General features: G+C 51.5%; 1 protein-coding gene across 3 annotated transcripts; it reads left to right on the top strand.

Moving 5' to 3' along the window:
• Positions 1-26,245: 26,245 nt before the first annotated feature.
• Positions 26,246-57,927, top strand: DCLK3 (doublecortin like kinase 3). 3 transcript variants are annotated; one of them, XR_007155433.1, is made up of 5 exons: positions 26,512-28,064; positions 46,152-46,284; positions 49,575-49,742; positions 52,149-54,703; positions 57,915-57,927. XR_007155433.1 is itself a non-coding variant. In XM_047873914.1 (5 exons), exons 1-4 carry the CDS (start codon positions 26,655-26,657, stop codon positions 52,340-52,342), a joined length of 1,905 nt encoding a protein of 634 aa, XP_047729870.1. In that variant the 5' UTR covers positions 26,512-26,654; the 3' UTR covers positions 52,343-52,354; positions 52,623-55,299. The 3 variants fall into 3 exon arrangements, 2 of the variants coding, with proteins under 2 accessions (XP_047729871.1, XP_047729870.1); XM_047873914.1 differs by lacking the exon at positions 57,915-57,927 and having other exon boundaries at positions 52,149-52,354; positions 52,623-55,299; XM_047873915.1 differs by lacking the exon at positions 57,915-57,927 and having other exon boundaries at positions 26,246-28,064; positions 52,149-55,299.
• The last annotated feature ends 12,295 nt before the right edge of the window (positions 57,928-70,222 follow it).

The raw sequence follows: 70,222 nt of genomic DNA, 5'->3' as shown, positions 1-70,222 counted from the left end.
GTCTGATGGGGTGGCTCTGCTTTGGTCTGCAGGTTGGCTGAATATAGCAGCAGGTCCAACTTTAGGTCTGCTGCATGTTTCCGGACATTTTGCTTGGACCAGCTGCCACCTGGGCCCTTGGCAGGAGCATGCGAGGGCAAAGCAAACCACAGGAGTACATTCCATGCTTCTATTCACGTTACGTCTGATAGCACGTCATTGGCCAAAGTCAGGAAAATGCTCAAGTCTAAAATCTGGGTTTGGGAAGTACATTCCATGTACTTGTCTAATTCTGTTAGGGTTGTTTAATTCTATCAAGGGGCGGGGTGAAGAGTTGAAATAATAATCCAACCAACCACAGACATGTGTGAAACACTGGACAAAAGACACAGGTTGAGAGGGACGAAGGACTGTACCTGTTAACCACATCGGAGTCTTTAAAGGAGCCCATTTGAAACTCCCACACAACACATCCTATTCTATTTCATTGGCCAGAAACTTTCCATATGGCCATTCCTGCGTGCAAGGGAGCCCAGGATATATATTCTTTATTCCAGGCTGCAATGTGCTCAGCTAAACTTTGAGGTGTGTTTCTAGGTCAGAGAGAGGGAAGAAGTATTGAGGAGGAAACTGATAATGTCTTGCAAAGTGTTTGACAAAGACGCATCATATTTGTCTCTTACTGTTGCAGGGTAATCTGATAACTTCGGTGAAGGTGCTCATTGTATTTGTTTAATGTGTCTATCTAATGCACATGTAGATGATTATCTAGCCAGTACTTAAACACTGCTGGACTGTTGCTTTTGCAAGGAAGAAAATACAAGTCATGTGATCTCTCTTCCACCGGTGAAAGCTTTTTTTTTCTCAAACTCAGTTTAAATTTTACTTATTCTTAAAATATAAATGATAGGGCCAGGAGGAGTGACTGCTCAAGGCTGCTAAAAAGAAAGTATTTAACTGGCTGAAGGGCACTTACCACCTAGAGAAATTTCCAAATAGGCTCTTGCAAATAGGCTGAAATACCACCTTGTCAGTGAGGCCTTTCCCGACTGCCCAGCTTAAAATAACAACATCCCCTTTCCTTACTTCCTTACTCCCTCTTTCTCCATATCACTCATAATGATACTTGATGATTTCATTATCTGGCTCCCCCCACTAGAACGTAAGTGACTTGAAGGCAGGTCCTTTGTCTTTTTGGTCGTTGTTGGTGACCTGGATTACTGAACACGGTCCTCGATGATTGCTTTGCGTTGTCCGGTCATCAAACCAGCCAGAAGCAGAACCTGCTTTTTCGCTCAGTGGCTTCCTAAGGCTGCGGCAGCCATTCTGTGACCCCCAGGCAACAGCCTGAGTCTGAGGAGAAGGGGCAGCATGTTGAAGGCGGGCCTGTGGGAGCCTGGAAAGAGATTTGGTGCCGAGGTCATCCCTGAGCAGCAGAACAGTCTTCTTTTAGACTAGGTATGTGTGAGAGAGAAAGACAGATGCTGACATCTGGGACCTGGCCTGGGACGATCCGCTCAGCCTCGGGGTTCTGTGGAACCTGAACCATTTCACAGAACACCAGCATTGGACAAGGCCACTCCGTGACCCGATGGATCAGGGCAAAATCAAGACCACTTCTGTCATCTTGTCAGGGGCCATGTGGACAGGTGCGTGCACGGTGGTCCCCTGTATTCATCATGTCTCGCAGGAGGGGCCGAGCCAGTGCTTGAGGATACGCGTCACCTGGGACAGTGAGGCAGACCTGGGATACGTGCAAAGATGGGGACTGGGCGTTCGGTGCTTGGAAGGGGCATGACAAGGCAAGGGGCATGGAGCAGCCTTCGGATGGTGCCGGGGAGACGTGAGGCTGAGGGCTGTTCGGCAGGCCGTGCCTTAGAAGCCAGGGGTGTGGTCAGAGTGTGAGCAGGTGTCCGAATCTGGGGGGGCGGGGGGCCCAGGCTGCAGGCGGCTGCAGGACGTGGGGTCAGGGTGCTAGGGGAGGGGGAGTGGGGGTGGGGTGGGACGGCGGGAGCGCTGCGGGAAGTCTGGACGCCGATCTGCCAGGAGGCGCGAGGGCTTTTGGGGGTCCTGGGGACGTCTTCGGTTTGCCGCCTACAGAGGACGGGGGCGAGCCTCCGGCTCGAAGCAGGATCCCGCCCTGCGGGGAAGGGGCGAGCGCGGAGGGCGCGCGGAGGGGGCTGGACCGGGCGCCGGGGCCGGGGCCGCCCAGGGGCCCCCCGAGGGCCGCCGCCCGGCCCTCGCGGGCGGAGCAGGGGTGTGGGCGCCGGTCGCCCGCCCGCCCCGCCCCGCCTCCAGGGCCCGGCGCGGCGCGCACGCCGGGCCGGCGCGGGGAGCGAGGCTGCGGCGCCGCGCGGTTGCTAAGCCCGGCGCCCCCGGAGACGTTGCCGGTGGCCGTCGCCGGGCGCGGCGCGGCTCGGGGCGGGGGGCAGGAGGGGAGAGGAGAGAGAGAGAGAGAGAGAGAGAGAGAGAGCGCGCGCGCCCCGCCTCCCCGCGCCCGCTCGGCCGTCGAGCCGCGGCCCCGCGCTCCCACCGCCGCCCCCCGGGCGCCCGAGCCCGCCGCCCCGCCATGCCCGCCGCCGCGCCCACCCCGCGCCCGCCGCCGCCCCCGGCCCGGCCCGCGCCGCCCGCCCCGGGTAAGTAAGTGCCGCGCGCCCCGGGCCCCAGCGGGTCGGGGGGCGCCGCGACCCCGGGCCGGTCCAGCGGGGGTGCCCCGAGCGCTGCGTGTGCGTGCACGCGCGCGCGCGCGTGTGTGTCCGTGTGTCTGGGTGTGTGCGCGCGCGCGTCTACACCCACTGGAACTCGCTTGCCGGGGATAGGGGGATAACGCTGTCGGCTGATGCTTTCCACTCCGTCGCCAGCCAGAGGGGCCTTCCCGGGAAACGCGTGGGCGACCTTCGAGGCGCGGTGGGGCTGCGGAAGAGTGCGGGCGTCCGGCAGGGCAGGGGACACGTCGTGAGCGCCTCAGGGCGCCAGGGCTTTGCCTGGAGCTGGCCTCCCGCCCCCCTTCTCACAACCTGTAGGGAAAGTGGAATTATCCCCATTTCTCCCAGGAGAAGCAGCGGTGCCCGAACTCTCGACTTGCCCGAGGTCACTGGGCTGGGTAGCCGTGGAGCTGGGCTTCGAACCCGGGTCTCCAGAGCTCTCCGACCCAGCTAAAAGGAAGGGAACTCCTTAGAACTAGATACAGAGACGCACGGAAGAACTAAAGACCTTCGGGATAAAGGCTACAGGCGAAGCGTCGGGGAATTCCCAGACGCAAATGAGTTCCCGAAATCCCCCATCACTTAATTTTGAATCTAGGACCTCATTTACACTGCCTTCCACGTCTGGTTCTGGGGGGCGAGGTGTTGGGAGGGGGAGGGGAGACTGCCCCAGGGCCGAGCAGAGGCGGCTGGGGACACCTTTTCAGAGGATCCCTCTGCTGGGAGTGGGGGGTCAGGAGAAGTGGAGGGAACTCAGTATTCACCCCCAAGGTTAGTCGTCCCTCTGCCTCGACCTTCCCCCTGCACTCCATTTCCTTCCTTTTCTCCGTGTGTTGTCCAAGAGGTCAGCGGTCAAATGGAAGCCGGTCCTGCTACCATCACTGTGTTTCTGGAAGCATCTTGGCATGGGGTGGTCCCGTGCCTCCGCGACCGCGTTAGAAGCTGTGAAGTCAGTCTGGGTTGACGTGGTCTGCTGGGCTGGTGTCGAGCTGACAGTCGCCATCGCAACTAAGGAGGCAGCTCCAGCCGTAGTCAAGCATTGTGCTTTTTCTTAAGGGACAAGGCGGCAAATGGCAGGGGCCCCAGGAAGTAAAAAGGTAAAGGGATGCTGGGCGTGCGGGGCAGCCCAACTTCAAAACAGCATTTCAACTTAATATTTGGCTTGCTTTGGGTGGTGCCGTAAAATGCCCCACTGGAGAAAGAGCAGAGAAGCATAAAAGGGTTGTTCAAAGATACTCAGTAACTCTCTTCATTTAGGTTTGAAAGGTCTTTGAGCCATGTTCTTTGATGGTAAGCTGAAAGAATAGGAGAAGGGGGAGAATCCCTGCATGAGAACCCCATAAGGACTCAGACCAACAGAGGAAGTCTTAGTTTAACATGGCCACTCTTTGGCAAAGCTTGGAGAGAGGGATGCTTGGGCTGTCCGGCTTCGGTGCTCGGCTCATTGTATCTGGTACCCATGGTTTCCCGCCCCCCCTTTTCCTTTGGTGGCCCCCTTTAACCTCTACATTTGGCCCTTCTGGTGGTGAACCAGAGCCCCTTTTGAAGACGTGTCTGTGGGGGACTTCTTTGGAATGGATGTTTCTTCATTGCCTGGTAATGTAGGTCGGAAGGGGGCAATGCAGGGAGAGTAGAAAAGTGGGGAAGGAAGACATTCCTGTTGGGGAGTCAGGCCGTCGGGTTCCCTCCTCAGAGGTTTGTGGCTTCCTGGTGACCAGTGACTAAACTTCTCTGGGAACCTCAGTGTCTTCCACTTTCTTTGTTTTTTTTAAATATTTATTTAGGAGAGAGAGAGAGAGAGAGAGAGAGAGAGAGCGAGCACCCACATGCAGGAGCAGGGGAGGGGCAGAGGGAATCCCAAGCAGGCTCCATGCTGACAGCACAGAGCATGACTCCAGCTGGAATCAAGAGTCAGAAGCTTAACCCACTGAGCCACCCAGGAACCCCTTCAACTTCCTTTACTTAGTAATAACGGTCTAACCTCAGAGGGTTGTTTGATGATCAAAAGGGAAATATTTTCATTGGCTTACCAAACAATTACCGAGCGAGTCCGTAAGATCCTTACCGAGGGAGAACGGACAGCCTCTCTGGGACGGTGGTGTGTGGTGAGGGCATTGTGCTGTAGGTCGTAGGTGATGGTCTGGAGAGAGGCACCGGTTCAGTGGCTGTAGGAAGGGTACGGAGGTCCGCCGGGGTGCTTGGGCTGGTCTTGAAGGCTAAGCGTTTATAAAACTTTACAAATGGCAGTGCGTCCTTATGGGGGTTGGAGCTCTTGATCCATCTAGAGCTGTCTCCAAATCCTGGTCCTGATCTTCGAAGCTGTATAGTCCTCAGCAGGGTACCCAGCTACTCTGAGCCTCAGTTTCCTCTTTGGTAAAAAGGGCATGATCAAATTGTTCTGAGGGTCTAGTGACCTAAAGCGCTTAATGGTGATTACTACAAATGGAAAGTATTTTTAAAAAATGTTTTTTAACGTTTATTTATTTTTTGAGAGACAGAGCACGAGAGGGGGAGGAACAGAGGGAGGGAGAGCAAGACACAGAATCGGAAGCAGGCTCCAGGCTCTGAGCTGTCAGCAAAGAGCCCGACGCGAGGCTCAAACTCGTGAACCACGAGATCATGACCTGAGCCGAGAGGACTGACTGAGCCACCCAGGTGTCCCGAAATGGAAAGTATTATTAAAGTTACCTTTTACTCTGAACAGATGCTATTTGGGTGCCTTCGGCCAGTGCTTCTTAAATATTTTTGGGGCATAGGACTCATCCGGGGATTTTGCTAAAACGTAGATTCTGATCCGGGAGGTCTGGCGTCAGCCTGAGATTCTCCTTTTCTCACCGGCTCCTAAATTCTGTAAGTGTCACTTGTTTGGAGACCACACTGAGTACTAGGCCACAGGCCACTCTTAGGGCTGGGGAGATGATGGGGAGGGTTGGGGCTTCCTAGGCAGGTCTGGTCTGGTGCGGGGTGGGGGGCAGGCAGAGACAGCTGGGACGTGTTTCCTACAGGGGTGATGGGTCTAACTTCCTTCAGGTGCCTTAGGACCAGCCCCCTGGAGGAAGCTCTTTCTGGCCGAACGGTGCCTGCTCCCCCTGCATGCTGGTCTTGAGGGTGTCGAGATGAGTAAGCCACGGATGCTGTTACAGTGTGATTGGGGGTAGGGCGGGACAGGCATGGAAATGTGTGATTTTTACGTGGTGAGATAAACATTCTATACGGTTCATGGGTGATGGCCATGGGGGTCAGAGGGTTGGAAAAGGGAGGAAGACTTCTTGCTGGTGATGACGCCTGACCTGCGTTTTGAAGGACGAATCACAGCGGGGGTGGGGGGTGCGGGGAGAGCAGAAGCGTATGAGGGATGGCATTCTAGGATTAAGGAACAGCATGTACACGGTGTCATGAAACAGCTTGGTGTGTCCGGCTCACCGAACCAAGAGCTGTTGGGGGCATATGATGAGAAGGGCTGGGGCAGGGAGGCCGAGCTCCGTCGCTGGGATGTAGTGGTCAGGACGGGCTGGGCTCTCCTGCAGTGACAAATCCTCAAAGCTTAACCCGGTCAAGGTCACTTCTCACTCACACTCGGTGCCCCTCACAGGCCAGAGAGGGCCAAGGAGGCAGAGCTTGTCCCTTTGTGCGGACACGCCGTTTGGAAAATGTGGCCTACGTGGCCGCCAGCGCGGGAGAAGGAGATGGTGGGAGAGTCGCCCTGTGGCTCCTCTGGCTCTGACTCGTTGCTCCGTGTGCCACAGCTCATTGGTCACAACTCACTGCGAGGGGGCTGGGACACGATGGGGGTGGTGTGGACGGAAGTTCAGAGGACATCACCGTCTCCCCCCGTATGGCTCGGAGTGGGCCTTGAGCCTCGCTCTGCAGGCCCGAGTTTCTCAAATGGGAGCAATGTGTGAATTCCTTTAAAGGAAACAAAATGTTGGAGAGTCCTCGTGGTGGCTCGAACTATTTTGATTATAACGACTTCATACACATAGTCACCTTAAAAGGGTCTGTACTCTATGCTTAGGGCTCTCGTATGACTATAAAACCAAAACAAATGTCTACGTAAAATATCAACACGGCTGCACGTGGCGAAATTCAGATCAGCTTGATGAATTTAGTGTGATGGATGGTTATTTTAGCTACAACGAAACCACAGTTTCTGATTCTAAAAACAGCTGTTCAGGTCCTGCGAACTTGGTAAGCTATGGGCCGTGCCACATGGGTCACCTGATGGCTCAGTTCTCCTCGGTGTTCTCCGGGTTAAGTCTGATTTGTTACCTTCTTACTAGCCTGTGACACAACCTTTCTTGTCACCTGCTGTATCGTAAATGCGGGAATACGGGTCGTGAGACAACGTGGGAGCTCTGGGTCATAGCACGGCCGTGCACACGATCCAGAATGTGTTTCTGTTGCTTTTCTGTGGCTCGGCTTCAGAAAGATTTTCGTGGGAATGAAACACAAAGTTACACCCGCTTCGAGAGAACTTGCAGCCGGCCCGGAATGTGTCTGAGGATTCTCCAGAGTCTGAGAAGCAAGTGGAAATGCCCGTGGGGTGTCTAATGGAGGAGGCCGGTGACCAGCTTTGGGGTCCAGAGACCTTGCTTGTTCGGGTGTGGGTGGGTGAGGGGCGGGTGGGGAGGCCAGAGGCAGGTGGTTCAAGCCAGACGTGTGAGGGTGGGCACCGAGGCAGTAGGTAGCAGACGCGATGGAGAGGAGGTGCTACAGTTGAGAGAGATTGGGGGGGTGGGATCCACGGGGCTGGGAGATTGGCCGCGGGAGGGGAAGGAGGGGAAGAGGACCCAGAGATGGCTCAGTGTCATGGGTTCAGGGGGCCGATGGTGCCGCTGACCAGGGTGAGGACCACGCGTGTCCGTGGAAAGAACAGGATCGCTCTAGGCTAAGGCTCTGCGCCCGTATTTATCAGCCTGCCTTTCCCGCCTGACTTGATCTTTCCTGAACCAGTCTCTCAGGAACTGCAGCATCTTGCAGGATCTATTTTTTCCTCTCCAGGACATTTAATTAGTGCTCATTTGGACGACACGGTTGGCTTTGTGAGCCTTTCCATTGTGCCTGCTGCTTCTGACCCGTTGGAGTGGGTTCTGGCAACATTCTTGCCTAATCAGGCGCATACTTTTTGCCTTCTACGTATTTGAAGGAGGCGAAAACAATTTGAGCAAACTGTGGATGGTTCTGAGAGAGAAGCTGTCATACCATATAAGGGGAGATGAGTTATGCGCCTTCAGTGTTTAAGAGCACCAACTCTGTTTTTTTGGACACAGACACTCAAAATTCTCCGAGGAGAGAACAGACGTGGTGCGGGTTACATGATCTCTAGGTAATTACGTAACAAGGAATATGGAAACTGTGCCCTTTGGGGAGTCAGAGAGGGGAGAACACGAGGGCACCCGAACAGACAGACAGGTAAAAAGGTCCCAGACTGAAAGCAGATCTCTGTGGTGGCCAGAGTGGAGTCTTGTATTAATGCAGGTTATTGGCACAGAATAGTTTAAAAGGTAGCTTGGCCTCTCCTCTTTGTATGAATTATTAACCTAATATATCCTGGTGGAAACGCCTAGAGCAAGCTGCCAGAAGCGGCTTCCATCCTGCTCGTTCCTGCTCATGACAGACTCCCACGTGTCTCTTGGCCTCGGTACAACCATCACCTTCATGGCACAGCTTCTGAGGTCCTCCAGGGGGCGGATGTGTAGTCCTCCCCCTCTGCTCCCCACTACATCTCTTTGGCACTTGGGACAAATGGTCTGTAAGCAAGTGCTGACCTGTCACCTGTAGAGACCACATGCTACTGGAGGACAGGCGTTGTTGTGTCTCTTCATCTTGGACCCCCCCGCCCCCGTCCCGCCCCACCCCGCTAGACTAGTGAAGCATTTTTCCTGAGAGCTGCCTCCACACCCATGAGCTAGTCCAGGGCACCTTTAAGAACCATCTTGAGACCTCAGGGCTGGGTTAGAGGGGCAGATGTCCCAGCAACAACAGCTTGGTTTGCGGAACGTCTCTTCTAGGCATGGGTTGGATGAAGCTAGTTGTTCAGTGTGGTTCACATGCTGTGTTGATTTCACATGCACTGGAACCGGAATCCTCGGGTCTCTACATCTGTGGCAGACTGCTCATGCTCCCCAGATATCCACGTGTCCCCTGCTAATGCAGATGCCATCAGCACCCCCCCCCCTCAGTCCCCATTCTTATGGTTCCCCTGCAACCCACTGCAGCCCTGTTTGAGGGCTTTCTCTGGCTGTAGGGGAATGGTTCCCCCATTCTTGGAGAGAGCCAGAAGTGCTGGGGAGTTAATGCCCCTGGGAGCCGCCCTCAAGCCCTATTGGAGGGGAATGGGTGCATAAATATCACAGTTACCTTGCCCTTTTGGTGAGACAACCCTCAGCCAGGGTTCTTCCATTCTTCCAGAAGGTTCCTCTCAGAGCTGAGCCCAGGTTGCCCACAGCAGTGACCAGCTCACCCGTGCCACTGTGCTGCCTCCGTTCTTTACTCTTCTCCAGTGCTTTCCCAAGAGCTCTTCCCAATTCAACCCAAATCCTTATCCCAGGCTTTACTTTGGGGAGAGTCAAACCCAAGACCCTTTTGGGTTGACCGGGGCCCTCAGACTATGGTTGGGAATGCTGTGTGTCACTTCTCACCCAAAGCGGGTAAGAGCCAGGGCACTCAGGTGTGACCATTCCGCTGCTGCGGCCACCTCGGAGGGTCTGAGAGGGAGCAGGACTGCTTAGTCCACATGGAATTCATGTGGGCAAGAACTCTTACGGTAGCTGCTGAGCTTGGCATTTATCGGTTTAGGCCCCTACCTGCCTGCCACGTGGCACCAGCCCTGTCCCTTTGGGGGCCAACGCTGAGGCCGGTCCACCCTCCGTTTCCCCATCCTGTACTGAAGCAGGGGAACTTGGGATCCGTTACCTGTGCTTCCAGGCTCCAAACTCGTTCCCTCTTCAGTGGTTTGATAGATACTAGAGTACAACTTATTTATGTCTGTCCATGGCTTTTAAGTCATCTGGAATTTATTTTGGTATATACTAGAGAAATAAAAATCCAGAGGTAGGGGTGCCTGGGTGACTCAGCTTGGTTAAGCGTCCATCTCTTGATTTCTGTTCAGGTCATGATCTCAGGGTTTGTGAGATCGAGCCCCACATCGGGCTCCATGCTGATGGCGGGCTCCATGCTGACTGCACGGGTTCTCTCTTGCCCTCTCCCTGTCCTTCCGCCACGCTCTTTCTCTCTTTCTGTCTCTCAAAATAAAATAAACTTAAAAAAATACAAACTTGGGGCGCCTGGGTGGCGCAGTCGGTTAAGCGTCCGACTTCAGCCAGGTCACGATCTCGCGGTCCGTGAGTTCGAGCCCCGCGTCGGGCTCTGGGCTGATGGCTCGGAGCCTGGAGCCTGTTTCCGATTCTGTGTCTCCCTCTCTCTCTGCCCCTCGCCCGTTCATGCTCTGTCTCTCTCTGTCCCAAAAATAAATAAACGTTGAAAAAAAAATTAAAAAAAAAATACAAACTTATTATTTATTTATTTATTTTTTTATTTATATTTAATTTTTTTTCAACGTTTATTTATTTTTGGGACAGAGAGAGACAGAGCATGAACGGGCGAGGGGCAGAGAGAGAGGGAGACACAGAATCGGAAACAGGCTCCAGGCTCCGAGCCATCAGCCCAGAGCCCGACGCGGGGCTCGAACTCACGGACCGTGAGATCGTGACCTGGCTGAAGTCGGACGCTTAACCGACTGCGCCACCCAGGCGCCCCTATTTATTAATATTTAGAGAGAGAGAAAGAGAGAGCACACAAGTGGAGGAGGGTAGAGAGAGAGAGAGAGAGAGAGGAAGATACAGAATGTGAAGCAGCCTCCAGGCTCTGAGCTGTCAGTGCAGAACCAGGTGCAGGGCTCGAGCTGATGAACCGTGAGATCATGACTTGAACTGAAGTTGGATGCTCAACTGACCGAGCCACCCGGGTGGCCCCAAGTTTATTTTACTTCCAGTTATTAACCAATTGTTCCAATATTGAATAAAAATGATTCCCACCTTCCTGATGAGTTGGTAATGATCTTGTATTATACATTAAATGCTCCTTTCAAGTAGTATCTATTTTGAGGCTGTAATTTTCTTTTTCCTAAAACCCAGCTATTCCTGGGTAAGTACCAAGATCTTATAATTGTAGCCTTGTAATATATTTTGCTGTCTTCATTACTCATTGTCATCTCTCTTCTGTCCTCCCTCAAAAATTGCACCAGTACTTAAGTGGCATCAAACCTACAAATTATGATTAGAACTGATATGTTTCATTGACTGGGACTTCACATTCTGGAATGGATAGCCAGTTAAATGGATCTTTTATTTCCTCTCTGAGTTTTGTAGTTTCCTTACATTGCTTGCTAAGGTTATTCCTAGAAATTCTCTATATGTTGACATTATATATGTTATTACTTATTTTTTTTTAATTTTAGATAGTGCAAGAGGGGGGAGGGGGGCAGAGGGAGAGAGAGAGAGAGGGAATCTTAAGCAGGCTCCACACTGAGCATAGAAGCCAGTGAGGGGCAGGATCCTACCAGGGATCATGATCTGGGATCATGACCTGAGCCAAAATCAAAAGTCGGATGCTCAACCTGCTGAGCCACTCAGGCACTCCTATTGTGTTATGTTTTTTTTTTTTTTTTTAATTTTTTTTTCAATGTTTATTTATTTTTGGGACAGAGAGAGACAGAGCATGAACGGGGGAGGGGAAGAGAGAGAGGGAGACACAGAATCGGAAACTGGCTCCAGGCTCCGAGCCATCAGCCCAGAGCCCGACGCGGGCCTCGAACTCACGGACCGCGAGATCGTGACCTGGCTGAAGTCGGACGCTTAACCGACTGCGCCACCCAGGCACCCCATGTGTTATGTTTTAAACTGGTACATTTTCCAACTGGTTATGGCTGTTCTATAGGAAAGCTTAATATAAATATAAATATGTATACTTAGAAAAAATTTCTGGCCTTATAGCTGGCCAGTTTCGAATTATATTTTGAAGTAAAAACGCAAAATCTATTTCATGAGGTTCCATGGGCTCAAATTACCTTTCCAGGTGACTCAGAATAAATAGATGGATTCTTGAGTTGAAAGAAGTTCCGGAAAGAAGTTCAGGAAAGAAGACGGAAAAAGGGGTAGAGAGAAAAGGTATACAAAGGAATTGGGCATGTGGTAGGAATCAGGATCCCTCTGCCCCCCCTGCCCTGTCCACTTGCAGAGTTATATTATAGATGCTGTGAAAACAGTTTGCATTCAGTATGTTTTCTCTTTGAGACATAATCTCTCGTGAATTTAAAAGTTGCTTGTCAGTGTCTCTGACTGTTACTATGATCGACACTTGTTAGTAACAGCATGTTTATACTGTGAGTCTTGATAAAAAGACAGGCCTAGTTATGAGTCGTTAATGTAAAACAAGATAAAAGGACGCCGCAGCCCTGGTCAGGGTCTCACCTTGTGTTGAGTTCAGAAAACCAAAATCATTGGACTTAGGAATTTATTTTTTATTTTTTTATTTTTATTTTTGAGAGACAGAGAGAGAGAGAGAGAGAGAGAGAGAGAGAGAGAATGAGCAGGGGAGGGGGAGAGAGAGAGGGAGACACAGAATCCAAAGCAGGCTCTAGGCTCTGAGCTGTCAGCACAGAGCCCGACGCGGGGCTCAGACTCATGAACTTCGAGATCAGGAGCTGAGCTGAAGTCAGAGGCTTAACCTGCTGAGCCACCCAGGTGCCCCTGGACTTAGTAATTTAAAAAGAAAAAAAAGAAAGCAGTTGAGTTCATTAGATTGAAGCTCCGTTTTCTTTTGGGAACTTGGAGTCAACCAATGCCCAGTGGTTCCAGACCTCCCCAGGAGGGGAGCTGCTAAGGTGCTGGCTATTTGAACCTTGGAGTGCTTTCTCTTTAATGCCATTAGGAGTAATTTAGAATTCAAAGGAGTTGATCTTTCCTACAAGGACAGCATAACTGAAGATGTTTTACTGGTTTTGAAGATGGTATTTTCCAAAGATGTCCTGCAGTGTGAAAGGGAACCAGGAGTCCACACTCACATTAAGGAGAAATAGAGAATGAATGAAAAACTCTGAGAACCAATTGAAAAACCCCCGGGGTTCCCACCTTCCCAGGAACATTCCGTTATTTATTTGCTTTCCCCCCACTCGCTTTGTCTACATTACAAAGCAGAGACAGCAGTGGTTGCCGGGGGTTCTCTTTCTTAGTTTGCTTTCTTCATCATGAGCACAAAGCAGGTGTCTTCTTAAGATGTTTTCTTAGAGAGGAAAGTGCAGTGTCGGTGTAGAGGTGGAGGGGGGATGGGTAAGGAGAAAGACTTATCTGCCCCTCCCCCCTTCCTCCCTCCCCCTCCACCGCATGTTTGCGTGGCCAAAAACACGTTGTGTGGGCTTTTAAGTAGTCTTAATTGAGGATGTTAACAAAGGAAAAACCTACATGAGGGGGGTTTTATTCTACTGGGAGGGGGGAGTGGAGTTTTAAATACCTGCCCATCTCAGGAAAAAAAAAAAGGAAAGTTTTATAAAAACGTATAAAAAAAAAAAAAAGAGGAAAGTCCTTGCTGCCTTGAATAACCGTTAGAAATTCTCAGCAGTTTCTGGCTGGCCGGCTGCCTCCATCCGGAGGCTGGCATTGTGTTTTCTTAACCTACAACTGACTATCACCGTCTCAAAATTGAACCAGTAACAGTCATATCCTTTCGTGGTTTTTTAAGGAACTTTTCCTCAAAGGTTCTTACAGTTGTTTTCCTAACCTTGACAATAATCCGTTTTTAGTGTAAAGGTTACCCACTTAGACGTTGAGAAATCACTGATGGTCACCACAAACTAGTTTTTCATTCACTCACATTTAGTTGCTGAGTATCTCCTATGCCACCTGCCACAGGCACAGTAATCTTTGTTTAAATTGAAAGTGCAAATAGCCCTTTGTTGCTGGAGGCTGTTGTATTCGTCCATAAAGAGCTGGAGCGATGGAGGTCAGAGCATTAGGTGGGTATTGTAACATCCTTCGTGGTAAGCTGGGAAGGGAGGAGGGAGCAGGAGGGTTGGTGAGTGAGGGGGATGGAACGGGTTGAGGGTCTTCACGGAGGGCCTCTTGGAGAAAGGATATTAAATGATCGATTGCAGACCTGAACAAAGGTAGGAAGCGCGAGAAACGTGTGTGCGAGAAATAGTTTGGTGAACACTCTCGGCATCTCTGGGTAATTAACTGCCTTTGGTTTTTAAGGAAACACGAACGATGGAATGCCTTCTACGTGTGAATTCGAAAAAACATGCCACGAAACCCTCAGTGCTCATTCTTGTTTTGAGATTTAAAGGACTTTCATAATTCTTTAGGCGACAGTGTGGGTCCGTGTTCCCTAGAAGCAGAACCTGAGATCGGGATCCCTGTGCGTGTGATTTCGAGGGGAGAGCTGCCACGGGACGGGAGGTAGGGTAGCAAGGGCAGCGGGGGACGTGGCCAAGCAAGGATGTGGTCTCAGCTGGAGACCACCTCAGCCTGAGCCCACGGGAGTTCTGGAGCCTGCACCGCTCACAGACCTGGTCCCCCCTGGGTCACCGCTTGGTCTTTGGTACCCTTCCGTGTCCCCATCAGTCATTGATCATGGGCTGCACTTGAGGAGGTGGAGTTGAGTGTAGAACCTCCTGGGTGAGGGACTCCAGTCAACAGAGGGTAATTCCAGAAACTAGAGCAGCGGTGGCCCTTGAACAGCCAACGCTCATAAGAGTTGGTGGGTGGGGACCACCGCCTGGTAGGGGGATAGCGTTGGGCACCTGCCGCATCCATGACTGTGCTGGTCCTAGAGAATGCGGATGACTGGGTATCTTTAGTTAGATTTGGGGGCAGAAACAGATGGAAAGCGCAGGATTGCTTTGGTCACCCAGGACAACCTGATGATTGTGGACCCAGCCAAGCAAGGTCCATTTTATTTACTAGACACTGTCCTTGCCAATGCTATATTTTTGGCAAATGCCAGGAGAGAGCTTCGCAAGGGATCCCGAAGAAGCTTAACCGCAGAAGCTGCCAAAGTTGACTCATACCAAGGCTCTGAAGGCAACAGCCTTCCCCGAAACATTTATAAATGATGCTCTCAAAAGACCTGGATGCGGCATTTGGGCTCTACGAGGGAACCGTACGCATTTCTGCCCTCTGAGGTTGGCTTCTTAGCAGAGGAGCTGGCTTGCCTTGCTGCTGCTCTCACCAGTGTGGTTTAAGCACGATGTACCGAGTGCTTTCCATAGGCAGGTGACCTTACACCTGTCATCTCGTTGCAGTCTTTACCGCCATCGTGGGAGGCTGGCCGGTGGTGGCCATGCAGGTTCCCATGGTGATGAGGACCACCAGGCACTCTGCCAGCAGGGCTGAAGATGAGGTCCCTCTTGGTTCTAGCACTCGGGGTGGGTGCCGGGGCCCCCGTTATGGTGCCTGTTGGATGCCCATTGCAGTCAGGGTCTTGGCACGGTGACTTTGCTGCTTTTAGATTAGAGGATAACCAAACCCAGGTTGAATTCCCTAACGGCAGAAAAGCGTGTACCTTGATCTGCTTCCCTCTTCTTTGTTTGGAATCCTAACACACTTTAGGGAGTTGTGTTTTCAGATCAGCCTGTCTACGGGGATGTCAGGGAACAGCTCTCTTGTTTATTGCCTGCTGCGGGAACACCGTGTGACTTTATTTTGCCCAGTTGGGATGCCGGCTGCGTCAACAGGGCACAGCTAAACCGAGGCTGCTTTGCTTAGGGACCGACGCGTGTTGATGAGTTGGTGTCCTGCTCTGTTTCCTCTGGTTGATCCCGTGAGCTTTGTTTTATTCCATGGTTACGAATGGCAACCTGATTTTGTCTGAAGCCATCGATTGTTCTAGTTCTTACTCTCAGGCTGTGTGGCCTTGGACCCACTGCTTACCCCTTCTTGTCTACACTTACATCTAAAAATTGAGGCTCCTGGCCTTTCAGTTCTAACATACAAAGATTCTCACTCACATAGCCTTTGCTGCCACACATCCTTAGGATCCCCTTTGCATCCTTCTTAGAAGGAATCCAAGGCCAAAGGCATCCAAAGGATGCATTTTTCAACAGAAGCAATTTCTGAGGAGTTTTACCAGTAAGCCCAATCAATCACGTAATGGCCATGTCCTGAATATTTATGGAAAGTTATTCCTCTGGGTGGTGTACCTGGACCTCAGATAATAGCACCATGGAGCTACTCAGGTTATTTATTTCTTCCTGAGGAAACTTGGGCAAGATGTATCTTTCGTGGAATCCATCCGTTTTATTAAGTTGTCTTATTTGTTGGCATAGGATAATTCACAGTATTCCCTTATTGTTATTTCATAGAAGCGGCCCCGGTATTTTTCAAACACTGTATATCGTCGCTCCTGAATAAGAATGAAAACTATAAATTTTTCGGAAATGTCTCCTCTTAAGTTGCTTTACGTGCTTGCTATTTAATTACATGTTGTACGTGGTGGTTGTCTCATCAAGAGGCCAAACCCCTTTAAAAAGGGCTTTCTAAAGAATCCACAGGCTCCCTGCCTCCCTTGTGCTGTCTAGTAATGCTTAGTGGACGTGTCCCCTGGCCCCTCCGATAAGCAGCTGATACATGAGGGGTGAGAGTCTGTGGGGCCAGGCGCTTTCAGGCGGTGGGTCAAATATTCCAGCGGTCTTTAGATCAATCTGAGATCCATCCAAACCTAAGCATGAAGGCGTAGACATGAGATAGCTGTGCTCAGTCTCTCTAGAAAAAAAGAACACAGCTTTTGCTTTTAGAATGATTTCGACAGCGTCCCCTATAGGGACGGACCGAGGCGCAGCTCTAGCTAGCTGGTGTGTTTCCGTGTTATTAGGACACGGGCCAGTGGAGACCAGTGGTCCGGGGAAGGCCTTCGGGAGTGACAACCAGCCAGAAAAAGGCTGACCAGAAAAAGGAGGTCTTGCTGGCCTTGAGTCGGCTGGAGACTATACTTCCCTTCCAAATGAACACACCCGAAGAGGCTCCCTGAAAGGCACCGAGAAGAGCGAACTTCAGCCCCAGTCAGGTTTATGGAACTGCAGCAGACAATTGGGATTAAAAATCCAGGTCATGGAACACAACAGCCCGGCCTGGGGGCCGTGTCCTGTTGGAATTTTACTGAGGGAGAGGCGACACCCCAGGGACGGGCTCGTGGGTGAGTTGGGGCGTGTCGGGAGGAAACATTAAACCCAGGGGTGAGACAGAAAGACAAGCTGTCCCCGGGGGAAGCTCGTGTCAAAGTAAGCCAGCATCGGATGTCGCCGAGAAGGGCGACGTGAGCGACAGGGTGGCATCGGGCAAGGCCCAGCAAACATTGGTACACAGAGCTGAAGGGGAAGAGAGGAGCATAAAAGCTTCACGTGAGGCAACAATGGGAAAGCAGGAGGAGAAGGGCTCGCCTGGGGGAAGAGGTGTTGGAGTGAGACGGCCATTCTTGCGGCCCCTGGAATGTCTGAGGCCTCACGAGCCCTGGGAGCAAACGAGGCCTCGTTTAATATTAATGCCCGGCTTGGAGGCCCGGTGGCCCCACCTGCTTACACAGGACCTCAGCCAGCGTCCTCGGAGTCCCCAGGACAGGATGTCACTGTCCTCAGGTACCCGGTGGCTCCTGTTCTTTCCCCAGGGGTTGAGTCACTCCTCACTCCCCCGCCCCTGCCATCAGTGTGTCCCCGAGGCCCCACATTGTCCTCTGTGCTGTGCTGGGGAAGGCTGGGCGGCTGCCTTTGAACCTTGTCACCTGGGTCCCAGAGCCCCACACGGGCTTAACTGACGAATGGATAAAGAAGATGTGGTTTGTGTATACAACGGAGTACTACTTGGCAACGAGAAAGAATGAAATCCCGCCATTTGTAGCAACGTGGATGGAACTGGAGGGTGTTACGCCAAGTGACATAAGTCAGGCAGAGAAAGGCAGATACCCTATGTTTTCACTCATCCGTGGATCCTGAGAAACTTAACAGAAGACCAGGGCGGGAGGGGAAGGGGGAAAAAAGTTACAGAGAGGGAGGGAGGCAAACCATAAGAGACTCTTAACTACTGAGAACAAACTGAGGGTTGATGGGACGTGGGGGAGGGGGGAAAGTGGGTGGGTGGTGGGCGTTGAGGAGGGCACCTGTTGGGATGGGATGAGCACTGGGTGTTGCATGGAAACCAATCTGACAATGAATTATATATATATATATATATATACACACACACACACATATATATATATATGAAGACACACAGCTTTTTTTTTAAATTTTTTTTTTTAACGTTTTATCTATTTTTGAGACAGGGAGAGACGGAGCATGAACAGGGGAGGGTCAGAGAGAGGGAGACACAGAATCTGAAGCAGGCTCCAGGCTCTGAGCCGTCAGCACAGAGCCCGACGCGGGGCTCGAACTCCCGGACCGCGAGATCGTGACCTGAGCTGAAGTCGGCCGCTTCACCGACTGAGCCACCCAGGCGCCCCAAAGACACACAGCTTCTTTAGTGTCCTTTGTTAACCCTGTGCTCCAAGGATTGGGAGGGCAGGGGCAGATGCCATTCCACTGCCTCGTTTGTCATTGTCTCTTATCCTGCTGCTTCCTCCGGGCGTCTGTGCATGAAATGCCTCCTTCTTCCCCCTACATTCCCCTCCTTGTCTGCCCGTTTGTCAGCCGGCGCATGTGGATTCCAGGGGAATAAACCCACCACTGGGCGAGGGCCAACCCTGGATCCCACTTTGGCTTGGGTTGGGTCACGCTGCCGTGCCTTCGGGGTTGGTCGAATGGGGATGCACTAGTCCGAGGACCTCGTAATCTCTCCCGTCGTGGTCTGCATATTTTGGTTCCACTAGCCACCTCGGAGAGGCAAGAGATGGTCTATAGCGGTGCTTCTTAAGATTCAGCACGCGTCAGACCCCCCTGGGGGTGTCGTTAAGATGCGGAATCGGATCCGGTGGGTCTGGGGTGAGGCCTGCGATCCTGCACTTCCAACAAGCTGTGCCGGGGGGTGCTGTGCCGCGGGCCCCCCTCGGGTCGTCAAAGTGGTCACCGCCTCCTTCATTTCTGTTTGCTGTGCTTAACAGAAAACCCTGCCTAGGAAATCCTGACCGGACTTTTTGTTTCACCGCACGGGTGATGTCGTGTTTTAATCACCTATCATCTTCCTACTCACATTACGAAAATAAGGGTACTGTTAGTTGTAATACTACTTTAAGGAGTTGGTGTGTGGACCCACTTAGAAATTGCTGATAGGTTACCGGCATTCCCAGAAGGATACTCTGGAACTCGTCTCTGTATCCTTGTGTCTCACGGTGGGGTCCATGTGACAGCCAGATGGGCATCGCCTGGGCCCTCGTCGGAGAGGCAGAACCTCAGGAGCTATCCTTGACCTTACTGGCTGACTTAGGACCTGCACGTGAATGTGGTCCCCAGGTGGTGTGTGCACCCTCATACGAGAGATGTGAGAACACAGCGCATCGGCAGCGGGAGCTGCTGACTTTGCCACTTTAGCGGGATGCCCAAAGGAGGCACGTCAGTGACAGTGGGGAGAAGTCCATCCCTTGGTCATTGGTCCTGTTCATCACGGGGTGTCCCGGGGGACGTCTGGGGAGACAGGAACAGGCTTTCTGGCTTGCATGGAGCGTGAAGGTTCTTCAGACAAAATACAGGCAGCAGAGGAGGAAGGGAGAAGTGCGATGTGACGGTGAGATGGGTAGGTGTGCAGGGTGCTGGGAAAAGCAAGGGCGGGAGGAGGAGTGTTATTGAGGGGGTTTGGGATGAGCTTCGAAAGCGAGCAGATACGGAAGCATCACTTTCAAATCCCTTTCTAACTCACTGCGACTCCAAAGTAGCTGCGATGGTAAAGTTCTAGAAATGTACTGTCTCACGGTTCTGGGGGCCAGATGTCTGAAATCAGATGCTGGCGGTGCCGGTTCCTTCTGAGGGCCGGTGTCGGCCTCTCTCCTTGGCTTGTAGGTGACCATCTCCACGTTCACGTGGCATTCTCCCTGTGTGATTGTCTGTGTCCAAATTTCACCTCCTTATAAGGACACCAGTCATGTTGGATTACAGCCTACCCCAGGGACTTCCCTTGAACTTGAGTGCCTCTGTGAAAATCCTGTCTCAGAATAATGTCACATTCTGAGAGCCTGGGGGTGGGGAGTTTGTATGAATTTAAGGGTGGGGGAGGGGGACACAGTTCCACCCGTAACGAGGTTATATAGGCAACTGTTAGTTTGCCTGGTCGGTATCCATTGCACTTTCTTGTTTTTTATTGATTTTTTTGTTGTTGTTAATTAAGTATAATTGGCACACGATGTCACATTAGTTTCAGGTGTACATCATAGTGATTTGACAAATCTGTACGTTATGCTGCGCTCATCACGAGTATAGCTACCATCTGTCACCGTACATCGCTATGGCAATATCATCGACTCTATCCCCCGTGCTGTACCTTTCATGTCTGTGACTTATTCATTGCGTAACCGGAAGCCTGAACCTCCCCCTCCCCCTCCCCCGTTTTGCCCCTCCCCCCAGCCCCTCCCCTCTGGCAGCCATCAGTTTGGCCTCTGCGTGTGTGAGTCTGATTCTGCTCTTTGTTTAGCAAACTCCCTCTTTAAATCAGTGAGCAGCTTAGGAAGCAAATATCAGGCATCTGTCGGGCGGGCTATTACAAGGACTGGCAAATATCCTTCAGTCAGAGACCAAACAGGGTTCCTGTGCCAAGAAGCTGGGAGGCACGTAGGGAAATTGGCATGAGTAGGTCAGCAGATTAAAAGACAACCCAGAGCAGGGGCACCTCTGAGATGAGAGCTGGAAAGGTCTTTTCAATTACTCCGTTCCTGGTGTCTCAGTTGACGTCCTGTTGGTAATAAAGATTAGGGAGCGACAGCATTAATTAGAGATTGAAGGCTCATCAGCAGCGACAGCCAATAAATGGCACGGCACGTTCGTCGTATTACCTTAGCTTTATTAACGTCTCCAGCTTTGATCGATACAGACCTTGGCCAGGCTCGCAAGTTAGGAAACTGTAGCACTTTTGAGGCTTACTGACTGGAGGCTGCATTCCAATTTTTTACTCGTTTAGAAAACCCTCCTTGGGATGTTTGCATAATCAAACGTAAGTTCACAAATGTTTCTCCTGCCTCATAATCTGCATATGAGCAAAATGAGTTTGTTCCCAAACAGCCCCTGGAAAAAACCCAGGACAAATGATTACTCAGTGGAAAGGGAAATGAATCCAGCCGGTCCCTCTTCAACTTCTACAAAAGGATGGAAGCGAACAGCCTTGCAGCACCGCAGCCTGGGGCCACGCGTGATCAATCCGGTGAAACCAGCCGGAAATACGAGGTCGATGAAAGGGAACACGTTTCAGGGGAAGCGTCTCTGCGAGGAATGGGGACTGCGTGCCCCTAGCTGCGTTGGCTTTTATTTTCCCATCAGTTGTTGTTGTTTTTTGTTGTTGCATTGCGTGTCACCAGATGCTTCGAAACACCGATTTCCGTTCCTTTCAGCACTCCTAATTCGTCAATGCTTAAAAAGTGATTATGGATTACTTACGCCTGACGGCAGTTTGGATGCGATTCTCCCATTTCTTTTTCTTGATGTGTCATTGTAGCCTTCTAGGAACCAAGGTGAGAATTCCAAAGTTAATGCTGACCTCAGACACAGTTTTTCTTTGTTAGACGTACGGGTTATGACTTAAAAATGAGTAGGAAAAGGTACATTCGTTTTGTTCTGATTAAAAAAGACAAGTAAAAGATTAATTTTAGCAGTATATATATATATATATATATACATTTAATCTTGGTACCGCCCAAACAAAGTGTTATTAAATGATCACACAGGAAACTGGATTAATGTGACGTCCAGTCATTTTAGTAGCCTTGTCAGTATGATAAGGTGTAGGGCTGACCCTTGTAGAATCAGGTTATGAATCGTGGCAGCCGATAGGAGACAGGATTGTCAGCGGCCACACCCACTGGAGGCAATGACAGCAAACTGTCTATGCAGTTGCCGCGTTTACTGGCTGACGCCAGTCGGAGAACCTAGGATCAGTGAGCAGGAAGTTGGCTTATCCTCCCAGAATTGCTGTATGCTTCAGTTTGCTGGAGTGTTTCTCTTAGTACCCTGTCCCTCCTGTCTCCTATTTCAGTCACTACCTGGATGACAAATTCACCCACTGAGTCACATTTAGCATCGTGTTCTCTTTGCTCTTAAGATCTACGTGGATTTGGGGGAAAGCCAGGGTTACAAGACCTTGTTTGCTTTTGGAGAGGGAAGAAAACAAACACACGCTGAGCACCTTCAGCACGACCGAGGTATCGTGGTTGGCAGATGTGGAGACTGGGGCTCAGAGAGATGCTATAACTCTGCGAAGGTCGCATGGCAAGTAAGAGCCTGCTAGAACCAGGATTTCAATGAGGTCTCTGACGCTGTGTCCAGTGTTCTTTGCACGCCTCTGGAACGAAGCTGTCACAAACTCTGCAAAGATGTACTGCTGTCCCCTACCTGTCCCTCTTTATAAATGCTGCATTGGCAGATTTCCTTGAAGTAAAGTGGATGTCTGTGATCGTGTCTTCTTTTGCCTTTCCAGTCTCTTTAGGAGGCCTGGGGTGTGCTGTCTGCCAGAGCTGAAAGGAGCCACACTCCGTTGTCTACAAGGACAGCCGGCAGACTGAGACTCGGCCCTTGTGTTGGATGTGAGGGCTGGGAACCGACTCCCCAGATCTGCAGTACCGACTGGGGGGCGGGGGTGCCGGGGGGATTTACACAGTCTATGGTGTCTCTGTCTTTAGGGGGCTTGATTTCAGTCGAGAGGGAGAGTATTTACTCCTGTGAAGATGAACTAACAAGTAGCCGAGACGTGCCGCAGAGGAGACCGGATATGGGGCAGCCAAGCGCCGGTATTGGGTCTCGAGCATCCCTGCCAAGTGTTGCTTTAAGGAACGAACCGAGCTTCCGAGGAGGGAGTGGACTGTAAAAGTGAGGTCAGGGAAGGTTTGGTGGTAGCCGTGGGTCCCAGGTCTTCCGACATGGTGAGGTTTCGGTGGCTGTGAGGACCGAGGGTGGTGTGGGGCTGGGATGGGCGGAGGCCACCGCGTTCTGGAGGGCCTTACCTATCCAGGGGAGGGGTTTGGGTTTGGCCCTCCGGGAAGGTAATAAGGAGCCACCGTAGGTTCTTGAGCAGAGGAGAGACTCGGCGAAAGCAGTGTGTGTTCTGCTGTGTGTGGGGGTTTAGATTGGCCCTGGGGAGAGACCCTGCACATATTTGTGTCTGGGGTATATGAGGCAAAAGCAGTGTATTGTCAAATCAAGGCCAATTGACGTCGCTGTAGGAACCTAGAAAAACAGGGCTACGAGAGCATCCTTTTCTGTGTCCGTTTCCGGGAAGCTCCAAGCGTGGTGACCGAGGACTGGGCCTTAGGGTGTTTGCTTTTTACTCTCTGTACTTTCTTTAACTGCTTGTGGTTGACGTGGGGACAGGGTAGGGGTTATTATCCTAGATCGTTTCAGGTTAAGCCACATGACATTTCCGCTTCTTTGCCGGTCACGATGGAAGGACTGGCAATCGCACAGGGTTCCATTTTAGTTGATTCTGTAAATTGTTGGAGATAAGCAGACACAGCCTGGTCTTCGGCTTTCTGCTCGGATGGATGGGGGGTGGGTACCAGGACACCGCTGCTTATGCTTAGCCTAAATGGACCACTGTGCTGTGGGAGGTGAGGCTCGGGAGGTGAGGCTGTTGCTGGAGGCTGAACCCAGGGCCCCAAGGTCGGGCTATGTTGTTCCTCTCCCTAATGCTTGCTCCCCGTGCTTAAAGACCAGGCCTTCAGAGTCTGCTGATGTTATCCTCTCACCCTTAAAGAAGAAAACTTTGCTCTGGACTAAGGATTTTTAAAAGGGGGCTTGTGGAAGAGGGGATAAAAATATTTACACTTGGAGGCTGTGTTTTCTGAGCACCCCAGTTTGCTCCTCTAGCCACCAGGAATCAGGGCTGGCTCTGAGGTAAGGTCTGCTGAATCTGGTTGGGCACAGCCATCCCAGAGAGCATGCCCCCACCCCCACTCCGACTCTGGGTACCACAGGGCCATACCCAAACTCCATAGTTTCACTGGGACCTTGAAGCCCCAGGTCCCATCACGACATACCTGCCTGCCATCCTCGGTCACCGTTCAGTGTGTCAGCCCTACCAGCGTCTGTCCCGTTCCATGAGTACTCTTGTAGGGTTCCCTGACATCCCATCTGGACCCTTCTCTGGGACCCTCCTGAACCCCCTTCTGTGCTAAACTCTTCCCGCACCCCTAATGTACTCACCACGTGCTCCCATGTACTTCTGGTTCTTCCCTGAAAGCCCCTCTCCTTTCCCTTCCCTGGAATAGAGAACTCTTTTCCATTTAGTTAGCGTGCCGAACGGGTATAGCAGGTCCTTCTCTTTGAGAAGGTCATCTTCCTCGGCATCCTTCCTTAATGTTCCCCATGAGGAAATGCAGACTGGCATGGCTTCTGTAGATCTCTCTAAACTCTCTCAAACAATGGAGGCAGATGACAGAGATTATGAGAAGAAATGGTATACCAGATGTCCGCAGTCTCACTGTAAATGTGAGTGCTAAACTTATAAATGCATGACATGTGAGAAGATCAGTCGGTACCAGCCAGTGCTTGTCATCTAATTTGACACCTGTGTCTAGATGGAAATCATCTCAGAACAGATTGTACGTTGTAATTGAAACACAAAAGGCATTCCGTGTAAATATGTTGGGCCAAATTGCGCATCCTGGCACAACTGGGGTTCCGGCTACAACTCAAATGCACATAGAAAGGATTATCTTTAACTTCTTTTTATTATTTATTTATTTGTTTGTATTTATTTTTTTACATTTTTTTATTTTTGAGAGACGGAGACAGATGGTGTGTGAGCAGGGGAGGGGCAGAGAGAGAGGGAGACACAGAATCGGAAGCAGGCTCTAGGCTCCGAGCTGTCGGCACAGAGCCCGACACGGGGCTCGAACCCAAAAAGCGTGAGATCATGACCTGAGCCGAAGTCAGACGGTTAACCAGCTGAGCCACCCAGGCGCCCCTGTTTAACTTCTTTTTAAAGGAAGCATAAATGGCAGATTCCTACATGGGGGGTAGGACATATGGATCCTTTGGGGGCAATGTAAGTAGGCCGCAGTCCACCCTCATGGTTGAACTCCGTGACCGATTCTGTCGTTTTCCTGTTTCCTGACCTGGACAGAAATGGAAATTGAACTGCTTTTGCCTCAACTGCTTCATTCTGGCTGGGCCAACTGATCAGGAAACACAGTGTCTTGTTGTATTCATTTATGTGGTTAAGGAGTAAATAGAGAATGAGCATATTTTTTTTTGTATTTAAAAAATATTTTTTAATGTTTACTTTTTGAGAGAGAGAGAGAGAGAGAAAGAGAGAGAGAGAGAGAGAGAGAGAGAGAGAGAGACAGCGGGGGAGGGGCAGAGAGAGAGGGAGACACAGAATCCGAAGCAGGCTCCAGGCTCTGAGCTGTGGCTCTGAGCTACCCAGGCGCCCCAAGAATGAGCGTATTTTCACTATTAAAGCTTTCCCTTTTTCTGAGAGGAAAAGCCATTTGGAGAAGAAAGTTTCTGTACCTACACCGAACTTGTTTCCACCTCCTTTTCTTTTCCGCAACCCCCGGTGTAAGAGAATCTCAGTCACAGCTTTAAGAAATACCCGCCCTGTCGTGCTGGTCCCTGAGTTCTTGTGATGCCAAGTGGATTCTGCCTTCCCAGTGTAATACATTACTACCAAAATGAAAATACCATACAAAAGAGATATTGAGACTCTAAGGACAGTGTTAATTTCTGTGCCCTCACTGTGTGCCAAACAGCCCTTTGAGTGAACCACAATAATTTTCCCGTTTGCCCCTCACAAAAACCCTTTGCATCCCCACGTCCTCGCTGAAAGGACAGAAGCATGAGTGATTTGCCCACGTTCACACAAGTAGTCCGTGGCCGTGCCAGGGTTCAAATCCAGGTCTGTCTCAGAGTCGGTGGTCATCACCCCTTCAGGTACCACCTCACCTCCAGTGAGTTGAAAGTCAAGCTGAGAAAACTCTTCCTGGCAAAGAGGTGGGGGAAAGTTGGGTTCTTTCCAGCTCCGGAACGTTCTGACTTGTTGGTGTTTCCTGGGTGGCAAACCCTGGGCCTGTGATCTCCGTTGTGTATCCTGGAGAGTCGGCTCACTTCAGGGGGGCAGAGGCTGCGTTTCCAGGGTCAGGCCTAGCCTAGTGAGAACTCTCCACGTGTGGCCCATTCTGGGGGTCCCTGGGAGGCATAGAGGAGTGACCCAGGCCCGAGGCTGACTCCATTCGGCGTTCCTCGTCTCTTACAGGGGAGACCGGGGATAAGGTCCCAAGTGCACAGGCTTCCATCGTTTCAAACAGACCCTCCACGATCACACCTACAGACCCTAATAGAACCCGTGACCTTCAGTAAAGTTTTGGCGAAGGCCAGTGGGCCCCTTGAACCCATCACGACTGACACAGTGTTGTCATTTTCCTCTTGCAGGACGCGGAAGCCTGTGTGACCATTCTCTAAAATCTTTAAGCTCCAGAATCACGGTGCGGAAGCTGCAAGGCACGTGGCTGCCTGCGGGCCGCGGGAACCTGGAGAAACCACTCCTGGGGCCGCGGGGCTCCGTCGCGCCCGTGCTCGGCCCTCAGAATGGCCTCCACCCCGTCCACGCCGAGAGCAGCCCGCTGAAGCCCAGGGTGGTGACCGTGGTGAAGCTGGGCGGGCACCCGCTCCGGAAGGTCACCCTGCTCCTCAACAGACGGTCGGTGCAGAGCTTTGAGCAGCTCTTGGCGGACATCTCCGAGGCCTTGGGCTTTCCCAGATGGAAGAACGATCGCGTGAGGAAGCTCTTTAACCTCAAGGGCAAGGAGATCAGGAGCGTCTCCGATTTCTTCAGGGAAGGGGATGCTTTCATAGCCATGGGCAAAGAACCGTTAACCCTGAAGAACATTCAGGTAGCCGTAGAAGAACTCTACCCCAGCAAAGCCCGGGCCCTGACCCTGACCCAGCACAGCCGGGCCCCTTCTCCGAGGCTGCGAAGCAGGCTCTATAGCAGGGCTCTGAAAGGGGGTCACCACTGTGGGGAGAGCGACGCGGCCAAGGGCCGCGGGGAGGCTGGCGCGTCCAAGGCGGCCCCCGGACATCGGGGCCAGGCCCCCGTGGAGCCAGCGCCGGAGGACAGGGCGAGGCCCCAGAAGAAGTGGGTCGGGGGCAAGCGGGAGCCCGAGCCTGCCAGCAGGCCGCCCAGGGAAGCCGCTCTGGACAGACCTGTGAGCGGCGAGAAGCACCTGGGCGTGGAGATCGAAAGGACCTCGGGTGAGATCATCCGGTGTGAGAAGTGCAGGCGAGAGAGGGAGCTCCAGCAGGGCCTGCAGAGGGAGAGGCTGTCCCTGGGGACCAGCGAGCTGGACTTGGGGAAGAGCCACAGGTACGAGGCGGCGGCCGAGAAGCTGGTGAGGACCAGGAGCTGCCGGCGGTCGCCCGAGGCCCACCCTGCAGCCGGGGAGGAAGGGGGGAGGGCCGAGAGCCACAGGAGCAGCCCCAGGAACCCCACCCAGGAGCCCAGGAAGCCCGGCAGACACCCAGACAAGAAGGAGGACAGAGACCCCGAAGGTCAGGAAGGGCACGCTCAGGCTGCGGCCAAGGCCAGGAGGGAGCCGGGGGACGCGCCGCCGGTCAGAGAGGAGGGGCTGCGGGACGCGAGGAGGGAGGCCAGGAGCGCCTGCGGGAGCAGGCAGGGCGGCTGGCCGCGGAGGGAGCAGCCGGTGGACCCGGAGGCGCCGCCCGGGCCCCGCGGGGGCGAGCCGGACGCGCACCGGGAGCAGCAGACCTGCGCGGCCGCGTCAGGGCCCAGGAAGCCGGCCGCCCGCGGGGACCGGGAGCCCAGGGGCGGCCGGAAGCGGCGGCCCGCGGGTCTCCTGGCGGCAGACGTGCACAAGTTCTACGAGGCGGGCCGCGTGCTCGGGGACGGCAACTTCGCCGTGGTCAAGGAGTGCCGGCACCGCGAGACGCGGCAGGCCTACGCCATGAAGATCATCGACAAGTCCAAGCTCAAGGGCAAGGAGGACATGGTGGACAGCGAGATCCTGATCATCCAGAGCCTCTCCCACCCCAACATCGTGAAGCTGCACGAGGTGTACGAGACCGACGCGGAGATCTACCTGATCATGGAGTACGTGCAGGGCGGGGACCTCTTCGACGCCATCGTCGAGAGCGTGAAGTTTGCCGAGCGCGACGCCGCGCTCATGCTCATGGACTTGTGCAGGGCGCTTGTGCACCTGCACGACAAGAGCATCGTGCACCGGGACCTCAAGCCCGAAAACCTGCTGGTAAGCCCTGACTGCCTGGCGGTTGGCAAGTACGCCTCCTAGCGGTTCTCCCCCCGCATCCTGGGACGTGGCCCTCGTGCTGCCTTAGCGTTCTCCTTCCGGTATTTAAAAGCCAGGTCGTCGGTCACAGGCTGCTGAGATGCGTTGGGGCTGATGATTATTGAAAAAGAAACCTTCCAGTTTAGATAAAATGGGACATGCTTTCTCATTCCTGGGAGAAAAATGCTTTCACCTTGACAGTGACCAGGCGCATGGCCTGGTCTGGGGTGGGGGGCAGCTTCCCCCGCGGGCTTTGCATCGCCCTCCCACCGGAATGCCCCCTGGCCCTTTGGAAGGTAACAGCTTGTCAAGGGTATTCAAAGGGCTCAGCGCTGCGGGGGGGCCCCTGTGTGAGGCCGATGTAAGAGGCTGGTCCTGGAGTCAGATAACCCGAGTTTGAATCCTGGCTTTCTGAGTTGCTTGCCGGAGGATAAGTCTTTCACCTCTCTGGGCCTTTGCTTCCCATTTATGAAAGAGAAATAGCAATAGTACTTGTCTGGCAGGGTTGGAGGAAGATTGGGCACAGGAAAGAGAAGAGCAGGCCCTGATGGCCAGGAGCTGGCCTCGCGTGCTCAGCTCGGCCGTGGTGTTCTCCTGGTTCACATAAATAGGCGCCCACGTGAATAGGCTCCCAAAACACCACCGTCAGCTAAAGATGGGTTAAGACAAAAGCAAGAACCCTTTATAATCATGTCCAAATGCACGTAAAACCAAGATTGCCCAAACCACAAGTAAGGCCCCCGTCAGCTAGTAGGAGGGGCTGCCTCATTTCATTCCTCCCCTCTCCTTGGTAAGAATTACTAAGACACCGAATTGTAGAACAACCCTCCCTTCCTGGCCGTGTCCCATTCAGAGCAAAATCCTGCTTTCTCGACCCCTCCCCCAAGTCAGCTAACAAGCCAAATCCTAAGGTAAGTCCTTTGAACACCCTCTTATTTGGATGCCTGGCTCCCCGTGGTGTGCATTCTCTCTTGTAGCAGCGAGTTAGTAAATGCAGTGTTCTGAACGGCACGCGTGTTCCCGGCGGTCTGTGTTAGGACAGCATGCTTTCACACGGTCACCCTCTGGGACCCTTATCCTACTTGGTTCGTAGCCCTGGTCACCCCCTGATACGTCCCCTATTTATTCTTCTGTTTTCTTTCTCCTCTTACTGGAAAGCTCGTTCTATGCCAGCAGGAGCTTTGTTTTATTCAGACTTTACCCCCAAACCCAGAACAGTTCTGTCCCATGGTGGACCTTCTTTGAATCTTAGATGAATGAGTAAACTCGGACCATAGCACGCTGCCCGCACAACAGCGAGCATTCCATCAGCGGTGGCGACTGTCGTGCTTTAGAAATGACTCGGATGTTAAGGTGGATGTCAGGAGCAGGCATCCAAAGCCACATTGCTGCAGATAGAGCAGTTGGGAATGGGGAACACGATTTCGATGAGCCACGTTACTTTTTCTTTCCGGCAGCACGTGAGCTTGCTTTCTTTCATTTCGTGGCCGTAGACCCAGCCTGGGAACGTGCTGCCACGGGGCATTAATCTGTCTGTAAACTTCTCCCACACGCAACAGAAATACCGAGTGAATCCAGCCAATTAGCTGGCGAAATGAGGTCTGTGTTGACCACCCAGTCAAGCAGCCTTGGTTTTGCCTGAGTTTAAGAGAACTGAAGAAGCAATTTGGTCGCCTGAGAGATCTGCATTACTATCCGATGGCTCCCTTTGAAGAAATTTCCCTTCGGCGTTAGGGAAGTGTTCTCCTCCTCTCTTCACTTGCTTCCTGATTGCTTCTTCTGTCTTCTGGGTCTGAGCCCCGGTGTTCTCCGTGTGTGGTGTGCCGTGCGCTGTTTATAACGGACGCTTTGGAATGAGCCTCTGATGTGTTACTGAATTGTCTAAGCAGAAGAGATTCTGCTTAGAGGCCCGGGTGGGTCCTCCCTGAGCTGAGCATTTTGGGCATATGCCTACTAAAGCATTCTAACGCTGAAACAGGTTCTTGAATATGTGGACTGACATAATTTATCCTATAGGATTGTTTTCTTTTGGGGTCAGTCATCTAAGCTCGCGTTTTCTCAACAAGGTCCCAGAACCATTTGTTGAACCAGCTCATCTCTTGAGCCACAGAGGCTCTTAACTTGTGTCAAGGGACTCACTTGTCGGCAGTTTTTACTTTTTTTTATTTTTTGTTTGTTTATTTTTGAGAGCGAGTGAGTGGGGGAGGGGCAGAGAGAGAGGGAGAGGCAGAGGATCCCAAGCAGGCTCCGCACCGTCAGCGCAGAGCCAGATGCCGGGGGCTCGAAGTCACGAACTGCGAGATCGTGACCTGAGCCGAAACCGAGAGTGAGACGCTCAACCCACTGAGTCACCCAGGTGCCCCTACTCGTTGGTAGTTTTTAAAATGGAGAAAGCAGCGGTTTAGATTTCAGGGAGAAGTTTTTCCTTGAGGAATTAGAAGTGCAAGGAATGTTTCGCATGGATAGGCTAACTGCCTCTGAGAAGTCGTTTGGCAACCCTTCATGGATTGACATGTCAGTACAGGTGTGTTTTTAGTGCCCTTAAGGGCAGTGAAGTGTGTGTGTGTGTGTGTGTGTGTGTGTGTGTGTGTGTTCTGAGAGGCACATTTTTCAGTCTCAGTACATGACTTATTTATTGGTGTGGATTGTAACTTGTATTTAGACCCTTCTCTCTTTTCTGATCTCAAAGAAAGCCCACTTCTTCTTTTTTTTAATGTTTTTTTAAATTTCTACTTATTTATTTATTTATTTTTAAAATTTTTTAACGTTTATTTATTTTTGAGACAGGGAGAGACAGCATGAATGGGGGAGGGTCAGAGAGAGAGGGAGACTCAGAATCCGAAACAGGCTCCAGGCTCTGAACTGTCAGCACAGAGCCTGATGCGGGGCTTGAACTCACGGACCGCGAGATCATGACCTGAGCCGAAGTCGGATGCTTAACCAACTGAGCCACCCAGGCGCCCCTAATGTCTATTTATTTTTGAGAGAGAGAGAGAGACAGAGCATGAGCCAGGGAGGGGCAGAGAGAGAGAGGGAGACACAGAATCCGAAGCAGGCTCCAGGCTCCCAGCTGTCAGCACAGAGCCCAACGCACGGCCTGAACCCATCAACCATGAGATCTTGACCTGAGCTGAAGTTGGACGCTTAACCTGTGAGCCACCCAGGTGCCCCCTCCCTTTTTTTTCTTTTCTTTTTTTTTTTTTTTTTTTATAAAACCTTGTGTGTGTGTGTGTGTGTGTGTGTGTGTGTGTGTGTGTGGTCATATGGCTCCTCAGAAACTGCAGGGAGATACATATCTGAGCCATCTTTTGTGAAATACTTTAGTATCTTTTCTGTCCTGCAGTTTGTCAAGTTGCATTTATCTGAAAATGAACAGGTCTGTCGCATTTATAGGCCATATTGGTTCTGTTTCTGGGTGAGTCAAGTTCAACGTGTTGTCATGTCAGAAGTCTAAATGGTCTCTAATGCCAGTGTTTATTGGCTTTTCAGACAGAGCTCTGGATAGTGCTGGATCTGACAGTGGACTTGTGGTCTGGGTTTAGAAGGTCGTCCTCTCTAAATTTGCTGGTATGATAAACACGCCACAAACTTGCCTGGTCTTCTAAGATCTACTCTTCCTGAATATGACCAGGCTGGCCACTGTTCATCAATTAATGTTCTTCAGGTGCCCTTCATTTAGTGTTTTGCACTTGTACGGAGACTTGGGTTATCAAGGTGATTCTTTCTTTGTCCTTCAGCAGATGGCTACTGTCTAAGACCTGACTTTGCTAAACTTAGAAAGCGCTTTCACGTTAGAACTAACTTCGGATTCCATGAGTGATTATAACTGTTGCTTCTTCTAGAGACTTTCTGAATGTGCCCAGCGCTCCTTAGGACTATAGCAAGCTTCTCATGTTATTTTAATCAACAGAAATATTTGTGTCTAATAATTCGGCCCCAGGGTATAATTTTAGGCCTGTATTACTGAGTTTATCCCTCTCTACCGATCACGTGTCCTGATAAGACGCCTCTTCCCCTTGGGTTATCTCGACTCCTGAGATCTTGCAAGAGAAGTTTTAATTATGAGAATTTCCAGCTTGCAGAAATGTTAATTGCTTCTCCTGCCAGCGTGTGCTCCCTTGGTGGGGTTGGAATGTGCTGTGTGGTGTTGACTGGGCCCTGGGAGGAGGGGAGGGGGCAGACAGGAGCCAGAGAGGTGAGGAGGCCTGGAGCAGCCCACACAGCCTGGGGAGTGGCTACTGTTGGCTACTTCCGGCCAACAACTGAGACACCGCGGCGAAGAAAGCTGAGGGTGTGTGTGTGTGTGGGGGGACACACTGAGGGGATGTCAGATGTGAGCACAGGCCATTTGAGGTCATCTGTCCCACAGAAGGGCAGGGTTTGGCTTTGGAAACGGGCTGAAAGGCAGGGGCTAGGCGGCAGGCACTGTCGCCCTGAAGTGTTTGGAGCAGAGACCCTCGGAGTCCAGGGGAAATGGTGTGGGGACAGGTCCCAGCTCATCAAGGATAAAGGTGGTGCTCTTTCTAGCCTCTCGTGGGTTCTGGGAAGGGAACAGACTTTTCTAGATTTTCCGAATGTGACTAGGACAGGTCAGAGACCTACGTCCCCAAGTTTGGTAAGGAAGATATGGAAGGTTAAAAATAATGGCTCAGAGCCTGGATCCTGCTTCAGATTCTGTGTCTCCCTCTCTCTCTGCTCCTGCCCCACTCACACTCTGTCTGTCTCTCAAAAATAAACAAACATTAAAAAAACGGGCAAACGCACATCTTGTCCATTTTCCCTCGGAAATAACCCTGTCCAGTCGCTTTGTGTGCTCTAGTTCTCTAAGTTCTTTCTCCCACTTCTACTTTGATGCGCGAGGACTCAGCGATCAGTGCTCTGCTAGCAGTTACGGTGCGCAGTTCTCCCTCGCCAGCGACACGACTTCTCTGTCCCAGCTCCAGTTTCCGTCTCCTTTCCCCGTAGCATCTGAGACGGGTGTCCAGGTCCTCTCCTTAATGGTCCAGGCATTCACACATGCATTTATACACCCGTTGCATTAATTAAAAATTGGAGGACTAGGAAGCGTATCTTGTTAAGGTATACTTAGCACCGTCAAGAAGTGGGGATTTCAGCAATCACACGAAGTCACTAAAGCAAAAGCACAGTGATGCAAGCCTTTAGACCATTGGCCAGTATTGATCACATCGGTGAGAAGACGGGTTTAGAAGAGCTACAACTCATCTCAAGAACCCCAGGGTGAATTCCACAGGAGACATCGAGAGTTACGACTTCAGGTTTGTATCCATGAGAGTGGTTCTCGGCCTCCATGTGAACAGTTTCCAGGAAAATAAAAAGTGTCCATAGAGTGAACCCACATATGTGACTTGACCACAGAGCCGGAAGTTTCAGGAGATTTAAGTCGTCACAATTCTAGATACTGGGTCATTTTGATAACCGAGGTTTTCTTTCGTCTGTTCCTTTTGAAAGAGTCACCTACAACGGTCGATGTCTCATAATATACTGCAGACAGTAGATTATCAGTAATGGAGGCACCTTTAAAACCTGATTCATAGTTATCAACCTTGTTGAATCTCTTCTAAAATTGTGACTTCATTCCCCCCAAGGAGTCCTGAAGTTCAAATCATTTAGTAAAGGTAAATATTCCAGCAGTCTGTTGTCCTCTCAATACTTGTGTTCGTGTGTGTTGTTGTCGCTCCAAGAGACTGATGGCCTGTGAGCCATTCGAGGGTCTGACGTGAAGTTTCTTAAAAATCTCTGTTTTCGAAATGCCCTTCCCCTGGGGAAGCAAGTTGGTAAATCTCTTCAGGACATTCTGTGTGCGTATGGATACTGTTGATCCCTCCCCAACCTTTCATCGGCAAGGAGAGTCCACTTTTCCGTGTCTGGACAGAACCCTTCGAAGCCTTTCAGCCGGTTGGATAGAATATATAGAATCAGGTTAAAGGAAGATGTGTCTAAGAATCTATGAGGGCAGCACGCCCAGGCATTTGGCCCCAGGTGCCTTCTCAAGATGCTAAATTGGCCCTCTGGGAACCGTCTCTGATGTTTTGACCTTGTCAGATCCCAGGGTACCCCTGGAGGCCCATGAATAAATAATGGCGACCATGACAATAATAATTCTGTTTCTAATAACTTTGGCTTTCTTTACTAGGGAGGACCTCGACCGTGCGAAGTTTGACAAATTACGTGCGCGGCCCTGTCATTGTGGGCTTGGTGCTTTATGTCGGTTCATTAGCTTTTTCTGGGAGGGAGTTGGAAGCAGGAACACAAAGATGTGTGCCCATGCAGGTACTGCCTGCGTCTGCGTCCAGGGGAGCCAGACGCGTCGTAAGGGCCGAGGAGCGGATAAAGAGACGGAGAGGACCCCCTGACTGGCTCTCCTGGTGACAGCGGACCTACCTTCCGGCTGTGGCAGGACCATCTGACTACAGTGGGCTAAATCAGCACTTCTCAACCCGTCTTGTGCACCGGAGGCACCTGGATCTTGATGAGAGGTGGATGCTGATTTCGTGGGTGTGGGGAGGGGCCTGAGACGCTGCCGTTATAATAAGGCCCAGGGGATGCTAAGGGTCCGAAGAGCACACCTTGCGGAGCAAGGGCTCCGACAGCGGAGGCCTCTAGTTGTCTCACGTGACCAGAAGCTTGGAGACAGGCGGTTACGGGGATGGTTAATGGAGCAGGTCAAGCACGTCCAGGCCGTTTTTGCCATTTCTCTCAGGGCCCCCAACTGTCTACCGCTCTCCACGGATCGCATTGTCACAGCCACATAAACGGCAGGAAAAGTAGGGGGTAGACTCTTGCTGGCCTTCTCCCTTTTGAAAGTCGAAGAGAATCTGCCCCCTCGGCACCGCCCCGTTCTAGCTCATTGGCGCATCACGGGGCCCCCCTTGGAAAAGAGGCATGGTCGCAGTGATGGACTTGGGCCCAGTCACAATGGGCCCACCTTTCCTCGTGCAAGTTGCCCGGGGCCTGGGTGGAGTCTAGGTTCTGTGGGAAGGAAGGGGAGCCTGCGGGAGGGGGGGCACGAGCCGTGGCCGCCCTACAGCTCAGAGTGGGCCTGGGAACCGGCTGTGCCTGGAGACGGGGTGCACACACGGTGCGTTGCCTCTGCAGACTTCTGTGTCTTCTAGAGCCGGCAGGACAGCTAGGGAGGAGGTGACCCAGCCAGCAGACCCTGCCGGCCTGTGTATCTTCCTGTGCCAGCCAGTTAGGGAAGGGCTGTCTATGTTTCCGTGTCACATGGCCCTGCGGGGAGTATGGTTCTTTGGCCACTACACGTTTCCACCCTGTTGCTTACACCGTGGCCTGTGTTTTAGCCTCACCTCGGCCCCCCGACCAGGTACAGTGAATGGGGCATGAGAAACTTTCAAAACGCCCATTTTCCTAGCCTAGGACACTTTGGAGATGTTCACTTGTGCTTTGTCTTGGGGACTCTGCCCCGTGGCCAGGCCCTTAGGTACCCTTCCCTGTTTGGAGGGTTTGGGTGGGGACGTAGAAACCACCCACCAGCTGTTTCTTGAGGTCACTGAAGATGGTGTGCTCCTGGAGTGGGTGGGGGAGGGGGGACCACCCACGTGGGCCCCTCTGGGTCCCTCCGCCGCTCAGCATGGGGCTGGCTCAGGGCCATTTTTGGGGTGGCCTCCCTCACTCTTTTCTCCATCTCTATTGTGGGACTATAGGGATGATTCTGATCCCTCTTAGGAGGTCTCGGGGACTGCTGGTTGTAGGGCAAATCTGGGAGACTATACCCTTCAGGAAGCCGTAGATAAGACGTGCCCGCCAGACCTCTGTTTCTAGAATCACCCAAACTTCGTGGGTAATTTCTCTGGATCTCTTGGGAGGCTCCCAACTTCACGGAAAGTTGGGCCTCCTCATCCTGTGGGACAAGGCGTCTCTCAGATGCTTTCCGAAACTTCCTCTCAGCCTGCTTTCGTTTAGACGGGCTCAGCAAAAGGCAAGGTGGAGGCCATCTGGCTCTTCTGGCGGCAGCAGAGCTAAAACCGAGACCCAGGTAGTTTCAGTCCTAGTTCTGAGCTCTTCCGCAAGATGGTGCAGCCTCTCGCATCTTTGCAAGACCTTCGACGGTTCCGTTGCTTGACTTTGGATTGAATGATTTCCTTGGAGAGTTCTATGCCCGAGTGTGGACTTTGCTCCTCGAGAGTCGGGGAGCTGGGTGGGTTCCGGTATCGGGGAGACCGAGAAGCTGGTGGGGAGGAGCGCAGTCTTCGTGTTTCCATACGAAGAGATAGCAGAGTGCGGAAATCACACGCTAGTCCGGGCATTTGTTTGAAAGCACCCTGCTGCTTACCTCCGTCGTGTCCTCTGCCAGGGCGTCATCACTCTAGTCTGAACCTGATGCTTGTGGCCCTATTTCTGTCGTTCTCCACCAGGATTCTCAACTGTGCCGCTGTGCCTGCGTTTGGGCAGGATGACCGTGCTGGGGGCCGGGTCCTGGGCATCGTAGGTTTGGCAGCCTCCTGGCATCGGCCCGCCAGAGGCCAATAGCATCCCCCGAGTTGTGACAAGCAAAGATGTTTCCAGACAGTCAGGTATCTCCGGGGCGATGGTGGTGGAGGACCCCCCTGCCGTTGACTCTTCGCTCTGTGCTCCCCCCCCCCCCAGGAACCCACACCCCATTAGAACTTTCCTGTCACGTGATTGTAGCACATTGCTCGCTGCTCTCTGCATCTTGCAGTTTCATAGAATTCTCAGGTCAGCTCTGAGGAAGGCTTCGTTACTTGCATGTACACGTGGGGAAACTGAGGCTACACTAGGCTGAGGGGCTTGCGGGAGGTCCCCCAGCTGAGAGCGTCTGGCCGCGGAACCTGGGGTGTGGTCCAGTGTCTGGTTCAGATGTGGCCCGCCCCGCTGGTGGAGGAGTGGCTGGTGAGCCGGAGATGTTTCCTGGGTCACATGGGGTGGGCTCCCATTTAGCCGCTTACTTCAGGTCACCACCTGGTTGTCTGATGTGATGGGCGTCTCGCTCCCAGGATGTCAAAAGCTGGGTTTCACCCGGAACCTGCTTCTCTCCGGACTTCTCTAACCCAGAGGCTGGCTCCGTCATCACAAAAACATACGTAATATTCTCCTAACTTAAGAAAACGAAACCTTGTCTTCTCCACATCCCCCTTCAGCTGTTACCCCACTTTATGAACTACACACACACACACACACACACACCCACACACACACCCTGAAACGTGTCTGTACTCACCATTTGTAGTTTTCCACGTTCCATTCTGTCCTGAGCTCCAGCCAGGCTCTCACCCCCTACTGTGCCGAAACCACCCTTTTCTGTCACAAAGATGGGGCCTCCACCCACCCAGCTGCTCACGGCAGGAACCTCAGAGTCGCCCTGGAGCCCCTTTCCCTACCCTCCCCGTTCAAGTCTTCTCTCCGCCCTTAGGTGGGACATTTCTCCCCACCTCCCCTCTACCACCCGAGACCAAGCCACCATCATCTCCTGCTGGGACTATTGCAGTAGCCTCCTTGCCGGTCCTCCTTCTTCCTCTAAAGGCCACCTTCCTCAAGGAGCCTGAGTGATCTTCTCCAAATGTAAATCGGACCCTGTAACTCCTCTGCTTAGGGCCATCACTGGCTTTTGGTTACACTCAGAATAAAAGCCAAGTTCATTTCTGTGGCCTCCAAGGTCTTGCACGATATGGCCTCTGGCTTCCTCTTAAAGCTCCACTCTGAACACTGACACCTTCACTCACTCTGCTTCTGCCCCTACTTTCTGTCCCTCCTTCAAGCCAAGCATGCCCCAAAAAGCTTTCTCCTCGGATTATGGCTCATGCTTGACTTTTTTCAGACATCCCTTTCTCAGCAAGTTCTGCCTTAACTCTCCTATTTAAAATACCAGCCCCTGTCACTGTCAGTTCTAGCACTGTCCAGTAGAACTTTCTGTGATGATGGAAATGTCTTATCCCTGCACTGCCTGGTACAGTAGCCACTACTGCATGGGCACTTGAAATGGACCTTGGGTGTCTGAGGAACTGAGCTTTAAATCTTCTTTAAAAATAGCCACACGTGGTTAATAGAAACGACACTGCACAGCACAGCACAGCCTTCAGTTCACTTTTTCTTCTTCATAACACATATCATTTCACATATCACACATATCATAACACGTATCACATATTCATTTGAACATTATTTATTAGTAGAGAGAAGGCTTTATGAGAGCGAGGACTTTATCTGTTTCGTTCCCTATTCCGAGTTCCTAGGACAGTACCTGGCACACAGTAGGCATCCAGACAATTGTGGGATGCATATCAGATGTTAATTAAGTAGAAAAGAACTAGGATGAAGGCCTATCATTGGCCTGTCATATGACAGTTCCTAGGAAAGACTTTGTTTTCACTAACGTTTTCAGTCACTCTTTTGTATGACGGTATCTTTTGCTGTTGACACGTAAATTGATTTTAGGCATTGGTATTTCAGTGTGAATTGGTTTTTAAGATTATCTAAGTCCACACAGCCAGTCGAAGATGGAACCTTGGAGGGAAGAGGCCAGAAGGACCCTGAAGGATCAAGAAGAAGCTAACTAAGTAGGCTTACCCCCCTCTCAGTTTTTCTTACGGCCGCTACTTTCTGTTTACCATCTGTACTCTGCTGCCACCTTCTGTTCGGAGGTGAACATTACAAGATCACATTTAAATGGAGGTACCATTTTGAAGGGGAGGAGGCTGTTCATTGTTCGGAAAAAGAAGGATTTCTCTTGAATCTTTGAGATCATCCAGATGGTTTATGGCTGCTTATGTAAATAACATGGACCACCTGGATTCAAATCGGGGAACCTTGGCGTGGCTGGCAAAGGAGGTGACGGATGCAGACGGATCGGCAGTCCAGATGGCACCGGGCCATGCAAATTCATCCCTAACACCTTGGCAGTTGGAGGGTGGCTGAAAACACAGCCCAGGAAGGAACACGACCCGGGGCCGTGGGTTTCGATGGACCAGAATATAGAGAAATGGAGATGTGGGTGAGACAAGTTCAGATGTGCGCACTGGGGCTGTGGTGGGCCCTCAGCCAAACCTCGCCCCCTGAGGTGTAGGGGAGGAATAAAACCTTTCTTCCTCCACCCTCCTGGGTTCTTTGGCAGGGCCCTGGAAATTAAGTTGACAAAAGACAGATTAACGAGAAAAACAGAGGGCCTATGTGCATCATTCACACGTGGGAGAAATTCAGCGATGAGTAACCCAAATGGCGAGTTGGAACCAGGGGCTTTTAGAAGCATCTTAAAGGAACGGTGAGACTTCAGAGAAGTGCCAAGATAAAGGAAAAGGGGTTTTTAGGCCTTTAAGAGCAGCAGGTTACGGAAAGTAAAATCGTGGGAGAACTAGCGGGAGACAGGAGTTGTTTAATAAGGTTTCTATGCGGAGTGTTCTCTCCGCGCCTCTCTGGCCTGGCCAGAGCGTCTGGTGATTTACAGTGGTCCGCCCTGGGGCAGGGGGGGCACCTTCCTCACCGGAGACTTTGTGTCCTGCTTTTAAGTAGAAAGGGGAAGGTCAGAGAGTACTTCTTGTCCCTGCTGTTTCTCAAGGGTCTTCAGCTCAAGAGAATCGATATGTCAAGGCGGCATAATTTGAGGTAACATGTTCTGATCCACTGCGAAGGCTTTCTGAGGAAGGGGCATCAGAGAGGGACACTGAGTGGAGTCTTTGGCTGTCTTTTTTTTTTTTTTTAAGTTTATTTATTTTGGAAGAGAGAGACACGCACACGCAGAGAGAGAGAGGGTCAGAGAGAAAGGGAGAGACAGAATCCCAAGCAGGCTCTGTGCTATCAGCAAGGAGCCCTGCCTGGGGCTTGAACTCCTGAACCATGAGATCATGACCCGAACCGAAGTCGGATGCTTAACCAACTGAGCCACCCAGGTGCCCCTCTCTGGCCATCTTTATGGCAACCCAGTGTCCCGTCCACCGAGAGGCCTGAGGTCTACTGCCCTGATGAAAACACACCTGGCATGTAGTGTTCATTCCTGGGTGTTCTTTGTTAAAAGAGGCATCGAAGAAATGGGAGACGATCCAGAACTTGACTGTGCACACGAACCGCCCTGGGGTCTTGTTGACATGCATGGATCTGGGACAGCCTAGATTTCTAACCAGCCCTCAGGCAATGACAGTGCTCTTGGTTCAAGCAGTGAACTTAGTGTGGGAGGGGGCAAGGAAGGGGTGATGGCCAGGAGGGTAGGTCTTATAAGGATCAGGTGAGGATCCTCAGATGTGAAGTTAGAGAAGGCAGAGGTGACCTGGGGATCGTGATACCGGTTTCCCATCTTTGGGAGGACCGTGCCCTTCTTCGGCATCACCCCCGAGGGCAGGCTTAGAAAACAGGGTAGGGGGTGGAATTTGGAATCAACGTAAGGGTGAACCTCTTCACAAGTCACGCTGGCCATTAATGGGCTGAACTGCTGGATCAAGTTGTGGAATCTTTTCCGGGTGGAGATTTCAATCAGAGGCAAACAGTACTTGGTACAAGCTCCTGTCTGGGTGGAAAGATCTGGTGGTTTCAGAAGTCCCACAGAGGCCAGGAGGAAGAATTATCCCGGGAGGATGTCACTCATTTGATTTCGAGATTATGATAGGTCTTGCTCGGAAGCCAGGAATGGTAGGTGCCTGTTAATAAAACAAAACAAAACAAAACAAAACAAAACAAAACAAAACAAAACAAAACTCACACAGTCAGTGCATGATCTTAAAGGCAATTAAGCTGCTCATGTAGGTGACATAAATGAGAAGCCTCGAATCCCACTGAGGATGTGCGACTGAAGGATTGTGACATCCCTGCTGACAGCAGAAGCTGGAGACCGGGGAATTAAAACCACGAGTGGTCTCGAGCCACTTTCTGGAAGGGACAAGGGGCCCCACAGATCTTAACCACGCCCGGGTCCCAGCGCCTGCTGTTGGTGGTGCCGTGGGCATGATCCTTGCTGTGGCCAAGAGAGCGGCACGAAACCGGGAAGAGGCCAGGGGCAGCATCGTATGTTTCAGAAAGGCCACGAAATAACGTAAAACACAGATCTGGTGTATGAAACTGTCAGCATCAGCATCTGGACATCTAATATAATAAATGTCCAGAATAAAAGATGGCCTCTCCACCATGTTGAATCTGGTGGGTCCTTCAGTTGGGCCAGGTTTTGGAGTTGGGGTGGGGGGGATAGTTTCTTTCACATGGGGCTACATATTTCATTTTGGGCTATTAAATCAACCAAACGCTTTTATTGCTGATCATTTGGTTGGGAATATTTACAAATGTTTGTGAGGGACGTATTTTTCTCAGCGATTACCCAGCAAATGTGATTAATGTAGATGATCCATCTGGAAACTCTCGGCACCGCGCTATGTTTTGTCCTTCCCTTCCAAATTAGATTTTCTAGTCTAGGTTACTCTGATAATTACCTCCCTGTCTCCTTCCGGGCTGTATCCGTCTCGATATGCAGAGCAAAACCGAATCGAGTTTTTGTCTACGTCTGTGACTTCCCCTTCGGTTAGGTTAATTATGGAGGCATTGATTAGGCGGCCCTGGGGTGACTCAGGCTCAGTAATTAAGACACACGTTCTGCTTACAGAGACATAAGCTCACTGGCAGGATCCAGAGCAAGTTCAGAGAGCTTACTCAATGCTGGCGGAACCGGGGAGCGCTGCCTGCCCCGGATTTTTGGGTGTTGCCTTGCCCTTGGCTCTGTTGGGGCTCAGGGAGAGCTGGAATCTTCCCATTGCCCTCAGCACCCCCCAAACACTGCTGGGAGCACTGGGGGCCTTCGCCCCTATTCCAGTAGAGATGTGCGAGCCCGTGCCCGCAAACAAGTTGATAATTGCTCCTACAGCTCCTAGAGGTGCCCTCAAGGAGCCTCTTGCCTGGGTTGATACCAGCCAGGCTTGTCCCCTGTTTTACTGTCGCTCGGTAATTAACTGCTCAGCTGGCCTGTGCCCTGAGCAGTCAGCTTCTATGTAAGAGTGGGGACCGGGGGTGGAGCAGAGAATGGCCCAGGGCCGTGCCTGGTTTGGAGAGGGAAAATATCAAGGACGGCTTCTGGTACTTCCATTTTGCCGGAAGTCAGTCCTGCTCTCCAAGAGGTCACGAAGGCGAAAACAATAGGGTTTACTTCACAAACACTCGTGTCGTGGTTCTTAGGAGCCAGGCGCTGTTTATAACACCTTAGAAATATATATATGTATATTTAAATTTTTATTTATTTTTGAAGGAGAGAGAGAGACAGAGCGTGAGCTGGGGAGGGACAGAGAAAGAGAGACACAGAATCCGAAGCAGGCTCCAGGCTCCGAGCTGTCAGCACCGAGCCCGACGCGGGGCTCGAACTCACAGACCGTGAGATCATGACCTGAGACGAAGTCTGATGCTTAACCAACTGAGCCACCCTGGCACCCTGCACCTTCGAAATCTGAATTCACTAAGTTGTCATTACACATCCCATTCACCCCTCACTTTACAAATGAGGAAGTGGATGCACAGAGAGGGCAGCTTGCTTAGCCAGTTACACAGTAAATGGTGAGCTGGAGTTGAACCCTGGCAGGGGGGCTTCAGAGTCTGGGCTTGTGACACTGACTCTTCCCGCCAAGGGTTATTTCCGTGCAGGCCATGAGGAAGCCCGCCCAAGCCTTCCCCCCGCCTGCCTGCCATCACCCCCCTGCCTGCCATTGCCCCGCAGAACCAAGAGGCAGGGGGACCAGAGGCACACCTCTGCCAGGAGGGGGCAGAGCTAGTCTCTCAACTCTGAATGTTACCAAGTTGTTACAAAAAAGGGCTTTTGTCATGGACCCCTTAGATGGCGGTGGGTCCAGGAAGGGTGCCTCTAGGGGCTGTGTCCCTGGGGCATTTCTGCTGTGTGACCAAGATCCCCAGAACACTGGCTGGCTATCTGGGTTTCAAGACAGCAATAAGGGCCATAAATTTTGTTTTGTTTTGTTTTTAATTTGAGAGAGAGAGAGAGAGAGAGAGAGAGAGAGAGAATGCATGCATGTGAGCAGGGGCAGGGGGAGAGAGAGAGAGAGAGAGAAGAATTGTAAGCAGGCTCCACACTCAGTGCAGAGCTGAACACAGGGCTTGATCCCACGACCCTGGGATCATGACTTGAGTCAAAAATCAAGAGTTGGAAGCTCAACTGACTGAGCCACCCAGGTCGCCCTTTAATTTGTTTTTTAAGTGGAAAATGAAAGTTTTATTGAGAACTTGCCTTGGAAAAAAACCCCCAAAATGTAAGTGTATGTAATCTTATATTTAATAAAACTTATTTAATTAAAACTATGCATTAATTTCTCCCCCCAGCTTAATTGAGGTATAATTGACAAATAAAATAGTAATATTCTTAAAGTATTCAACGTGATGATCTGATGCATGTATACATTGTGGAAGGATTCCCACAATCCAGTTAATTCCCACATTCATCACCTCATAGAGTTACCTTTTGTTTTGTTTTGTTTTTGGTAAGGGTGTTTATTAGCAAATTTCAAGTACATGATACGGACTTATTACCCACAGTCACCATCCTGTACATTGGATTCCCAGAACATATTCAACTTTTTTTTAAAGTTTGTTTATTCATTCTGAGAGAGAGAGAGAGAGATTGAGAAAGAGAGAGAGGGAGAGAACAAGCAGGGGAGGGGCAGAGAGAGAGAATCCCAAGCAGGCTCTGAGTTGACTCGGGGCTCGAACTCACAAACCGTGAGATCGTGACCTGGGCCGATATCAAGAGTCAGACACTTACCCGACTGAGCCACCCAGGGCCCCCAGAGTATATTCATCTTATGACTGAACGTTGGTACCCTTGGACCACCTTTCCCGGTGCCCCATCCCCCCCACCCCCCACCCCACCCGCCCCAGTCCCTGGCGACCATTCTTCTATTCTTTGTAAGAGCTGGACTTCTTCCATTTGTTTCTCAAGACTCCACTATTCTCTCTTTCCTCTTATGGATGACTTCTCCTCTGGGCCTGAGACCTTGACAGCCCCAAGTATTGTCCTTTCTATTGGGAGGCAGGGCGCCAGGCAGGATGTGGTGACAGGAGTTGTGCGGGCTGCCGGCACCTTTCCCAAGAGGCAGACAAGGCCGGAGGAAAAGATCCCACGCTCGCGGAATCCGCCCTTCAAAGCTCCCCCGTGGAGGCCGTGCGGGCTTCTTGCCGTGACAAAATGAGGTCAGAGTGATCGCTGGCTGGCAAGGCTGCTAAAGGGGCTCAGAACACCTTCCCGAGGTGGAAGCCGCGTCTTCCAGGTGTGCACAGACAGGCGGCCAGGGGTAGCCCCAGAGCGGGGCCCAAGCGGGGCCCCGAGCCGCGTCAGCCGGAAGAGTGGGAAGCAGGCAGGTATCGCCCAGGCGTGCTTCGCTCCCCACCTCCTGGGAATGAGGGGCTTTGGGGACCCTTTGGCTTGTGCCTTTATTTCTTGGTGGCTTGGGACTTCGTCAAGGTGAGACTCCTATGGGGAAGGCAACTGCTTGAGTCTTAGCATTGTCTGATGTGTTTGTCGAACAGACCTGCTGCGGGCTGCCTTTCTGGATTGCTTATTTGGGTACCAGCGCGTATGGAAGAAGGTTGGAGTTTTGATGTGCCCGATTCAACCCTTCCGCAAAGTGGAAAACGGTCTCCATAGCATGGAGGGAACCAATGCATCGTTTACTTGCTGCAAGATAGGCTAGCTTTGCCCCCTCACACGATGTCTGTACCTTTATCCGGTCTTGCGGGGTGGTCCAAACACCTGCTATGCTCACCTCTTGAGATTCACTTCTTCTAGGTGAAGCCCCGCCTCTTCCTAACACATCATCTAGCACGCATATGACCTTGAGGGTGAAGGAGGACAGGACTCATTGACCTGGCGGTGGGAATGGGTTTACCAGCCATCAGAAAGCCAGTCACCAGGATTTGTTTGAAAGAGGGAGACTCAGGCGGGATCCCCTTTGACGAGGACAGAGGAGGGCAGCGGTTCTCCGCACTCATTTCAAAGTGGTGAGGGTGGCCGTCTTTTCTGTGTTCTCAAAATGCCTGATTCTGCCCTTCTCTAAAACCCGATGGAAATGGGGTCTCAAGGAAGAATCAGAGCTGACTTCTTTTGCCTTCGGGAAAAACGTTAACAGAGCCCAGTGTATCGGTTCACATATGTAGGAATAAATCACAGTTCAGTAGCATTAATTCTGCATTACGTGCAGACAAGGACAACCACCTCGTCCTGATTTGCCCGAGGCTGTCCCAGTTTTAACATCCTGGGAACCCTTTAGCCCCCGGCAGCTTGGGACCGTTGGTTACTCTAGATGAGAACTTTGCAAGGTAGATTATGGACACTGAATGGAACTCCTGACATAAGCCTTCTTGCTGGAAACGATCACCACCCCCCCTTCTTTTTAAACAAATGAGAAAACAGAGGCTTCGAGTAGTAAAGAAATCAGTCCACGACCATCCAGCGGCAAGTCTGGGATTCGGAATTGAAGACTCCGGGTCTGTTTGGTCCTTAACGCCTCCCGCTGCCCCCAAATTAGGGCCTGTACTTAGCCTGTTCCACTGCTTGTCTACTTCTCTCCTTCCAATTCTTCTTCCCCTTTCTTTTTTTCTTCTGCCCAGACTCTGCATTACCCGCCAGGAATTCTCTAGTCCTCCCTAAAGCTAGTCGGTGCTCAAAAAATCATTGATCCTTGTGCTAACTCAGTGGTGCCCAGTGGAAGTGTCTGTGATGATGGACACGTTCGCTCTGTATTTGCACCGTTCAGTATGGTAGCCATTAACCATCCGTGGCTCTTGAGCACTTGAAAGGTGGCCAGTGCATCTGAGACGCTGTATTTTCAGTTTGATTTGATTTTAATAGCCATCGGTGGCAATATGGTGCTACCGTGCTGGACAGCACGGGGAGTCTAACTCCTTCGTTTCTTGGTTGAAAAGGTGAGCGAGCACCTGTCCCTGCAGTCAGGTTGGGCTTATCGACGACGAGCTCCTCTAGGTTTATTGTTTGCTTCTCCTGACCTTGCACGCTTGTTGTCTCATTCACTTTCCTTCTTCGCTCTCATCACGGTTTTGGTGACTTGGGGTTTTGTGTTCTGACAGGTTCAGCGAAATGAGGACAAATCTACCACCTTGAAACTGGCTGATTTTGGCCTTGCAAAGCATGTAGTGAGACCTATATTCACCGTGTGTGGGACTCCGACGTATGTAGCTCCTGAAATTCTCTCCGAGAAAGGTAGGTGTTATACATTGCCCCGTGGGACGCTAGCTCCCTTACCAACAGATGTTTTATGTTTAATATTTCATATTTTCCACTTTTCAATACGGAGCAGTTGAAAATCTCAGCGTGTTGGCACCCAGCTGGCACTTGGATTTTAACGGGAATATTTGAAGCTGATCTTGACCAAAGCACGTGGACTTTTTCCTCACCGGGGCAGCCCTCATAGAGGAGGGATTCGTGTGTGTGTGTGTGTGTGTGTGTGTATGTGTGTGTATGTGTACGTTGGCAAGATCGTGAGATGATGGAAAATTGGCTGGGGAACTCAAGCGAGCAAGGCCATTTAGGCCACTGGCCCCAGGATACCTCTAATGGGAGAAAATTGAAGTGGTTCTTATGGTAAGCAGCTTACAAATTTCTCCACCAACCTTGCATTTTAAGGAACAAGGTGTCCCATTTCAAACCCCGTGAGTAATATTTATTACTGGTTTGTATATACAGTATGAAGATCCAGTGAACGGTTTTTAGTGACACATTCTGTAAAGTGTATAAAAGGAGACTGTTATTATTATTATATGGCTCCAAATACGTGAATGACCATTTAGCCCCCATGGCACTTTGAGAGAGATCCATTTAGGCCCCGTGTGTAAGATGGGAAAGCTCGGGATGGGTTGTGGGGTCAGTGGGGAAGATGGGGAGACTCTGGACGTGTTGTGGGGCCGGTGGGGAAGATGGGGAGACTCTTGACGGGTTGTGGGGCCGGTGAGGAAGATGGGGCAACTCTGGATGGGTTGTGGGGCTAGTGGGGAAGACGGGGAAACTTTGGATGGGTTGTGGGGTCAGTGGAGAAGATGGAGAGACTCTGGACGGGTTGTGGGGCCGGTGGAGAAGATGGGGAGACTCTGGACGGGCTGTGGGTCTGGTGGGGAAGATGGGGAAACTCTGGATGGGTTGTGGGGCCGGTGGGGAAGATGGGGAGACTCTGGACGGGTTGTGGGGCCGGTGGGGAAGATGGGGAGACTCTGGACGGGTTGTGGGGCTGGTGGGGAGAGGGGAGAGAGTTTCCCAGCAGCAGCATGGGGAAAAGGTAAGACAAGGAGATGGGAATGTGCGTGGGGATTGGGTGGTAGAGACATTAAGAAGACTGGTCTTCTCGGGGCGCCTGGGTGGCGCAGTCGGTTGAGCGTCCGACTTCAGCCAGGTCACGATCTCGCGGTCCGTGAGTTCGAGCCCCGCGTCGGGCTCTGGGCTGATGGCTCAGAGCCTGGAGCCTGTTTCCGATTCTGTGTCTCCCTCTCTCTCTGCTCCTCCCCCGTTCATGCTCTGTCTCTCTCTGTCCCAAAAATAAATAAACGTTGAAAAAAAGAAGACTGGTCTTCTCGGTGTTGCAGAGGGAAGTTCAGTTGGCTTAATGGGGTCGAGCCTGGGGTCTCCCCAAGTGGGGAGGCTGAGGAGAGGAATTTGGACTCAGCGTGGCCAGGCAGAGTAGCCATGGCGGTGTGGAGACAGACAGGAGAATGCTGAGCAGAAGAGACGATGTTAGTGGAGGTGTCGATGAGCTGGGTAAGAGAAGAAGGGAAGCGGACAGTCTACCTGGACGCTTAGGGAAACCTAGGCATTGGTGCTGGTTCCAGCTAAGATCGGGTGTTAGAAAGAAAGCTGCCTGGGGAGATGGGGGTGGATAGGTTAAAATTTTAAATGCGCCGACTTGGTAGCGATGTGAGAATGGACACTTGGGGTTGTCCACTTGGCGGGGAGGTCAAGCCCTGGGCTGACCGTGCCTTTTTGAGACTCCTCGACTCAGGAATGGCAGCCCAAGCGGGCGAGGTAGCGAGCCCCGCATGGTACCAGCAAGGGCATCTGGGGGAAGAGTCTGGAGGGAGGCCAGGAGTTGGGGGATGAGCGAGAGAAGGATGGGTTAGCGGGGGACAAGGCAGTGGAGGCAGGAAGAGGAAGAGGAAAGTACTACGTCATGGAGGCCGGCGGGGGCGGGGGGCGGGGGGCAGATTTCAAGATGGGAGGCTGAGCCGAACCAGACCCTCCTGAGCAGGAATTCTAGAACAGAACTGAGAAAAGACCAGTGAAGCGGGCCAGAAAGAGGTCAGGAATGATTTGTTTCTCTAATAATTTTCTGCTGATTTGTCTTGACAACATTGCTCTGGGGCTTAATAATGAATTCATAAGAATTATTAATTTGGAATAACTTCCAACCTACAGCTGCAGACAGTTTTCCTTTTCCAAAGGTAAAAAGTTGTAAAGTGTTTGCAGATGTATATACTGCTGTTTACAGAGTGTTGTGACGACGATTGGGCAGTTCTAGCAAAAACCGTTATTGTTTATTTCTTTGCGCATTTAGTTTCCAGAAAGTTATTTCAAGCATATACTAAGAGAGGTGCATAAATATTTAATAGGTAAGGATGTTCGCCACAGAATTACTTACAGTGTAAAAAAATTAGGGAACACGTACATTACATCAGAGGATTTATTATATCAAGGGAATACTAACAGCTCTTAGAAATCATATTCCTTAAAGATTTTTAAATGTTCTTTATGGAAAATTCCTATATAGGAAATGCTGTGATATATTAAGTGTGTGAAATAAGGTATAAGATATGGACAATTTGATTTTAATTTTATTACAGAAAATACAAGTGTGAAACGTGTGTTCATAGGAGATACAGGTAGTAATGTCAGTCTTTTTATAATCATAGAAGAGAGTCAGTAAAAAAATTTATATTAATACATACTAAATTTTTTCCTAATGTTTATTTATTTTTAAGAGAGAGAGAGAGAGAGAGAGAGAGAGAGAGAGAGAGAGAGACAGTGTGAGTTGGGGAGGAGCAGAGAGAGGGAGACCCAGAATCCGAAGCATGCTGCAGGCTCCGAGCTGTCAGCACAGAGCCCGACACGGGGCTCGAACTCACGAACCGTGAGATCCTGACCTGTGCCAAGTTGGATGCTTAACTGACTGAGCCACCCAGGCACCCCAGTAAAAATACTTTTTAACTGTGAGGAGACGATGAATGCCTAGGACGTAGAGGCTGCTGGTGCAGACCAAGGCTTCTCGAAACATCTCTGGTGAAGGTTTTAACTTTTCTAATACAGTGGGGACCCTGCTACAGGGTGACTAGATCACCGCTCGTGCCACATGCGAGTTACCACGTGTGTTCGACAACCCCCGAACTCTGATGTCTATACTCTCTTCATGGAGATGTGTCCTCGATCATGCGGTCGGATGTCACAGTCGTGCCAAATTGCTCTGACCCAGCCTGGCCTCCGTTTTGCTTGTGTCTCTGCCTGTCGCACAGGTTACGGGCTGGAAGTGGACATGTGGGCCGCGGGCGTGATCCTCTACATCCTCCTGTGTGGCTTCCCCCCCTTCCGCAGCCCGGAGCGGGACCAGGACGAACTCTTCAACATCATCCAGCTGGGCCGCTTCGAGTTCCTGGCCCCTTACTGGGACAATATTTCTGACGGTGAGATTGGGGCTTCCCCGAGCAGGAGGGGAGGGGACGTGGGAGCTGGAGCCTGTCCTGGGTTCCGACCGCAAAGCAGGTTTTAGGTGTGGAATGAGACGTGCAGAGGGCCCACCACAGAACTGGGCACAGACGCGGGCCCTTGACAGGTGCCTCCTCCTTTGTCTCCTGGAAGCTTCCCGAAGATTTCTTTGTGTGGCACTCTGAGAACATGACTTGCTTTAGGTTCAGTGAAAAAGTCTGACCGCTGGTTGCAGTCACTAGATAACTTTTTCTTAAGGCAACGGGGGACCCTTAGAACGGAAGAACGTTGACAACGCAGATCCCTCATTTGGAAAGATCCAAGTCCTCTCGTATATAGACGTGCTGTGAATTGAACAGACTAGGAGTGCGTATCTCGCTCGTGAACAGCCAGGGGTCCTGGAGGGGTATACGTGGGACACAGGGGCTCTGGCAGGTAGGGCGTGAAGGCCTCAGCTACTTTCAGTGAAGCAGAAGCACGTGGGGTCTTTTTGGCCCTTTCAAATGCAGCTTTCCCCCTTTTTGCTACTGATTGGTTGGTATCGCCCAGCGCCCTTGTAGAATTGGGAACGAGACATTCAGGGAGTTTGCGTCTTTGAGTCTTTAGCTTAAAACGTAGCAGTGATAGGGGCGCCTGGGTGGCGCCGTCGGTTAAGCGTCCGACTTCAGCCAGGTCACGATCTCGAGGCCCGTGAGTTCGAGCCCCGTGTCAGGCTCTGGGCTGACGGCTCGGAGCCTGGAGCCTGCTTCCGATTCTGTGTCTCCCTCTCTCTCTGCCCCTCCCCCGTTCATGCTCTGTCTCTCTCTGTCCCAAAAATAAATAAACGTTGAAAAAAAAATTTTTTTTTAATAAAAAAAAAAAAAAAACGTAGCAGTGATAACTTTAGTTTGCCTCGATTTTCCTCCGACCACGTCATCTAAGATTAGTTATCAAACGGCCCTCACCCCCAGCCTCAGTCTCCTTACTTGGGGTTGGGAGATGAGGGAAGGGAAAGCTTCATTTTTTTCCTGAAAAAATGGTGGAGTGAGGGTTTTGAGCTGATCAAGCCAACGGCGACTTGGGAACTGAAGAGCTGAAAATCATTTTAGAAAGTTCTGTGCAGCAGTGTCCTTGGATTTGGGTATGGTGGCCCCTGCCCTGAGCCCCATACCTTAGAGGGCCCTGCTCTGGTTACACCTGCCCCACAGAGTGAGGAGACTCTGGAGCCAAGGACATGTGTCTCCCCAGAGCCCAGATTCCCCCCGCTTATAGATCCCTTAATCAGGACCCCAGAATCCCCTGGCCAAATGGCTCAGGCCCACTCCCAAGACTGGGGAGACCTCTTTTCCCAGCCACTCCCCACAGTGAGCCAAGGGGCGCCCGTTCAGAGGGGTAGAGAGACCTTGGACATGTGGCCAGGTATCCAGTTGTCCACACCTGTCCATGTGAGTCCGAGAATTTCCAGTTTAAACCTGACCTGCTCACCGCTGAGTCCTTTGAGGACCTTGACGGAGTGATGCTGGCCGGATGGGTACCGGGGCACTTTGTGGGCGGAGCTTGAAGTGGGTGGGGCAGGAGAAATCTTGCGGCCTCCATGCCCAAGAGGTGGTTGGACAGGGGTGTGGAGGCGGGGCTGATTGGTGGCTGAGCAGCTGATCCAGAGCCAAGGGTCATCCCCCCAAGAAAGGTTCTCACGTGTTTGAAAAGGAGGCTCAGGGAGCTGGCCAGGGAGAGCCAGCAAGTCCCAGGAGGAGAAATCTTTTCTCCGCCTCGCCTGCCCCCTGGCCCACCAGTTGCCACCACATCTCTCTAGAAGCAGTCATGGTCTTGGGCAGAAAACGAAGTTCATTTTGACTTTGTGCTCTTTTTTACTCCGGTTTCTTTCACACGTTTCTCAGTTTTGTCAATGTGAAGGCATATTTACCAACCTAGGAGATTGAACGTATTTTACTTAACAGCCCGACGATCGATTTCACAACTTAAGATCCATGGACATATGGTAGGTGGCCCCCGTTTGTTCCCTTGCACTGGGCGCCGTGGCTATCACGGGTGGGGCCTGGCCTGTGACTCTAGAAATGAACAGTCGTCCGCTAGAGCTGTGCTGTCCCAACATGGTAGCCCGTAGCTGCACGTGGCTACGGAACTTTATGTGTAGAGTAGCTGAAAGTAAACAGAAGAAACGTTCGGTTCCCCGGTCTCGCTAGCCGGATTTCGGACGCCCAGTGGTGGGCAGTGCAGACCTGGAAGGTTCCCAACATCACGGAGAGTTCTGCGGGACAGCGCGGCTGCAGCGTAGCTCGGGTGGTGCTGACACGGATGATTGTGCTCTTATCTCCTGCGTGGGGAGAACCATTTCGGAGGCACCCGCATTCACTTCTTTCCCCTTCTTTCTCTCACCTCAACAGCTGCCAAAGATCTGGTGAGCCGGTTGCTGGTGGTGGACCCCAAAAAGCGCTACACCGCCCACCAGGTCCTTCAGCACCCCTGGATTGAAACGGCGGGAAAGACTAGCTCGGCGAACCTACCAAAGGAGGTGCCCCCCAGCAGTGAGGGGCACGTCCGGAGCCAGCACAGGCGGTCTGCGGAGAAAGCCTTATAGCCCCCGCCTCGGGTACCGGTCAGCCCCCTTCTCCCCCAAGGGCAGAGAAGGAGCTAGAAGTCCAGGAGACACACAGAATCAGGAGAGGGGGAGAAATGCTTCGTACGTTTTAAAGCGTATTTTACAAAAAAAACTTGAGTCTTAATGTTACATGTTGTACCGTATTTTTAGATTTGTATATTTGGAGACTTTAATACATTTTGGGGGCGGGGGGCGGGGAGGCTGTCGGTGAGGACTTTTTGGTAATAATGCTGTGTTTTGCCTCCTCCTCGTAACCCAGTCCATGGTATACTACCTGAGTGGTGCTTGCCAGGATCTGAACTCCCCCTGCGAGGTTAACAAGGCAAATCGTGCTCTTTCTCTGTTAATAAAACGTGCTCTGACTGACGGAAGTGGGTTGTATTCTGCTTGCTTCTTAATGCTGGAGATGGGAGCCTGGGAATTCTAGTTTAGACATGCTTCCTAAAACTGATATGACTACATATAAATGTCGTGATGGACACTTGACTAACTGGCAGGACACGTTTATTTGGGATGTGCTCGTCTCGCTGTCCAGCGTGTCCTGAAAATCCATTCTGGTGCTGTCGGAGAAATGGAAAAAAAAGAAATCGTTGATTTATTCTTGCCCCTTCAGTACCCCTTTATTCTGTTTTTCAGCCGAGCGTACCTGAGCCTGAGTCATTTCCACATGAAGTTAGGCACCCAGGCTGTGACTGTGGTAACATTTTCAGATCACCCGGGAGCCATTTAGTGCATTAATATGTCAGCGACGCAGTCAATGGATGACACTCAGGCTCGAAGTTGCTCAGAGAGTTCAGGCACGTTCCTGCCTGCAGGGCAGACACACGGAGGGCACGGGATGCGTGTTCTCTGATTATTTCAGTCCAGGTTTCTGGGTGGAAACGCTGGGCTTTTCAGATGACTCGGGGGCGGGATATGCATGAGCTGAAAGCAAAACGTAACTCTCGCGTTTCCCGAATGGACCTTTCTGGGTTATATGTAACTCGGCCAGTGGGACACAGAACCAGCCCCCAAGTGTGGGTTTCTCCCCCTGCCCCCTCCTTCCCTAATGATGCTGGAGTCATCTGGTGGAGGATGCACATCGGGAAAACGGGAGGAGCCAGAGAGAGCGTTTAGTGCAAGGAATCGCTTAACCGGGTATTGAAACCTACAAAAACACCCTGGAGACTCTGAAGTAATTTGGCAACGGTAACGGCAGGAAGCGGCTTCCGATCCTGGGTGGGGAACCGAAGGAAGAGCCTGGGCCATGAGAACCTGGCAGCTTGGAGGAGAATCGCCTTGCGGATGCTGAGTAGGCCGCCCCGAACCCCCTTGAAGACCGAAGGGAACAAACAGGTTGTGGGGCTGGCAGCCCTCAGCCGTCACACCTCCCTCCCGGGGCAGGCTGTGTCCAATGACTGGTCCACGCAGGGGACGAAGGCTCAGCCCCCGCACCCCTGTGGGGACAACGCCGAAGGGCCATCCCAGCCTCAGGGCTCCTCGTGGGCATCGGCTGAACCCTTCGGTGACACTGCTTCCCAGCCCAGCATCCGCCTGGCCCAGGCTTGCTTCTTTCTGTCCTCGGAGGTGACAGGGGAGACCACGCCCTCATACAACGTCTGTCCATCTCCATCCCACGGTTGGCTTCCCAGGAGACGGGGCTCCGAAGGGCGAGCTGGGACCCACACACCTGAGGAGGGGATGCTGCTCGGTACATGGACTCTTGTTCTGCAAACATCGAAAGAGGCTGGAAGCTGGAGCCCAGCTGCTCCTGGAAGGTCACCAGAGGCGCTAAGTCCAAGTGAGAAGGTTCAGTTCGCGTTAGCATCGGTTGATATCAGGTGGTTCTCCTGACCACTGTCTCTGAGCCATTTCTCCTGTTGACTTCTGTGATGCCACGTTTCTCTGATCTTCTTACCTGCTTCTCTGTCTTCTCCTTTGGGCCTCCTGTACCAGGTTCAGCCTCCTTCCAGTTGCCAAAAGCTGTTTCATCATACGTCACTAGGGAAATGCAAATTAAGACCACAATGACATAATACTGTGTACCTATGAGAATGGCTAGAAGTTAATGGCCACAGAGAAAACACTGACCATACCAAGCGTTGGTGAGGATTTGAAGCAACCAGAACTCTCTCTCTCTCTTTTTAATATGCACTTATTTTGAGAGAGAGCGCATGTGGGGGAGGAGCAGAGAGAGAGAGGGAGACAGAGAATCTGAAGCAGGCTCCGAGCCGTCAGCACACAGCCCAATGCGGGGCTTGAACTCACGAACTGGGAGGTCACCGTGGCCTGAGCCGAAGTCGGGCGCTTAACCCTGAGCCTCCCAGGCACAACCAGAACTATCGTAAGGGGCAGGGGAGCGTTTTCAGTGGTCCTCCCCCTCTGGAGAGCAACTTGGCAGTTCCTTTAATCGTATGCCGACTGTGTGATGCAGCCATTCCCCCTCTGGGTATTTTTGAGAGAAATTACAGTGTGTGTCCGCACAAAGGCTTATGCACAAATAGTCATAGGTGCTATGTTTGTAGTAGCTCAAACGTAGAAACAGCCTGAATGTCCATAAATTGGTGACGTATAAATTATGTTGCATCCATGCGGTGCATACAGTTCAGCAATAACAAGGCATGAACTCTCGAGACGAGCCACAACACGGACAAAAAGAAAAACGTGAAAAGTGATTAGACTGAACAAAAGAGGCCAGACCAAAACAGCTTATGTTCTCTGTGATCCCTTTGCCTACAGTTCTAGAAGCTGAAAACTAAGCCACAGAGCAGATAGGGGTTGCCCGGGGACAGGAGGGAGGAGGGGTCCCCAAGGAACAACACCAGGTAACTTTGGGGGTGAGGGATATGCTTGTTGTCTCGAATGTAATGATGGGTCTGTGGGTGCATACACGTCGAAACTTAACAAATTGTGCACTTTCACTTTGTGCTGTATATTGTGTGTCACTTACACCTCAATAAAGCTGTTAAAAAAATATAGTTGCCGTTGCTTCAAGACCAGTCCTAGACCCTCTTCCTTGCCCCCGTACTCTCTCTTGGCACTGGCTGTAGATTTGCAGGTCATCGTCTGCCTGCCTCCCCCAGGATGTCTCCAGCCCAGGCTTCTCGGCTCAGACCGTCTGTCCTACCGGCCCTGTGACACATCCAGGTGTAGGTTCAAGTTCCCCCAGGCCAGAATGTGTGATCATCACCCCACCCACACCTGGCCCTTCTCCGTTGCTCCCTGTCGCACAGAACGGGTCTGCTGGGCACGTTCGAAACGCCGGCATCATCCTCCATCCCTCCATCTGCCACCTCGAATCCAGCCCATCCCCATTGAATTTACTTCCTCAGTGTTTCTTGAATCTAGCCACTTAACCTCCCTGGTTGCCCTCCTGATGGGCCCTAAGGTTGTTTCTTGTTCGTTGTTTATTGTTACAAACACACTGCCTTCACCATTGTGTATACATGTCCTTGTGCCCAGAGACACGGGAGAGATTCTCTTCTTACACACAGAGGATACTTACACTCCTTACATGTCGAGGATATGGCCACGTTGATTTTGAATTACTTTACCTTCTCACAGAGATCCATGAAAGTTTCCTCTTTTCCCTTAGGGATTCCCACATGACTTTTGTTTTTTAATGCTAGAATGTTACTCTCTGGCCATACCCGAAAAGCTGGAACACAGAAGCTGCTTTCTATTCCGGCATTTGTGTAGCACTTCATGGCTTCTGAATTAAGCATTTTTTTTTAAATGTTTATTCATTTTTGAGAGAGAGCACGCATGTGCACGAGCAGGGGTGGGGGACAGAGAGAGAGGAGAGAGAATCCCGAGTAACCTCCATGCTCAGCATGGAGCCCGATACGGGGCTTGATCCCACGACCCCGAGATCACGACCTGAGCCAAAATCAAGAGTTGATGCTCAACTGACTGAGCCACCCAGATGCCCCAGCACTTTATAGCTTTTGGCGTGAATGCCTATTAAGTATCTCATTCTAACCTTAAACCAATAGCACGGGGAGGTATAGTTATCAGCCCCACTTAATCATCTGGGAGACAGTGGCTCAGAGAAGTGACCTCCCTTCCTCAATGTCACTCGCCAGCTGCCAGGTATGGACCCCAGGGCCATCGCTTTAGTTCCCAGCCTCCGCTCTGCTCTGATCCTGCAAGGCTGGGTCCTCAGTGCCTGCGGATGAGCGATTCCGGGCAGATTCCTTTCCGCAACAGAGGTACTCATCCAGAGGCTACACGAACCCCTCCCACTCCTGCTTCGTGAGAGCAGAAAGGCCGCGTTTGAAACCAGTCCCCGTGTCGCCGGACCTGGGGCATCTCACGAGACCCACCCCAGCAGCAGGTTCGTTGAGAGCTGATGGTGGGTCTGAAGGTGGCTTAGCAGTCGTGGTTGGTCCTCCCAGGGAGGTGCCTCTGGTGCAGAAGCCCCCGGGGCGGGGGGGCTCTCAAGTGGCTTGTGCCCTCTCCTTAGGGCTTATCGTGAGGCAGTAGCTTTGTGGCCCTCATCTGCTCCGGGTGGCAGAGCAGTCTCTGAACGTGCCGCCCCCCGAATATTCTAACATCGGTGTGATGGATGCGGTGTGGCGTTATGGGCCCTGCTCCTGGACTCTAGCCCTTGCTTTTCTAGACTTGCCCTCGGCTGAACTAAATCTCCTCACTTACACTCATGTGAGCCCTGGGGCTGCTCGTATCCACAGTGTAGCGGCCACTGTGGGCGACCTCTGGGTCGCTGACAGGATGCTGTGGGGGTGCCGCCACACACAGGAACCTGAGAGGCGGGACCTCCAGGATTTGGGGAAGGCGCTCGTGGTGTCGGCGTGGGGCTGGGGGATGCGGAAGCTGGTCCACTGGCAAACGTTGGCGGGTGCTGACGTTTCCCTTTGTGGGGGGTGGGGCGGGGCATGGTAAGGGTGACAAAGATGACCAAAAAAACTGGATCAAAGTAACTCTGGAGAGGCTTCATGGCTCTTGTGAGTCCACAGCGCCTCACAGTGGAACTGGTTTGTGGCCTTTGGGGCTTGCTGTTGGTCGCCGTTCAGTTATCCCCCGGGACTATTGCTTACTGGGGTTCCCGTCTATTTCCACCGACGTGTGGAGTCAGAGCAAGTGCGATCCCCAGAGGGGAGCCCATTTGGTGGCAGCTTTCACGTGGCCCAGAGAGACTGAGTCCCGAGGCTTCTGCCTGCATGGTTTTTGGAGACTGATTTGGGGAACTTGGAAAATGATGGCTTCTATCTCTTCCCGTCCAGCGAGGCAGGGGAATTCTGGTCATTGTGATGGGGAATAGGGGCAGGTGCCACCATGGACATCTTAGGATTGATGAAGCTCAGGCGTTTATAGACCAGTAGGGAGGTAGGAGGGGCCTGGCAGGGCACTCTGCTCTAGAGGGACAGGTTCTTGGACGACTGGACCAGTCACGGGCACTGGTGGAGGGGATTCGGCCATCTCAGCGAGGCAGGGGGCTATGAGGACTTTCTCCATTCTAAAATGGTTTAGGGTGGTGTGCCATTTGCCTTTAGGAGTCAAAGAGGCATCGTGCTCTTTTTTTTTTTTTTAATGTTTATTTGTTTATCTTGAGAGAGAGAGAGAGAGAGAGCACACGAGTGGGAGAGGAGCAGAGAGAGATGGGGGGAGAGGGAGAATCCTAAGAGGGCTCCATGCTCCGTGCAGAGCCCGACACGAGGCTCGATCTCACAACTGTGAGGTCATGACCTGAGCGGAAATCAAGAGTCGGACTCTTTTTTTTAAAATTTTTTTTTAAATGTTTATTTATTTTTGAGACAGAGAGAGACAGAGCATGAACAGGGGAGGGACAGAGAGAGGGAGACCCAGAATCCGAAACAGGCTCCAGGCTCCGAGCTGTCAGCACAGAGCCCGAAGCGGGGCTCGAACTCCCGGACCGCGAGATCGTGACCTGAGCCGAAGCCGGCCGCTCAATTGACTGAGCCACCCAGGTGCCCCAAGAGGAGTCTGGCATTTAATTCATGCTTTGGAGTTCACTGCCTTTTGTATTTTCTCCTGCTTTTAACTGGCCTTTCTTCCCCTGCTGACTCACCCTGGATTTCTACCCCAGGTCTGCTATATTAGTTAACACTTGCTGCAAAACAACCAAACTCAATGGCTTTGGGCTGGGATCGTGGGCTGGGCTGGGCTGGGTGGCCCTGACCTAGGCAGTGCTTTGTTGTTCTTGGTTAGAGTAGGTGACATGGCTGGGTCCTCCTCAGTCCGTGTGGCTGCTCCGCCTCCCGCAGGCCCGCCTGGGCCTGGTAACATGGCAGCGGAAGGGTCCCCAGCACGAGGTTGGTAGCTCTCCGTTCTCTTCAGGTTCAGCTTTGGAGCTCCGTGCGATCGCTTACACTACATTTCTGGCTGATGCGATTCACACAGCCAGCTCGGATTTAAGGGGCCAGGAGACAGTCTTGACCTCTCAATGGTGGGAGCTTCCTGGGAGGGTAGAATCTATGGCCACTATGGCATTCTACCACATCTCCCGTGCCCAGCATGGAGGACCAACTGTCCTCACGGACCCGCTCACCTCTGCGAAGCTGAATTCCCACCTCTTAACACTCACGGTGGAAGGTCAGGAACTATGTGGGCTCCTTCCTCAGTCATCAGGAAAAAATCATGTGTGCATTCAGGTCTTCGCTCAGCTTGTCGTGATAAGGGTGCTTGTCCTGAGTCCTGCCCTGTGCCAGGCCCCGGGGATACAATGGCGTCTTGTGCAATATGGCATCGTATCGGCTGTCAAGAAGCTCCATCTTGTGGGGGAGACAGGCCCCAAGGCTGATCATTTCATGCAGCGTGTTAAGTGGAATGAAGGAGATATTCGCAGAGTTCCATGTGTGTAATGAGTAACGGTGGGCATTGAGGAGCACGGACACAGAGCCAGGATCTGTGACAGGCCCTTGATGTCTTCTCAGCGAATCCCAGACAATCACAGGATAGAGGCTTTATTATCTCACCCTGCATCCCTGGCCAGAGCGAATTTTTGAAGCAGGGATTTAATCATGTCACCGCCATTTAAAAATGGCTTCCTGCTATGTTTTGAACCGAGCTCCTCACTGTGGCCTATGGAAGCGGAAGGAAACTAACCTCCCGATTCCCTGCCACCCCTCTCCCAGGGGCTAGCGCGGCTGTCCTTGCACAGACGTTGTCGTGCCTTCTCAAGCACAGTCAGCGCCTTCTGGGCCTTCGCACTGGTTCTTCGCTTTCTCTGGAATGATCTTCCTCCAGCCCTTGAGGGTTCAGCTCAAATGCTCTCTCCTTGAGAAGCTGCCTCCCCGAGACGCCGTCCCATCCGCCTGTTTCGCTAAAGTTCACTAAAGGAGCTTCTCAGTGTCTGCAGCACTTAGTTTGTCTACTCGTCTGCGCCTCCCCGTCCTTCGCACCGCTAGCATATACCCTTCAGGAGGGCGGGACCTTCTCTCTTTTGTTCCCGAAGGTATCATCCACGTCTAGACCAGGGCCTGGACAATTTGAAGCTCATAATAAATACTTGTTGCATGAACGAAGAAACCCCTGATTTACCGATGAGGACCCTGAGGACCCCCGTCACACGGTTGTAAGCGGCGGAGCTGGGATCTGAACCCATAATTGTGGAAGCCATCCATGGCCGTTCCCGCCATGCCATCTTGCTTAGAGAACCTGGGAACGCAGACCTCTCCCCTTTTCTGTATTTTGATCCTACGTTTTACGACCTTGCCTTTGGTGTCAGGGTGGGATCACCGTGGCCGTCCCTCTAATGGCAAATACCAAGAGCTGAGTCGCTGTGAGATGGAATCTCCATGGCTGTTCTCTTTCATTCTAAAAGGGATACTTTTCCATATGGTGACATTTCTTTAATTGGAGTGCATTCTACGCTTGATGAGCACTTAATATAGGCTCCTTTGCCCCTTGAAAGCTCTTATTAAACCTAGGGTATACCCCACAGTGATGGTGTCCTAGAATCTGGAAACCAATTGCAGTGAAAACTCTAATTGTTTTCAAGAAAGCAGCGGTACTGGAATAAATAGCGGAGATTTCTCTCTTTCCTGTGGGTTATCTTCTTTCTCTTGTATGCAGATAGCATACAGAGCAGCCTCAGATATTTCTTTTGTTGTTAACGGTATATTTTTTCCTCCTTGTCTATCTGCCTGATAGAATCTGGGAATTGAATAATACGAGAACATAAAGATATATCTAGATTTGTTCTGACAAGTTTCATATCACCGAATATACTTGGAAAAGAATATTTGACCTTAAGAAAAATTACATTGAGAAACCCAGCTGCTGTTATAAAAACCGTGCAGCACAGAGGAAAATGATGCTCTGTCTGTTGTGGTATCCGTGTAATTTATGTCAACAGAAAGCCAATAGCTTCATCAAGATCTGAAAATAGATTTCACTTGAGAGATCTTGGGCCCTCCCTTGATCTGATAAGAAGGAAGCATGTGTATACATTCTCTGCTCCAACTCCCCAGAAGAACTTTGGTGGGAGGAAGGTGGGGGTGGGGGAAGACGGACGGTTCTTAGATTGTTCTCGTTTCATGCCAGCCCTCACCAGGGCTCCCTGGCCTTTGACAGAGAGATTTATACAGGAGCATCATGGAGGTAACTCTGGAAACAGGAAATACTTTAATAAGCATTCTTGCTAAAACTAAAGAAGCCATTTTATTTTTTTTTAACGTTTATTTTTGAGACAGAGAGAGACAGAGCATAAACACGGGAGGGGCAGAGAGAGAGGAAGACACAGAATCTGAAACAGGCTCCAGGCTCTGAGCTGTCAGCACAGAGCCCGACACGGGGCTCGAACTCACGGACCGCGAGATCATGACCTGAGCCGGAGTCAGCCGCTTAACCGACTGAGCCACCCAGGTGCCCCAGGAAGTCATTTTAAATTGATATGTTGAAATCGATATGTTTCTCCATCAAATGTAGTTTCACACAATCTTTTTTTTTTTTAATCTGCGCGTAATGCAGGTTGCTTCATTAACCTTTTGACCTCAGTTTCCCTATCTGGAGGCAGCTGGTATGAATATTAGTCTGAAACAAGGGATGCGCATCATTTTATTTTCTGTCAGTTGAATGATGTTTCGACTGTGTCCTCCCAGTCTGCTGGCTGAGGGTGCGGTGGGCAGTGACCTCAGCCATTCATTCCGCATTTGATCACAGCCCTGGGGGCTTGCGAAATGCCACGTCAAGGGCGGCAGGCTTCAATGATCAGTCCCATGGGTTACTGCTGACACACCTCCGTCCCAGCCCACCTGTCTGCTGCTCCCTTGCCACCCTAGGGCTTGGGAATCCTTTGTTCAACAGTCCATAATCTTCTTTGGAGTCTTGACCCGCCAGTGGCCCTCCACTTGGATCCCTGGGGCTTCTGGAGCCTATAGGATTCTATTTCCTCAAGCCAGGAAGGACCACTTGGAATGGTTGGGGAGGGGGATTCTCCTTTTCTCTCTGTAAGCTCCTTTCTCCTTCCTTACACCCTCCATAGACCTTCCAAATTCTCCCCTGGGCAGGGCTGGGATTAAGGCGAAGTGAATGGGGATCCATCTCAGCTGCTAAATTTAAGGGTGCACCTTAAAAATTGCAGATTTTTTAGGGTATTAATTTCGATTTTTTAAACGATTGCATTAAAATATTAATTTTCCTGATTTCCAAGTTTTTTGGTTTTTTGTTTTTGTTTTTGTTTTTGTTTTGGTGACTCCTTAAATTTTGCAGCCTCACCTGCCTCGCCCTACAGCTGACCATGGCTTTTGCAAACAAAACCAGAAGATCGTACGGTTTACTTGCCTTTTCTGTCTTGCCATGTACCTTGAGAACCAGCTTGAATTGAAGGAAAGAGGGAGGGCAACTCAGGGAGGACAAACCATCAATTAATATGCCAACGCACATGCAGGGGCACCTGGGTGGCTCAGTCGGGTTAAGCATCCAGCTCTTGGTTTCGGCTCGGGTCATGATCTCATGGTTCATGAGTTCAAGCACCACTTTGGGCTCTGCGCTCTGCGTGGACAGCATGGAGTCTGCTTGGGTTTCTCTTTCTCCCTCTCTCTGCCCCTTCCCCGCTTGCGTGCTCTCTCTCTCTCAAAAGAAATTATAAATAAATATTAAAAAAAAAAAGGCACATCTAGTCACACAGAGGCAGAGGGTGGGGTTCTATCGCAAAAACGTTCCAGCTTTCCCGTCTGTGCTTCCAGACACACGGAGAAGCTGGTGGGCAGGTGTGCACAAGGAAGATGCTTGATCCTCACCCACCTCCGCCCAAATTGTTTTCAGCTCAGATTCTTGGCTGCGGAGATGCGGCCACTTGACAAAGCATCCCTGGCTAGAAACATCACAGCGGGATGGAGCGTGGACCCTTCCCTGCTGGAAGGTTCTTACTTCTGTCTTCCTCATTTCTTTGAGGTTCACCTGCTTGCTTTCTGGCTGTGGCTGCGCTGCCCCTTTGCCCTCATTAAAAAACAAAAACGCAAGCCCTTTTTCCAGAAGCGTCTCCATTCTCCAAAATGTGATCGCAGGAGTTTGATTCTGTTTTTATAAAAGGCCTGCCTTTGGCCCAAAGGCACCAGCATCTTCAGACCGGAGGGTGATCCCTTTGATGGTGCTTCTTTCTTTAAACTTGCCCTCGGGGGTGGAAGCCAGTCCCAGGGAAAGCGGGGAAGGTTGTGAGAAGTCAGCAGGGCTGTTCCCCAGCCAGGAATCAGAGGGCCCAGCCTTTGTAACCGCGAGGCAGCCGCTTTCAAACTGCCCTGCGCGGCTTTTCAGCCCTCCTAAGAATCATTCGAGGGCTGAACATTGCTGTTTTTTCTCTGCTTTGCCTATTCCCTTGAAAATAGCAGAAGCACCGTGGGACGTTTTGTCCTACATTTGTGGCTTCTGAGTATTTTCCGTGGCCAGGCTGTGGGACTCGGGCCACCTTCTGCGGGCTCTGAGTGACTGCGCGTGGGTCTGGTCTTCTCAGGCTCTGCCTCCATTGTTCAGTCTGATCACCCTCAACGGAATGGAGCTGGCCGTGACCTCTCCTTCCCCCGCTTCCTTTAGCTCTGACTTGTTCCTTCCTTCCTTCAAGGCAGCGGGTAGCATGCACATCCATGTGAGGTTCATCCCCAGCAGGAATCGTGATGTCGCAAGGGCACCGCGCAGCCCAAGCGACTCAGGGAGAGGGGGCGCTTACCGCAAGGTCATGGGGGCCCCGCCGAAAAGGTCTTATGGGAACCAGAGGTCCCCTGCGCAGACTCTCCAGCCTCTCCCCGCGGACCAGGGGCTTTCAGCTAAGCCTTGGCTGGGTGTCCTCTCCACCCCTGCGTACCAGCCCGCTTCACCCCGGCTTCTGGGGCTTGCTGGCTCATGGTGGTGCGTGTGCTGCGTCAGCTCTGGCTCCGGACTCTCCGTGACCTTATAGCGTGTCCCATCAGAACTGGCTGGCTCAGCCACAGGGATCTGTCTCCAAATTCCTGGGAAAGGAATTCTGGTAGCCTGCTTAGGTCAGGTGTCTGCCCCTAACCCCATCAGCTGTGTGTGATGCTGGGGCAGGCACATGGCACCTTCCGGAGGAGGAATTGAGGGTAGTTTTTCCAAGAGGACAGTGTGGGCTGGGCAGGAGAGAACTGGCACTTCCAGGGCCATCGCTGAGTGTCATCTCCTGCTTGCTGTCCGGTGCTCGGGGGCACACCCGTGGTGAGCCTCCCTTTCAAAGAAACCTGATGGTATTCCAGTGCTCTGACTCCCCGATCTTGTGATCTTGTCTGTTTTGGGTTCTGATGTTGACACATTGCCTAGAGGCACCCCCACCCCAAACGCCAGGATTAAATATTAAAACTATTTCCTATGTATATCTTTATTCAACACTTAAACTATAAATATTTCATCCGTCCAGAATTTGTTTTGGCACAAGGAGTTAGGTAGGGAATTCAATTCTATTCCCCCCCCCACCCCCGGTGGCTAGCCAGCTGCCCTGACATAATTTTTCGACTTACCCCATGCAATTACTTTTTTTATTTTTTGTGTTTTTTTTTATTTTTTTTAATATGAAATCTATTGTCAAATTGGTTTCCACACGACACCCAGTGCTCATCCCAACAGGTGCCCTCTTCCATGCCCATCACCCACCCTCCCCTCCCTCCCACTCGCCATCAATCCTCAGTTTGTTCTCAGTTTTTAAGTGCCCCATTCGATTAAAGAAATTTGTTTTTCTGATGCATGAAATCAATCAGCATATAAATCAATGTATGTCGACTATATTGAGTTTCGTTCACCTGTTAGCCCATGTACCCTATTTTAATTACCCCAGGCCACTGCTTCTAAACTGCGGAGTCACTTTGTAGATCCAGTGAGGTTTTTTTTGATTGAAGCGCAGTTGACCCAATGTTACGTTAGCTTCAGGTGTACAATGTAACGCGTGGATAAGACTATACATCATGTTGGGGTCACCACTGGCGTAGCTCCCATCTGCCACCCTGAAGCGGGGCTACAGTACCACCGACTATATTCCCTATTTTGCACCCTTCGGCCCGGGACTTACTCTCTCCACAACTGGAAGCCTGCACCTCCCCCTCCCCTTCACGCTTTGTTGCCCCTCCCCCGCCCTCTCCCCCGCCCTCTCCACTTCTGCTCATTTTTCCCCTTGCTTATCTGCACAGCTCAGACCGGTCTCTCTTGTACTGGACACTGGCTGAGAGTCTTTCTGTCCATAGAGGGAGCCGTCTCGCCATGGGAGTGCCTCCTTTTTGTTGGGCATTTCCCCATCACGTCCCCTGGAGCGGACCAAAGCTGCCAAGGTCAAGTTCCCCTCCCCAGCCTGCAGGGTGCGTGGCGGGAGCCATTGGCAGCGGGAGCCGAGTACCGGTGCAGCTCTCCGCCCACGCCCGTCGTGCACGGAGGGGTGAGGGGTAGAAATGAGAAGAGCAGCTAGAAGGAGTCAGAAGGAAATCATTTTATTTAATTTAATAAGTATTTCAGACAACGCTGGATATCCATTTCTTAAGCTTATAATCCATACTCAACCATAAAAGCAAAACAAAATTGCAAATTAACTTCAAATAAAGCCACGGCATAATGCATGGCAACCTGTCGGCGTGGGTGATGTTTTGCTTCCCCTAAATTGCCTTCACTGCAGCTACGGTCCTTACTGTTCTGTCCACACTCTTCGGAGTTAGGTGTACTTACCGCCGTGAACCCTGTGATGCCTCTGTTTTTACCCCATTTTTCTGCCATCACTATGGAGCTCGAAGCTGAGCCCTTGGGCCCTTAGTATAAACACTCCCTTGAGCACTTAGCCCACCATTGTTCTGTTCCATGAACATGGAGCACCGGGCACAAACTTCCCAGCACTATCTTCACAAATGCCAAACAAAGGCGTCTGTTTCGATGATTTTATCAGTCCCGTGATCCGGCATGAGTTTGCAGGAAGTTTTTAGGCCATCATGAAAACATACAAACAGCTCACGGATCTGGGAGAGAGCCTTCGGATCCTGAGCATCCCATCCAGTTTGAGATGAAAGCAACTTTCGGTTTGACGTTGCTGGACAGACCATGGACAGACAGGCAGAGACAGACAAACCAGACCTTTCCCAGTCTTGGGCAGCAGGTGGCGCTCTTGACATTTGGAATCTGCAGCGCAGGGTCAGCTTTGGATAGAATTTGCCAGTGTTGCATTGCAGTAGGTTTGTTGTCTTTTTATCTTTAAAAACACTCTCCCTGGGATAACCTTATCTGGGCCAAGTTTAGCCTCATGCAGCACAGGCTGGTGACGGGGCTGGGGTTTGGTCGTTAGGTTGCATTCAATTTTTTTCTAGCCTATGAAAGCAGTCCTGGCCCTTCCCTCGCCGCTGATGGTTTTGCTAGGAGATTTTTGGACCCTCTTAAGCACAGGCAGCCAGCTACTTGGCCCTGGTCTACTCCAGAACCCCACACCTGTAGGTTGGCGGGTTAGTTCTAGTGCTAAGGAAAAGGCACGGGTCTGCTCTGGCCCCCGACCAGTCTAAGGAGTCCGTGAAAATGCAGGGGTGGTGATTCCCCCTTAGCAACATGGAAATCCAGCACGTGCGTTTTTCTTCACGGGGGTGGCGGTCATCAGGCACTTCATTTTCAAGTTGCTACGTGGCCTTGAGTTTCCATTCAGAAACTTGGGATAGCAGCATCTGCTTAGGGACGGTCGCTTACAGGATGCCTCACTTATATGATTTTTAATGCAAGCCACGTGAGCGCTTCAAGACAGATAAAATGCAGACTCGATCATAAAATTTAAGATGCAGAGATCACCTTCTGCGTCTTAACTCTTTTACATTTGAACATCTGATGCCCAGGGAGGGGAAATAAACTTGCTCAAGGGGGCACGGTGAGCGGGTAATGAGCTTAGCTCTTTCCCGTCCCCATCAAGTTCTTAAAAACAAAAAAAATTAAAACGTAATGAATGTTTTCCTCCACAATAGCCCCAACTGTATGCCCGCTACCACCCCAGCCCTGTGTTCTGGGCTGCTCATCTGCTCTCTCCTACCCAGGTAATTCCTAGTGCTGAGAATGAGGGAGCCCACACCAAGAACGAGAATATTATATAGATTCGGTGTTACTTAACCCAATCCAACTTTCTAGTGTCCTAAAGTGTGGCAGTCGCATTTTTATAGACTGAAGGTATCTTTGATGACATATACATTTGTCCGTTTCCAGATTTTAGAGATACCCATAGCAAGTTTGTGTGTGTGTGTGTGTGTGTGTGTGTGTGTGTGTGTTTTAAGTCGAGGGCTATTTAATATACAATAAAATGCACCAGTCTTAAGTATTCAGCTTGATGAGTTTTGACAACCATGTAATTGCTTTTGGAGGACAAACCTGACTATAGATCTAAGTCTTAAGGAGGATGGAGTAATACAATTTGTATCCGAGGGAAAGAAAATCACCGTCTCAAGGCTTGTCTGGAAAGGGACAAAGACTTACATGAGAGACCCTGTCAGTTCTCCTGGATCTCTTAAGAGGGGCAGCCCTTGGCTGTGCGGCCCCAGGAATTCACTGTCCTTCCTACAGCTTGTAGGAGACGATGCTCTGGCCAGCGTCGCTGAGATCTCAGGAGACAAGGGGGCCACACCAAGCACCTGTTGCTGCAAACCGCAGGTCTGATTTATGCCTCCAGGAGGCCCTCCTTAACAGCCTCACCCGCGTGCTCCACACCAGGCCCGTCTAGGTCCTCCGCGGGCACTGCGCGTGGCCCTGGGCTTTCAACGCTTGGATTTTAATCCCATACTTATGAGGCTTTGCCTCCAGTCCCCATTTTCAATTTCCTCCTGGGTCTCTGTAATGCTGGTGGTAGGTTCCTGCAAAGCTGCTTCCTGTCAGTATGTTTGGAGTGGTTGAATCTGAGTTTTTAACTAGGGTGTGTGGGGAGGATCGCCTTTCTTCTTTTCTTTTCTTTTTTAAAAAATGTTTTAAAGTCTTGACTTATGATTTTTGAGAGACAGAGTACGAGCGGGGGAGGAACAGAGAGGGAGACACAGAATCTGAAGCAGGCTCCAATCTCTGAGCTGTCAGCACAGAGCCCGATACGGGGCTCGAACCCACGAACCGTGAGATCATGACTTGAGCTGAAGTTGGATACTTAACTGACTGAGCCACCCAGGCGCCCCACCTTTCTTGTTTTCTAATGCTGAACTCCATTCTGCTGGGGTGACTGGAAGTTTCACCCAAGTGTTACCGTGGGCATCTCTCTATCCTGGAGTTGTGTCAGGGTCCTGGGGTCATTCCCAAGGGTAAAGCGAAGGGGGGCCTCTCCCATCATGGGTCATGGGTCCACACTGGTTGATGCTGAGACATGCACTGTCCCAGCCCACTGGGCCTGTTCAGGTTCAGCCTGGAACACCAGAACCTTTGGTGAGGGCTTTGAGCTTTGGGTCTTTGGGTCTAGCTTCCCCTGTCCTAGTATCCCCTTGAGGTCTTATGACCTACCCCCCACCCCCCTCACCCCCCCTCCCTGCTCACCTGCCTCAGAGTGCTGTCCCCATGACTCAGGCATTCCCAACATCATAGGTGTGGGACTCCTAGATATTCCACCCTTGTCCTGCACTCTCTCCTCGCTTCTCTCTGTCCACTCCACGTCTGGGACACCTCGTATTTCTTTCTCAGGGGTCCATTATAGAGCACTGGAGGAGGACAAGCTTCTAACCTCAAGATCCATCTGTATCCTGTTCTGTAAAAAATCCCCCAAGAGAAGAACTACAAAGGCTACTTGCATGAAATCCAAGGAGATAAAAACAGCTCTAGGAAAACATAGGCTAATATCTCCAAAAAAAAGTATCCTGCAATTGTTTACAGTACGCTGATGGCCTGTTTTGCTTATGGTGCTCTAGAATTTTCTCTTGTGCTCCCTCTGCAGAATGTTCCAAACCCCCCATGGTCTGCTGTGATTTCTCCGGCACGATCAGGAGTCTCATGGCAGGGGCATAGGGAATATTTTTGCCTGGAAATAGTCACTTCCCGAACCCAGTTGAGCTGAAAGAACACGCCCTCCCAGCACCATAATCCTCTCTGGGGCCTCTGTCTTCAGCCACATTACTGTTCAGTTACCACCACCCCCCCATCTCCTCGTGTTCGCAGTAAGAGTTTTGAGGAGAGCTGGGTCTTGTCTCCTTGTGGCGTTTTAACCCACGATGCGCATGAGTTGTAAGGAGAGGTTTGCTCTCACGTATTTGAAAGAAGCCTGGAAAAGGTAAAAAGAGAACTCCAAGCTGTGCCACTGGCCAGGGAATGATTTGGCAGCCGTAGATTTTCATTCTGGGTTGAGGATGGCCCTTGGAGATCACATTCGAAGGGTAAAAGGACCCTGCATTCCCCGGGGGGCAGCCAGGTAAGGCTCTCCCTGTTGACATCTCCAGCCTCTGCAAAGAGGGGGAGGACCGGTAGGAAAGCCTCACACAGCGCAGCGTCCACGTGGGCGGGCACCTTGCAGGGTTGGTCTGGCTGATGGGGTGTCTAAGGCACCCCGGCAAAGAAAATGGGTAAATGGCTTTATTTCAAACGGAACCGAGGTTTGGCGGCGTTTTTTTCTCACCACGCCCATCACCAGAACCAGGAAAATCCGGACAACTAAACAGGAGTGAGCAGGTGGGAGACATAACTAAAGACAGAGCGAAGTTCTGAGTCCTCCTTGAGGTTTTGCTGGTATGTTTAGGCTCTGCAGGCTGGCCCATCGTCAAGGAGCCACCAGGTGGCGTTGTGAGCAGCGTCGCTGTGGGCCACTCCGCGGGGAGGCCCCGGATGGGCCCGTGTCCCCAGGGCACCGCGTGTTGGGCCTGGGGAGCCAGCTTGGCTCTGATGCTCTGATCAGGGAATGACCTCCGTTGTACAAAGCGCAGTCCGGCTGCTGCGTCCTGACCCTGTACCTGAGGGATCCGTGTTGTATCGGCTTCTGATAAACGTTTTCCCTGACAATCTGGGTTTGGTATCTTTCTCATTTTCCGCCCTGCTAGGTTTAGTCTCTCAAAATGGGATGTTTCTGTCAGGCGAGATAAGGACGGTGTCACTGTAACAAGATGTTCTTGCTCCTGGCAGTGGAAAGCTTCGTGGATAAGCTCCAAAGTGTGCACGTAGCTCTGCCCTGATCCTTACCTAGACTCCCCGACTTAGCTCACCCTGCCCCCCGAGGTCGGGGTGGTAGGGAGTGTGGATAGACAGACCAGGCATGGGCTGGAGCTTGGACAAGGGACCAGGGGAGGGATGAGCTGAGGCCGTTGGGGGGTCAGAGGAAGGGTCTGTTAATGGGGAAAGGTTCAGATTCCAGGACACCGAAGGCTGGGGTGCAACTGTGGGAGGGGCTCGTGCACATCCTCTGTAAACATGCAAAAGGGAACACTTTTATACTTTCATAAAGTCCATGTTTCTATATATGCCTTAAAAGACCAAAGAAAATCATCCTAAAGGTTC

Source organism: Prionailurus viverrinus, chromosome C2, assembly GCF_022837055.1.
Source record: "Prionailurus viverrinus isolate Anna chromosome C2, UM_Priviv_1.0, whole genome shotgun sequence".
Taxonomy (NCBI): Eukaryota; Metazoa; Chordata; class Mammalia; order Carnivora; family Felidae; genus Prionailurus; species Prionailurus viverrinus.
The sequence above is the reverse complement of the archived record's forward strand: the minus strand, read 5'-3'. Positions and strand labels throughout refer to the sequence as shown.

Bases quoted from the DNA above. Each gene is read 5' to 3' on its own strand.
- DCLK3 (XM_047873915.1), top strand. From the start codon at position 26,655: ATGGGCAAAGAACCGTTAACCCTGAAGAACATTCAGGTAGCCGTAGAA. The intron at 28,065-46,151 runs GTAAGCCCTGAC...GTGTTCTGACAG, and splicing joins TCAAGCCCGAAAACCTGCTG to GTTCAGCGAAATGAGGACAA. The intron at 49,743-52,148 runs GTGAGATTGGGG...TCACCTCAACAG, and splicing joins CTGGGACAATATTTCTGACG to CTGCCAAAGATCTGGTGAGC.